This window comes from Mya arenaria, chromosome 6 (genome assembly GCF_026914265.1).
Source record: "Mya arenaria isolate MELC-2E11 chromosome 6, ASM2691426v1".
NCBI classification, from domain to species: Eukaryota; Metazoa; Mollusca; class Bivalvia; order Myida; family Myidae; genus Mya; species Mya arenaria.
This window is the reverse complement of record NC_069127.1, coordinates 8,961,353-9,033,441: the sequence shown is the minus strand read 5'-3', so window position 1 is coordinate 9,033,441 and position 72,089 is coordinate 8,961,353. Positions and strand designations below refer to the sequence as shown.

General features: G+C 35.4%; 6 protein-coding genes across 8 annotated transcripts in view; 3 read left to right on the top strand and 3 right to left on the bottom strand.

Annotated features, from left to right (window-relative positions):
- Positions 1-1,789, bottom strand: part of LOC128237397 (ribosome production factor 2 homolog) — a 5,532-nt gene extending 3,743 nt beyond the window's left edge. The window contains exons 1-3 of the mRNA XM_052952903.1: positions 1,714-1,789; positions 734-866; positions 546-583 (exon numbers count right to left, since the gene is read on the bottom strand). Of these exons, the coding sequence (XP_052808863.1) occupies positions 546-583; positions 734-866; positions 1,714-1,733 (191 nt within the window). The 5' untranslated portion in view covers positions 1,734-1,789. The remainder of the gene's footprint in view (positions 1-545; positions 584-733; positions 867-1,713) is intronic.
- A 5-nt stretch (positions 1,790-1,794) lies between these two features.
- On the top strand, positions 1,795-23,619 carry LOC128237396 (protein Son-like). 3 transcript variants are annotated; one of them, XM_052952899.1, is made up of 15 exons: positions 1,795-1,938; positions 3,865-4,888; positions 5,106-5,244; positions 5,588-5,813; positions 6,735-7,061; positions 7,495-7,623; positions 8,381-8,469; positions 9,035-9,189; positions 12,186-12,419; positions 12,976-13,086; positions 17,227-17,346; positions 20,043-20,190; positions 20,618-20,683; positions 20,963-21,078; positions 21,372-23,619. In XM_052952899.1, exons 2-15 carry the CDS (start codon positions 3,968-3,970, stop codon positions 21,507-21,509), a joined length of 2,919 nt encoding a protein of 972 aa, XP_052808859.1. In that variant the 5' UTR covers positions 1,795-1,938; positions 3,865-3,967; the 3' UTR covers positions 21,510-23,619. The 3 variants fall into 3 exon arrangements, with proteins under 3 accessions (XP_052808859.1, XP_052808861.1, XP_052808860.1); XM_052952901.1 differs by lacking the exons at positions 20,618-20,683; positions 20,963-21,078; positions 21,372-23,619 and adding an exon at positions 18,800-18,879 and having other exon boundaries at positions 20,043-20,175; XM_052952900.1 differs by lacking the exons at positions 20,618-20,683; positions 20,963-21,078; positions 21,372-23,619 and having other exon boundaries at positions 18,800-20,179.
- Positions 23,620-30,100: 6,481 nt separating this feature from the next.
- LOC128238161 (ufm1-specific protease 1-like) lies at positions 30,101-39,113 on the bottom strand. Its single transcript, XM_052953766.1, has 5 exons — positions 38,953-39,113; positions 35,544-35,756; positions 33,375-33,477; positions 32,722-32,792; positions 30,101-32,251 (listed from the first exon to the last, which is right to left on the bottom strand). The coding sequence occupies exons 1-5, from the start codon at positions 39,094-39,096 to the stop codon at positions 32,108-32,110; spliced, it is 675 nt and encodes a 224-aa protein (XP_052809726.1). The 5' UTR covers positions 39,097-39,113; the 3' UTR covers positions 30,101-32,107.
- LOC128238160 (pre-mRNA-splicing factor syf2-like) lies at positions 38,962-45,196 on the top strand. Its single transcript, XM_052953764.1, has 7 exons — positions 38,962-39,119; positions 40,385-40,471; positions 40,798-40,923; positions 41,405-41,522; positions 42,861-42,951; positions 43,871-43,969; positions 44,577-45,196. Exons 1-7 carry the CDS (start codon positions 39,108-39,110, stop codon positions 44,740-44,742), a joined length of 699 nt encoding a protein of 232 aa, XP_052809724.1. The 5' UTR covers positions 38,962-39,107; the 3' UTR covers positions 44,743-45,196.
- Positions 45,196-49,543, bottom strand: LOC128238159 (uncharacterized). The gene is made up of 5 exons (XM_052953763.1): positions 49,201-49,543; positions 48,413-48,558; positions 47,875-48,070; positions 47,359-47,460; positions 45,196-46,784 (listed from the first exon to the last, which is right to left on the bottom strand). Exons 1-5 carry the CDS (start codon positions 49,424-49,426, stop codon positions 46,372-46,374), a joined length of 1,083 nt encoding a protein of 360 aa, XP_052809723.1. The 5' UTR covers positions 49,427-49,543; the 3' UTR covers positions 45,196-46,371.
- A 5,626-nt stretch (positions 49,544-55,169) lies between these two features.
- On the top strand, positions 55,170-69,922 carry LOC128238296 (uncharacterized). Its single transcript, XM_052954074.1, has 6 exons — positions 55,170-55,382; positions 63,076-63,131; positions 65,402-65,491; positions 65,864-65,995; positions 66,973-67,200; positions 68,935-69,922. The coding sequence occupies exons 3-6, from the start codon at positions 65,407-65,409 to the stop codon at positions 68,982-68,984; spliced, it is 495 nt and encodes a 164-aa protein (XP_052810034.1). The 5' UTR covers positions 55,170-55,382; positions 63,076-63,131; positions 65,402-65,406; the 3' UTR covers positions 68,985-69,922.
- The last annotated feature ends 2,167 nt before the right edge of the window (positions 69,923-72,089 follow it).

Below are 72,089 nucleotides of genomic sequence, written 5' to 3'. Positions count from 1 at the left end.
CTTCAAAAGAAAATTTTCTTCATCGAGTCTGGAGTATTTTTCCTGGGCCCAGATTTGCAAAATTATCTATTAAGTTTTACTCATAACAATCTTTAACAAAATTTACCACTTTACACAATGGTTCAAAATAATATATGTGGAATCATATTATTTCATACATTAAGTTTATATATTTTTAGTTAAAAATATTTAGTTAACAGGAGTTGTTATAGAGGAAAAATGTACACGAGTAGTGACTTGAAAATATAAAGCTGTACTCAACTGTTTTTGCATATTCAATGACCTTTTTAAGATAGTTTTGGTAAAAAATATCAAGGAATAGAAAATTAATCAAACTACATGTAGAAACAAGAAACAATTTCCTTTCCCTTTATGTTATATACAAGGGTCAAATAATGTACTCTGTTGAGTAAATACTTGATTTTTTTGAGAGGCCAGGGTGTATCCTTTTTGAGAGGCATAGAGAATATCATTTGACAAGTCTTACCCTTTAGGAGATTAGACAATACATTTGTATATCACAGGACTACATAAGAAACCCTTACCTTTTGTACATCACGGAGTGTGTCTTCTTCAACTGACACTGGAAGTTTACAAGTATGAATGTATCAATATATTGGAAATTTAACACATGTTCAACTTATCTCAATACCGTAGTTTAAAGGAAGTTAGTAAAATCAGTTTTTAATAACTCAAAGACTTATGTAGTTTAAAACCATCCTTTGGTACTTACAAACTCTTTGAGCAGTTGAGTAACAGTCTGACTGGTGTTCCCCCCCTTCACAAACATGCATTGTTTTGTATTTTCAAATATCTTGGGCTCCCGAGATTCCAGGAATCGTTTTCCTCTTTGAGTTTTGGGCTTGCTGAAAATTGCACATAAATAACAAATAATTCTGGAAGATTTAAATTTCATTACGATCATACTATCTTAGAGGCTGCATCCTCCAACCTTTTTTAGCAAGCAGTATTTAGGGGCTTTTAAGTGTTTGGGGATATGAACCAGTCATTTAGTTAGCTCAGTCAATTTGAGGGCCTGGCTTCTGTTATGGCAGTCACCGATTCAAGCCCCACACCTTGAACACTTATCCTCCAAGGCTCCCTTTACTAGTGTCAGAGGAAAAAGGCCAGAGTGCCTTGATTGGCCATTCCGGAGAGGAGTGAACTGATTGGTGGTAAAAACCAGGTACCAGGTTAAAGGCCAGTCAGTTAGAGTTCCAAGGAACATGTATTCGAACCCCACCTTTGGCACACTTTTCTCCCCAGGTTTACATTAATAATGTCAGAAGTAATGGCAAGAATGCCTGGATCGGCCTGGCGAGCTTTATATGAACATTATTTTGGCATATGATCCAACCACTTGGTTAGATCAGTTGGTAAGAGCGCGGTGCTAGTGTTCCATGAAAGGCGGTCATGTGTTCCAGCCCAACACCAGGCACGGTTTTCTGAAAATCTAAGTTTTACGTAGCCGGGTTTCTTAACATGGGTTCATTATAAACAGTATAGTGAGTATTTGGCCATTTTGATTAAAAAGGATTATTTTCATGACTAGCACATGAACTAGTTAAAACTGTCAAAGCCACGTTCGCGAAATTATATTACATTTGCGTGTTAAAGTCAAATGCAGTATGTTGTATCAATTGGATGATAAAAAAATAAATATGAGCAACAAGCCCCTTAAGATTTAGTATTTTCTTAAATACATTTACTTACACAACACGCTGCAAAGCCATTTTGTAAATAACACACGTGTCGGATGTGTTTACAAGGATTAATTTCACGATGAGGCTTCAAAGTTGACACCGGCGGAGAATCATTTTTGTTGAAACAAAAAACTAAATTGTTTCAACATTGTCGAATAATTTATCGTGCTGTAGAAATTGTCAGTCACGATAGAGAAAAGTTTGAATTTTGTTCTGCAATTTCTTTGGAGTTTTGGTACAGTAGCTTACTTTGCATCTTTATTTTATAGTCCACCTAAATGGCCGTCAATGAGTCTTTTGACGATTTTTAGACTATGGCAGACTCGTGACATGAAATGTCAAAATAATAGAAAAAAGTATCCCTGACTGCTCATTATTGTAGCTACTTATTTTAAAGCATAATTTTAGCGTCCTAATTTTAGTTCACACATGTATTGACAAGTGGGTGGGGGAAAGTAGATATATTTTCATTCCTCATCAACTACATAATGTCTATAATGAATTTTGCTTTTTTGTCTGTTGAAAAATGGTTTGACAGTCTTTTGCTGATACCGCAAATTGGTGGATAAATTATACTGACACTGACAGGTCTTTTTCTGTCAATTTTGGGAGAAATGCCCTTTCGTGGGTGGGTTAGAACCAGCCGCCCGGTTAGTTCAGATTGTAAGAGTGGCGTGCTAGTGTTCCAGCGGTCGTGGGTTCAAGCCCCATACCAGGTGCACTTTTCCTGCTAGGTTTACTTTAACCTTAGACAAACTGGGAAAATTAGCGTCGTAAAGAGTAAAGATTTGGGAAGAAAATTCAGGCATATTTTGATGGATAAAGTGCCTGAAAAAATTGAGATTAAAACCAACCCCCCGGTTAGTTCAGAAAATTCAGGCATTTTTTTATGGATAAAGTACCTGAGAAAATTGAGACATGGTGTTAGTTGGGAAGCCAAACAAGCTTTTTGTGACAGCCATTTCATCTCGTTTGGGATTTTTTACAATTGGGAAAAATTATTCTTCTTTGGCATTGGGAATGAGTCAGATATTCTGAACTGTGAGATGGGCAGAAAAAGGCTAGATAAAGCCTATCTCTGATACGCTGGCACTGGACCATACATCTACTTCTAGTAAACATTTGCTTTGGAAACTAACGGTATGGAACAAGGAGTGTTTTGAAAATGGGTCATAAAATACTGTTAACAAAATTTATGTTATACAAAATTCATATAAACATATCCCTTACATCTGATATTTGATAGGAAGGTGTGTATCTTTTCTCCAAATAAGGTAAAAACTCCATCCAATTCTGGCTTAAAACTAAAGGTTTCTGACCTTGAAACTGATTTCTCAGAGGGTTTTCATGAGCATTGCACAGGCACAATTTTACTTGCTTGATAGGACATGGAACAAAAAGAGAGAACAATTCAAAACTGATGTATAAATTACTACTTCATAAATTATACTTTTTCATGATTTATAAGGATGAAAGAAATACACAATAAGGTAGCGAATAGCAAAAATGTTGGCAAATTACAGTCGGAAATGAATTGCCTTTCTTTACTTCACAACACCATGATGTCTGAATGTGCTCCGTGCCTAAACAGATGGATTTTAAAAACTACACATAGAAAGGCTTCCAATCAACTTTGTTAATGCAATTTTTCTTACTTTTTCAAGATATATTGAATGACGTGTTGTATGTGTTATGTTGTTTCATTGATAATTGGAGGAATGAATTTCTTCCTTTTCACAATCTTAAAAAACTGCCCTCATACGTGTGCTATCAAATACTTTCGTCAAGAGCATCTGTGTATAATGTATTACTGCACGGCCAATACTTTTGAAGAAAATATTTGATATCACATCTAGATAGCATAGACAATGATGTCACTATTCGATAAACAACAACAACTATATGGAAATTCAATTGTTCTTAATGTAATTTTGTCTCAATGTGGTTAGCTTATAATGCAGACTCTGGACCCAAGGCATTATCACTGCTCGAAGGTTTGTGGATGATTAGTATTGAATATCACCCAGGAATGATTAACAGTTCTTAGTCATATTTTAAAACTGTCATACTAACTAATATCATAAACTTACTTAATATTTAAGTTTAATTCTGATGGTATAGAATAATATTCTTACCTTTACCTTCTTACCTTTCATTTCAGATTGGATGATGCATGAAGTAATGTTTTCATTGGTATATAAAAAGTTTCGACGGTCCTGTTTGGTACAAGGATCTCAAAATTCTTGACAAGACAAAGCACAATCATGATGGAGAACTTCCAGGTTCATATTGAAAACAGTGGTAGAAAAAAGCGCCATAAACATGACAAAGACACAGACGATGATCATCATGAAAAAAAGAAACATAAAAAGTCCAAGAAGTCAAGCAAACATAAACATAAAGACAAGGATAAGGACAGAGATAGGGAAAAGACTTCACAAAAAGACCGGGGTAAGCATAAGGGTAGTATATCAGTGGCTGAACCTGAACTTACAGCTATTGAAAAGTTTAACATGTTCAAAAAACAGCGGGAAGCTGCCAAGCATGATGAAGGAAAAGTGGTTGATGATCTCTTTAAAGACTTTATTGCATCTAAAATAAAGCAAATTGAGAGTGAGAGTGATAAAATTGCTAATAAGGAAAGAAAAAGTAAGTCAAGGTCCAAAAAAGATAAACTCAATGATTCAGTTAATGAAATAAGTCGGTATTTGGATGAAGAAATAAGCAACATAGAAATACCTAAAGAAGAAGATAAGGCAGAAGAAGAAGAGCCGTCTCATCTTGTTGAGGATTCAAAAAAATTAGGCAGTATGCTTGTTCATTCTAAAAAGGACTCTCATTACAAAGAACCTTTAAAAGAGGCAAAATATTCCAGTGATTTTACTGTAGAGAGAAGTAAATCCAGTAACATGAAGGTAACAGTAGAATCTGTCAGAGAATTCACATTGCCCAGCAAGGAGCAAAAACATAAAGATCAGACTGACATTCCTTTACCATCTACCTGCCAAACTCTTCCAGTGTTAGACAGCATACCTCTGCCTATACCTGCTAACACCAAGAGTACATCCATTCCCAAGCTGTCCAATGAGCCTTTAATATATGAGATGAAAGAGAGCCTGGAGGATGATGGCAACGCTTTGCCAGTATTTGGTCCCCTGCTTCCACCAGGGGTAATGGGGATACCGGTATGGATTATTATAAATACTAGTGAAGCGGTAGTATAACCAATATAGATCTATGAAGATTATTATTTATTTTATTTTTCTGTGTGAAAAATGGACTTCTATTATGATTTAGACTTTTTCAATGCTTTTGTAGTGTCTATCAATCAGAACTAAGCCTGTATGATATATTTATTTTCACATTGCCAAAATTATTACCACAGTATTATGTTCTATTCAGAAAAAGGAAGAACCGGCAAAGATCGATGTGAAGAAACCCACGCTAGGCTTTAAGAACTTCGGTATAAAGCTCAGTGCCTCGAGTGCTGAACTAATCCAGTCAGGGGAACTTCACAAGAAAGGGAAACGGCTAGAAGATGGTAAGGATAACTAGATTTATTAAGATAGGCCTGTTATAAATTTCATTTGTGAGTAAGTTCCAGAACAGTAGAATTCATGGAGAACAAAAAATATTTTCTGTATTTCTTCATAGTTGATGAACTAGTATTAAAAGAGCATGATGATCTTATTAATTTTTTATACAGAGTGTAACGAATTGAACAATTGAGGATGATTAGATAACAGTTCCAATATCTGCACCATACTGCTACTTTATCTAAAGAATTAGTAAAGTGCAAATTGTTCCACAATGTTGAATAATTTCTTCAATTTTATTGATAAAATAATAAACCTCATGGATTTCAACTTATCCACTTATTTCAGGTGAGGTGGTATCAAGTTCGTCAGAGGCGGAGGGAATGGAGAGTAGCGAGAGCGAGTGTGAAATCTCCGGCACTGGCTCAATCTCTGACGGCAAAGTTTTCAGGGGAAAGAAGAAGAAAAAGAGCAAGCATAAAAAAAAGAAAGGCAAAGAGAAAGATGATTTATTGACAGTACCTGGAAAAGATATATCTGCTTCCAAACGCAAGAGTTCACACACACATTCCAGGTTTCCTTCTAGCTTAATACTATTGCAGGTGTTGTAAAGCCATAAGCAGCTGAATAGAAAAAAAACAATTGCCAAATTAGAATTTCCAGTCTATGATGAAAGTCTTGATTATCCCCTGCCAAAAGGCAAAGGGTATATAGTAATGGTAGGCGTTTTTGTCTGGAGCATTACTTGAAGTCTGAGGTATTGACTTCAAGCTTCATATAGATCTCATGGAGAAGTGCAGTGTCTAGGAACCATAACTCTGGCTGCAGTTTCTTCTGAGTAATTGCACTTTGCTAATTTTCATACTTATTTTTGGTCTGGAGCATAACTGAAAAAGACATTGAGGTTTTGACTTCAAACATTATAGACAGATAGATCTCACTGAGAAGAAGTGCAGTGCATAGGAACCACAACTCTGGCTGCCTTTATGTTTTAGTTATTTTCCTTTGTTTATATTCATCTTTTTTTTGTTGAGAGCATAACTGGAAATGTCTTTGAGGTTTTGTCTTTCAACTTCACGTACAAAATGACATATAGGAGAAGTGCAGTGCACAGTAACCATTATTCTGGCTGTAGCATTTTTTAGTAATTGCGCTTTGATAATGTTCATTGGTATCTTTTGTTGAAAGGCAAAGTGGATACTGTTCTTAATACAGCAAGGGATATGGCAGTCTATGACTCATCTTGTTGTTATTTGTACAGTACTTGTTATATATGGACCTCATTTGTTTTTCTCTCTGTAGGGCAGGATTAAAAAGCACTTAGTCGTCTGAAACTGAATTTGAAAGTGACATAAACACTCATGAGTTGCTTGTTGCAGAGGTCAATAGAAACAATCAAGCAAGCAAAAAAAATGAAGCCAAACTTTAGTGTAAGAATTCTCACTTGTTAATCCAAACATCTAATTTGAATGACTGATTGCATATTTACTTTCAGGTCTACCTCACCAAAGAAGAGCAGAAGGTCCAGATCTCGATCAAAAGATCGATCACGAAGACGATCAAGATCCAGAGATAAAAGATCAAAAAGGTCAAGGTCAAAGGGCAGGAGGTCGAGGTCACGGAGTAGAAGGTCATTGTCAAGGTCACGGCGAAGGTCATGCTCAAGGTCACGCAGAAGGTCGCACTCAAAGTCAAGGACAAAAAGGTCACGAAGCAGGGACAGAAGATCAAGGTCCCGAGGTCGAAAGTCTCTAAGTAGGAGCCCTGACAGATTCTGGAGAAGCAAATATGGAGACTTTGATGCATTTAAATTTCTCAAAAGGTAAGGAGCAAAAGATGTTAAAGGAAAACCATACAAATTTCATTGATGTTGTCTTTTCAAAAGGTTGACTAATTCAAAATGTCAACATGCTCATGTGTTAAAAATTCAGATTTTTGAGTACATGATCTAGCAAGGATTTCTATGTTCTCATGACTATTGCCAAAACACATACAAGCCATTATATACCAAGCATGAAGCCTACAAGCTAGGTAACTATTTGGCTCTTACTGTTTGGATCTTATTTTCTGGCCAGTGCAAATTTGGATTACTTTGGGAAAGATAAAAGTCAGGATTTATCATGAAATTAGGATTGAGAGCTTAAAATAATCATATTGCTGTATGTTGTAAAATTTGATTTTAGCTGGATATTGGCACTAAAAATAGTACTCTTTTAACAGTAAGATTTTATGGCTAGTTGAAACTGTTGTTTCAGTGACAGGGTCGATAGATCACGTAGCCGCAGTCCGGACCGGGAACGGGATCGTTTTATCGATAAGGAGCGGCGACGAATGGAAGACCTGAGACTGAAGATTGATAAGGCCAAACTCAGGGAAATTGCAATGTAAGTGATTGGTAACACTACCTGTTGGCTATAGTTTACTAGGCTCTCACTAGGCTGAAAGTTTTGGGAGAAGCAAAACTCCCTCCAGTCTAATTAGGGAGAAGTTGGTAGCCTTTTGGGAGAAGTGAAAAATTATTGAAATACCTATATTGGAATTTGATACTTCAAGTAATATATATATGAGTACTTTAAATAGTTTCCATCTATTGTATAAGACCTTCTGGAAAAATCTCAAGCAAAACAAGCAATAAAACTTGAATGGAATACCTTACTGTATTCTTTCCTTCTCTTAAAACATGGTGGTTAGTATATTCTCAAAGTCAAAACTAGGAAAATATGTTCCGAGTGATTTTAGACATGATTATGTTAAACGGCTTAATTGTGAAGAAATCCTATAAGGACTCTGATAGGAATCACTGAGTCTGTTTTGTTTTCAGGGGTTGAAATCAGTATAAGTGTCAATAAGAGTGGTTCTCGTGTGGGGGTTAAACCCACACCATTGATGGTCGAGATGGAATGTACATGTATATGACTGCTTCTTTCAAACTTCTGTAATTAGTTATGTAAGATTGCATACTTGATGAGACAAAAGTTTAATTTTCCTGAATGTTATGCTTTAAAAATGAAACATATGTCTGAATTATTGTACAAAGTTCAAGACTTAAATATTTTAGAACAAGTGTGTTATGATGTTTATTAATAAGATCTAAGTACATGTATGGACATTAAAACCTATATTTCTATTTCTATTTTTCAGACAAAATGCATTAACAAATGCCAAGATGGGAGGAGCTAAGTTGGATGTGACAGTCAAGGCTGGTGGAAAGTCTGTGGAGGAACTCACAGGTACTCAATTGTCCTGTTGTAGACTAAATTGCTTTGTACATTTTCTCATAACAAAATAAAATATATTCTCATTACAGTGCTTTTCAGTTACAAAGAATGCTACTTTAATAATAATAATACTTTTAGAATTAGAACACTGATAAAAATGCCCACGCTGTAGTGATTAAGGACCATGAAAGTCCCCCTAGCTCAGGACTAAACCTCTTAGTCTTCTGAGTAAAATCACATGGGAAGCCTATAGATATATGTCATTCATGAAACTGAATCTATCTCTTTAAAATGTAGGAGAGTTGGAAGAAGCTTCGGTTATCTTCTTGCACAAGAAAAAGATGTTATATTGAAAGACATTCAATCAATATCACTGTACATTGGCTTTTTTTTAAATGCAGGAAATGACCAGATTACAGAGATATTTCATTCATTATTTCAGCTGTACAAAACATCCTAAAGATATAATTAGAAGCAATTATCAGTGTTGTTAAGACTGAAATGCAAAATAAAAAGAAAACAAGCCGGACGATCGGGATCATATTTGTATTACATATAAGCTTGTTATTCTTGCCAGAGTATTGTAAGAAGATCCAAGAGAAGGAGTTTACTCGACGGAAGTATCGTCATGACAGCTCGTCAGATGAGGGGGCTGGGATGAGGTCAGATGATGAGGACTTTCATCATCCCTTCAAAGTCAAGGAGGCAGGACCAATTGTTATGGACATACCGGTCAGTGACAATTTTCCAAATAATGTATCAGCATGTCAGTAATTATGTTGGATAATTTGTCTACTCTCTTATTCACAGTTCCCTTAATAGTTATTGATTCAAGGAATCTTACTGACATATTTTGCCAAAATAAAATACAATTGAGGCATGACATCATTTTTGTAAAAGAGCATACATTTATAATAGGGATGGCAACGAGTACCCGAGTACTCGATCAAACGTCCGAGTACTCGAGTACCAAATCACTACTCAAGTACTCGGAAAAAAAATCTATAAAAATCACCAAATACACGATTTACAGACAAAATATCAGATCTGGTTAGTTGCCAAGAGGACAATTTACGGTCCCTCTAATCCCCGCTGTGTACACAATTGACCTCAATCAATTAGTTGACAGTTGTTGTGATAGTTGCAAACTGTCAACAAAGGACCCCTATTTCAAATTAGCACTGATGTCAATTAGCGAAGTTTTGATAGCGGTACTTTCACCTACACAATTCTATTGTATACCAATTAGAGACCTTTCACCAAACCGTTACGAGAATTGATTTCTTAATGAGCGTATTTTAACTATTTTTGCAATGATTATCACAATTGATTGGTTGATATTTTAAATCAAGAATTATGAATATTAATGAGGTAAACAACAATTACACAGTACGATAAACTATCATTTTAAAAAATATTTTGTAGAGTAAACAACTAAACATAAAGCGCAATTAATAATGCCGCCCCCAAAGTCCACAGCGTGGAATTACTTCAAAAGAGCAGCCGACGGCAAGTCGTGTAAATGCACGCTGTGTGGTGTCGAGTTAGCGTATAATGGCGGTACTACAAGCATGTTAAACCACCTGCGGTTGAAGCATGAATCCGAAACAACGCCAAAGAAGCAGCCAGAAGAGCCCCAGTAAAAGATGACTGGCTTTCTGAGACAGAAGCTTCCTTCTAGCATGGGTGAGGTGGTCACACAATCCATTGCAGACATGGTTGTGTCTGACTACTTACCTCTGAGCATTGTAGAAGGCCAGGGGTTCCATAATCTTATGCAGGCAGCGTGCCCGGATTATAAAGTGCCTTGCAGGAATACCGTGCGTGCAAGGATTACAAGGAAGTACGAGGAACAGAAGTCTGCCCTGTTTACCGACCTGGACCATGTTACGTCAGCTTCAATAACCACAGGCACTTGGACATCAACGGCGACTCATTCATACATCACCGTCACCAAGCACCACATTACTAATTCATGGGAAATGAAAAGTAATGTCCTCATGACACGCTCAATGCCAGAGCGACACACTGGGTCGAACATTGCCACCAAATTTATTGACTGTGTTTCGGAGTTTGGATTAGAGGGGAAAATAGAGTGTTGCGTGTATGACAATGCAAGGAATATGGACTGCGCTGGTGCTTTGTGTGACTAGGCAGATTTGGGGTGCTTTGCACACACTCTGCAGTTGTGCATAAAACCTGCATTGGAATTACCAAGCGTTGCCAGTGTTCTAAGCAAAGCTTGCAAACTAGTCGGTCATTTCAAGCACTCGACAACATTGACTGCCGAGATGAGGAAACGCCAGGGGCCACTTAACCTTCCAAATCATGAGCTCATCCAGGACGTGATCACCGGATGGAATTCTTCCCAGATGATGCTGGAACGGTTGGTTGAGCAGAGGCGTGTGGTGATGGATATCATGTTAGACAGGAAAGTGAGCAAAAAGGGCGATGCACATCTCTTTCCTAGTGAGAAAGAGTGGGACACAATGGCTGATATTTCGGACGTCCTGACAGTGTTTACTAAGGTTACCACATTCATGAGTGAAGAGAAGAACGTATCTGTTAGCAGTGTTTACCCTGTGGTATGCGGACTGACTTGCAAACGCCTTCTTCCCAGCGCCAGTGACAGCACCACCGTTTCCAAGGTGAAGGCCATTATCAGCAGTGAATTGAGTAGACGCTTTTGGCCTACTGCCGCTGAGACAGCCTCATCACTTCCAATAATGGCATCGTTGCTGGACCCCAGATATAAACGACTACCGTTCCTGACACCACAACTACGTTTAGCAGCAGAAAGTGCGCTGGAGTCCTGTGTCGAAAACATCCCGTTGAAGCTACTGGACAGAGATAACGGAGAGCCCCTGTCTAAGAAAGCTCGCACCAATGACTTGGATTTCCTCATGTTTACTTCACCGGGGAAAGACAAGTGTGATGACGAACTAAAAGACTATTTGCTGGAGAAATGCGTGGATATGTCCCCTCTCACATGGTGGAAGGACAATGAGTCCAAGTATCCTCGGGTTGCCGTTGTCGCAAAACAGATCCTTTGCATCCCGGCAACATCTGTGCCATCGGAACGAGTGTTCTCAATGGCCGGTATTCTCGTTCAAGTTGAGAAACCGCCTGTCACCGTCTTTAGTAGACAACATCTTTTTCCTGAACAAGAACATTGTCCCCGAGTTTGAAGTGCTGGACGAATAAGAACAATTATGGAATGTACCATGTAGTGCTAGTTATTCGAATGTGCTTTTTGCTAATATTTGAATACGTGTGTAATGTATTGAACTTCGTAATGAATTTCGTTCTCTATTTTTATGTATGCTATTAATTTTCGTTCATTGTAATTCTGAATGTTGTTCATTACTGCAGTGCATACTTGTATAAAATGAAACGAATAAGACAAATTAAAAGCCTGAAACAACATATGTTTTCTTTTTATATCATTTTTTGTTAAAATATATAATGAAAGTTTACTTTAAAGGTGATAATGACCAATAATACGACCAACGCACAATATACGTCATTAACGATACATGTATACACAAACTTGTCTTCGCGAACACATATTCAATTCTTCCGAGTCATCAAGTACTCGATCGAACGATCGTCCGAGTACTCGAGTATTAATTTTACTACTCGTTGCCATCCCTAATTTATAAAGGTACCACGCACACACCTCAAACATAACCACTTAAGTATTGTTATTTTTTACCACATTTTGATAGAATGCTAAGCCGTTACCTGTGGTAACCCCCCAAGAGAGGCTCGTCCAAAACGCCCAGCTCCGGCTTACGTTTCCAGTGTCAAGTGGGAGCCAGCATCGAGACAAAGAATGGGTACCGGTGGAGCCTGAAGCGAAGGAAAAGCTGGCCCTCCCACCAAGTCAGGCCAGCCCCCTTGCCATCATGCCCCCACCCCCTAAACCTGAGGTCAAGGTGTTTGAGGAACCAATACAGGAGGTACAACAACTATTATTTTTTAGTATGTAATGTATGACTCTCATGCCAATACAACTAAATGTAAAGCTTTGCAGTAAAATTTTCATTTTCATTTGCAAAATGCTACTATTTCCTTTAACTGTTTGCTGTATTTATGGATGTAATGCATAATCTGCCTTATGCCTTAGAATTACCTTTCAGATGTATATGTTTGTAAATTCCCATCCTTTAACATTTATTTCTTTCATTGAAAACAGCTTAGTCACACATGAACCTCTTCCTGTAAACATTATTATGCCCCCCTTCGAAGAAGAGGGGTATATTGCTTTGCACATGTCGGTCGTTTGGACCAAAGCTTGTCCGATTGATAACTCAACAATTCCTGGAAGATGGTCATGAAGGTTGGGTCTGACCAGTAGATTACCCCTTTTGATTTTAGGGCTCATCGGGTCAATGGTCAAGGTCACAGTGACCTTTAATGATAAAAGAATTTTAAAGCTTGTCCGAGTGATAACTCACTAGACACCCTCACTCACACATAATCTGATAAATAATCTGTAATATCATGTATTTATAGAGTGTGGACATTGGAGCCATTGTGTCGGAGAGACTGAATGCTGTGCGGAAACTGCAGGAAAATCCACATGACGTGTCAGCCAAGATGGTCCTTAACCAGGCACAGAAACAGGTGAATTTTAGCTTGACTGCAGTATTCAAAGAATATGGAGAGCTTTACTACTCACCCAAGCATCTGCGTTGGTGTCACATCTTGGTTAAGGTTTTGCATGTAAGCATCTCAGTCATAATCTCAGCAAATACCTCATGTATTGCATTGAAACATTACACATGTGTTCCCAGCTTTAAAACCTACTTAAATAATCAAGTTTGATAACTCTATTTTGCATAAATGCAAATTATGGCCCTTTATTATTAGATTTTTAAATTCTGGTAGAGATTTTGCATGTAATCACATTTAAGTCAATATCGCATCAAATGCTACATGTACGAGGGGTGATCGCGAAGTTCGTGTAAATGTGCTGTAATTTGTGCTCTATCGTTAATAAGTAAACGAAAAGTACACCACAATAATGTTTAATGAATTACAATACTCCATGATGAATATTATACGAATCCATTTAAAAGTTATATCAATTAACACAGTCACTATGAATTGCTGAAAACGTAAACGACGCTAATTACCGTCAAATGTCATCCATGTTCAATGAACGGCGCCCTTTTTCAACGTAGTCACCGCGCAAGGCTACACATTTCTGATGTCTCGCAATCCACTTGATATATGTTTCTTAGTACCAGTCTGTGTCAAGTTGTGAAACTTTTTGACGGGTCGCCAATGTCAAATCAGCAACGTCCTGGAAGCGCTGTCCACGGAGGGAAGTCTTTATCTGGGGAAAGGTCCTGATGTCCATGGGTGCTAAGTCATGGCTGTAGGGAGGGTGTTCTAATACTTCAAATCCCAGTAATGTAATCTCTAACTGTGTGTGCAGGAGCATTATCCTGGTGCAGGATAATCCGATCAAGGTCCAAAGCGGGCCGTTTCCTCTTAAAAGCATTGACGAGATTCCTTTTCAATACCTGAAAATCAACGTGTTTCAGTTAGCAATGCTAGGTGATGTTTTAATGCAAGAAAGTATTGTTATATAAAATAAACAAATTGCTATATTTTTATATATAATATTTTAGTTTAATATAATTGTAGTTTATTAATACCGTATTATATCATGTATAGGACGCTAGCATAGATAGGACGCAGGCCAAAAAATAGTTGACAAAACGGGTAAAAACCCTTAATATATAAGATAGGACGCAGTGTAAAAATGTCAAAATCGGAGCCGAAAAATTGAGGTTGGTATAGTATTTATAACATATATTGTAGTAAAAAACAAACAAAAAAATGTATATAAGGCATATTTTGATAACTGTCTTGTGTATTTCGATAATTATCGTCGTATTTCGGTAATTTAGCGTACACAACAATGATATATGTTTTGTCATTTTGAGAACATTCACGTATATTATAAGACTTATACAAATGCCGTAATAGTCCCGACACGCCTTCTGATTGACAGTCAACCGTTGCAATAGTTCCGACATGCCTTCTGAACGACAGTCAACCGTTGTAACCATTGCAATCGCAGCTAAAACTGTGTATTGTCAAAACTGATGATTGTTTTGATAAGGCTTGTCGCTTTGCAGATTAAAGCATGTCAGGCATAATTAATGCGTGTCTGTAATTAGCCTTGCCAGCCGAAGGCACGTTGGGTAAAGTGCGAACAAACAACCATACGGTATTATCATCGCATTAGTTTGTTCTATTGATGTTTTTCTAATGACAGACAGCAGGTGTTTTTTACACCTTTGCACATTTGAAAAGTTTCATAGTGACAATAATGCTACTTTGCGTTATGCACATTCCTTTATTAATTTTTAAAACAGTAACATACAACAAAATGTTTTGTAAAATATCGAAACATTAAAATCATGAACAACGATTAATTGATATTTATTTCCGTTGACGTTATAACTCAATCCAGTTAAAGTGCTGACTCACATCGAGTTTTTGTGAGTAGCGTCCCTTTTGTAAAAAAGTAAACACTCGTGTTTGTTTTCAATTTATTTCTCAATAAATCATTTTAAAGTAAACATTCAATATATTTCTGCGTGTGTTAACTTGCGTGATTTTACCTATGTCAGTTGTTCTCTTCGGTGACGCAGTACAGATACTTACTATTACCGCGTTCTTCCCCGGTCCGATATTTTCGACCTGAAATGGACTTGGAAAAAAAAAACAGATGAAATTCTAATAGCATAGAAAGGACGCAAAATTCTAATAGCATAGAAAGGACGCAGGCAATTTTTAAGACGAGAATTGGGGGTAAAAAAGTGCGTCCTATGCATGATATAATACGGTATATTTATTAGTTACATCCGTGTGTTGCATAGATATATACCGTTGAATAATAGTCAGCATTCACCGTTCTTCCCTGTTTGACTCTGTGCTGAAGGATCATCCCGTTGCGATCCATGAAGAAGATGAAAATCTCTTTTCTGCAGCTCCTTTGCACCCGAGCTTTTTTGGTGGCGGTGTTCTTGGTGTTTTTTGACACTGACGATAGGGCATTCGTCTTTGGATCATAGTGATAAAGCCAAGTTTCGTCTGTTGTTACTATCCTATCAAGGAATTTGTCACCTTCTGTTGCGTACCGATCCAAGAATGCAGCTGAACACCGTGCACGCTTCGCTTTTCTTTATCCGACAGCAACTTCGGGACCCAGCGCGCACTGACTTTCCACATACCTAACTCTTTCGTAAGAATCCCATGCACAGTTGAAGGGGACATGATGAGTTCACTGGCAATCTGTCTCAACATTTTTTTCGTCTGTCTTTCCGGATAATGCCCCTCACTTTTTTCTTGAACACTCGGAATCACAATCTCCTTCTCTCTTATTGTCTTCAATCAATTTCTTGCCTTTCTTAAATCTTTTGTGCCACTTCTAGACGAATGCCGGGCCAAACTCCTTTAGAGTATCGCTCCTTTACATCATTGAAATCATTTCAGCTGGTGTCATTCCCATTCCGACACAAAATTTAATGACGCTCCGTAATTCAACATCTCCAGTTGACGTCATTACGCAGGTTTGGTTTCCTTGACTGTTCAAACAAACCAGCTGCTATTTTCAAACCGGATGTAGCAAACAACGGTGAATTTTACAGAAATGACTTCATGACATTGATATTGAGCGTGCGCCGACTAGGGACTGATGCGTTGCCAAGGATACCGTTTATTGTTGTTATAGTTAGCCGATTATTATTTCGCCTCAAAATTTATCTCTAAAAAGATTGATCTTGTGGATAATACAGTTTCAGATGTATTGAAATAAAAATAAAAATGTTATAAACAATTTACACGAACTTCGCGACCGCCCCTCATATGTATTGCAATGAACCTTAGACAGGTGCTCCCAACTATCCACCCACTTAATTAACTGAGTTGGATAAACCTATTTTTGTAAAAATTGCAAATCATGGCCCTTTATTATTCAACTAAGAAATTCTAGTTAAGGATTTGCATGTAAGAGTGCATACGGTAATTCAATATTTCAGCAACTACTTGCTGCTCTTGTTAACTCATCTGTTTTATAGTAGAAAATAAATCAAGGTTTGTCATAGCCTTAGTGGTGTCATCCTGGTCATGCAAAAGCTTAAACCTTAGCCATAACTCAGAAAGTGTTCAATACACATAAATCAATGGCTGTGCACATGCTGCTGGGGACAGTAATGCAGATGAAGGTTTAAACAAGGGTTATACCCTTTGTTCAACTGAAAAAACAGATTAGTGTTGATGTTTGCTATGTGGTGCTCTTGATTGTTTTTGTTTGCCTGATTGGCTGTTGTATGGATACCTTATTTAGGACTCGCTTCTCATTATATGTTGAACCCTATTTTACCCTGTTATTGAATCACTTAGTTGCTTGGAGAGTATGGAAGTGAAGTGAATGAATAACTGATGTACATGTCTAGATTTACATGTAGAATGGTCACCTGTATAAATGTTTGTTGATTTAGTGGATATGAATGTGTACTGTGAAAATGTAAAAACACAAAGACACATACATGTATGTATCTTTATAGCTAAAATAAATCCAACACCAATCCCCATACAGGCTAGTTAATGGTGTACTGGATGTTAAAGCTTCTACAGAACTGTTGGTTATTTAATTGTTGATTTATTGGGAAAGCTACATCTACACACAAACATGCACATATTGCCAAATAAATCAAATAAACAATTCCTACTTTCCCCTTACAGGCCAGCCAGTGGGCGCAGTCCAAAAACCTGCCTGGTCAGTTTATAGGGAGCACAGGGGTCAATATCCTGACCCCAGAGGAACTAGCGGGGGACAAGAGGAGACAGGCGTGGCTCAAGAAGGTAGGGGCCGCACACAGGGGCCATTACCCCACCTACCACACTCACACCTTGTCCTGACTTGTCTGCATTTATTTCTGTAATACATAGGACAGTACTTGTAATAAGCAATGAAAATGTACCAAGACTGGTTTGCTACTGTGACATACACTATGTGATATAATTATGTTAATAAGTCAGGGGCTTACCTGGGCATACTTCAGTATGCCAGAGCATACAAATGTTTAAATATTGAGATCAGGAATAAAGAGCAGAAGGCTAAGGCGTGTATATACATGTTACTTTCTTTCTGGTTAAGGTGAGTCATTATTTATTGAATATTGCATTTTTGAAAAAGATTATTTCATTTCTCTATTCTTCAAGGTTCTTCTTCTGCTCATTTGCCTGTGTAACATATTGAGACCATACTTACGAAAGACCTTCTCACATTGATATTTCTCTCAAGTGTTCATGCGTACAATTTGAAAATGCTACAGTTATGCCCCTGTAAGTAATTGAAATAGATGTATGCCTCATTGGTTTGCTTAATGAATACATGTAGCATTTTAGGGAAAAGATTCTGATAATTAATGATGTCTTATTAGCTTAGTGTTAAACCTAAAACATTTTAATGATCTTTCACACACACCTTTAAGTATAAAATTACATGCATATCCCATTGAATTTAATTAATCATACTTTGACTAGTCATTTATTATTACTTATGATATTAATTAGTATTACTACATATACTTGAATATTAATAGCAAAATACTTTGTTTCAATCCAAATAAACTCCTATAAAGTGGACAAGCCCTGACAAGGTGTGAACTCTGTGTTTATTTACAGGTATTCCAGCCGCCAGAGAGAGATGCCTTTACACAGACAATTAATAGGCCAATATTTCTCTCTAATTCACTGTGAACATGATTATCATATATTCAGTAACTCTGACTCGAAAATTTCATATTCTCATCTGCTGTTGTTAATTGTTCTTGAAAGAAAAGTATTTTTTTTCAGTTTAAGAGTTCAGTACTCACAGATATTTCAAATAAACCTTAAAAAATGTTAAATGGTTTAAGAAAGACCATATAATCGTTGTAGCATTTTCAATGTCTAAGAGAGAAGTATTTGGCCTGGAGTAGATTATTCATTTTCAGGTTTTATCGACACATTGTTTTCAAGGATCTATTTCAAAATGAAGTGGTTCTTGAAGACAGTGTGACTTAAATGCATTAAGTCACTGGATCCAGAATATGGCTGTCCTGTTGTTACTATCTATTGTGTTTGTAATGTATAATGAGTCCTGTGATATGATATTAATGTCTGGATATCAGTGACTATTGTCAACACTTTGAATACGTACACTCCATATTATTTGCGAAATAGTAAAATTATGGCCTACAGAAGATGTGGGAAATATGGATGAAGTGTACATGTTCAAAGGTTGACCATTGATGTGAAATAATTTATGCAGTGGAGAGAAATGGTGAAGCGCCGAACTTTGGTCTAGCACTCGACAGACATTTGTGTGTCTGAACAAAGGTTTAACATGTGGTAAGTGGAAGTGGCATATATCACACTCAATATCGCTAGATGGTCACCGACAGTTTTTTATGCTAATCTGTCATATAAGACAGTTTCATTTAATCAATGTTCAGAAAAAAGGAGGTGTGAGTGTTGTCATCCAGCCTTGGTGTTTGTGTTGTCATGGTGCAAACACTTTTAACCTGGTCATAACTCAAAATCATTAAACATATTCACATGAAACTTTGTACACTTGTTAACAGTACTGGTTTGTGTAAAAAGTATGTGAAGTCCAGCTAAAATATTACGATATAAACGTTTCATCAACTGAAAAAAACACGAGAAACAGATGTGCGTATGCTTACCCTTGCATGGCTCGTGTTAAGATTTAAAGTTTGTGTTGTAAGTTTTATCTACTTGTACATGCACTGCCAAAAGAAAACAGTTCTAGTACAATGTTACCATGTATTTCATTTTACTGTCTATATGATAAAGTTGTGGTCATATGCCATTTCCAGATTGATAACTGAATCATTGTAGTTACTATGTTACTATGTAAGAGCTTGACAAAGAAAATCTTGTTTTACATGTAATTTTAATGATAATGCAAGAAGTTAATTGGTAAGTATTTTGTACATGATTAAATGTTGAGAAAAGTATTTTTGACTTATTATCATATTTAAGGTTGAAATTAAGAAATAGGAAATATCTATTCCATTTTAATATAATGGATTTTTTCATTCAAGCAACAAAGGCTAGAAAAGCTGAGAAAACGAAATTTAAACAGAAATTTTCAGCAGATGTTTTGAAAAAGATTCTTGAAAGAAGTCTATATATTAAGAGAAAGGTATAAAGTTCAACATTTTGAGCCATTTCTTTTAAATTGATGAACAAAACAGGCTATTTTTCATAGTGATAAATGTTGTACTTCCTATCTATTCTCTTTCCATGTTAAATACCTATAAGCATATATCAATACATGTATGAACAGGTTAAACAACGTTTGGTGGCACTTATTGATACAAAAAACTCACATTCGTAAGTTCATTTTTGAAGAAAAAATATCTTTTAAGAAGTGACTGAAATGTTTTATACAAGAAAGTATCTTGTATTTTTATGAAGTGCTTTTAAGAGCCTTACCTACCTACCCTCCTTTACTGTAATCACACCCTGTGTATCTGGGCTCACTTCAGGATGTGTTCACGAGTGCGGCCCCAGTGAGGGGGGGTATTGGCATGTACCTGCTCCAGAAAATGGGGTGGAAGATGGGGGAGGGGCTTGGTAAAAACAACGAGGGCACCAGGGAACCCCTCCTTCTGGATTTTAAGGTGGACAGGAAAGGTACATTGTACATTGTAGATGTTGTTAAGGATTTGAGAATAAGGCATCACCCAAGTATAATAATTCAATAACCGCTACTAAATATCACATGAATTGATTGAGCTAGTATGTTGAATGTAAAGAGAATTGTAATTAGAGTTAAATTTTTGTAGGATTATTGTCTATATATTATGTTGTTTTTTTCTTAATATGACCCAGTTTAACTTTCTTTAAGACTTGGAATAAATTAGTTTAACTACACCATGTTCTTTCAGTACATTGGTATTGAACTTACTTAATAAAATGCTCTTCAGTTGTCTTTAAACACTGTACACATTCACTGTTGCTAATATGTTAATTATTGTTTTACAATGAAGGTTCTATGCTCTGTGTATTCTGCTTGAACAAAGTTATTTATGTGTTAAACGTGTGACAAAATATCTTACAGGTCTTGTAACAACCGGGGAAGGGAAGAAGTCTGCACCTAAAATGCCGGTTGTGAAGGACTTGTCTGGTAGGAGGATACAACTTGTTGAAACTGGATATTCAAGAAACTAATGTTGTGTATAACCAATTATAAAAGAAAGCATAAGAAAAGAAACAATAATATTTATTAAATGAGGACCTATTGAAATGTAAACTATTGACTATATATATACTTTTAAAAAAAATAACCATTTTAAAGTGTTTTCTGATAACACTGTATGACATGAACTAGAAATGAGATGTTTACATGCTTACAAAATCAATCACACATTCGTGTAAAGTATTTATATTTGCCTTGTGTTTAAAGGGAAGCACCCAGTGTCGGCGCTCGGTGAGCTGTGCAACAAGCGGCGTTGGGGAGCCCCAAGATACGATATGGTTCATGAGAGCGGGCCCTCACATAGAAAAGACTTTCTCTTCAAGGTGTGTATGCTCTGGCTAAGCATTTTCCCATTGTTTTCCATTTTCAATCTTAGCATCTAAATCCTTTTCCCCAGAAGAACTTGACAGAGGTACACAATAGTTGACAGTGCTTCTAGTTAGTTTTATTGTTACCATTAATTGTGTTGTCTAAATCTTTTTAGCCCGTCTGTTTTTAAAAAAAAATGATGTATTGTCGCAAGGCCATCTTCCTTTTGTAATGTTTGATTTTGTGCTTGTTAAACATTGAATAATGATAAATGAGTGTACACCAAACCTGAATATCCATCTTCTAGGTGACAGTGAATGGCACAGACTACCAGCCATCCGTTACCAGCAACAACAAGAAACTGGCAAAGGCTCAGTCTGCCACGGTCTGTCTACAGGAGCTGGGGCTGGTTCCCAGGAACTCAGAGATAGTCAAAGCTGACTGAAACATGCTTGCTGATTGACTGCTTCATTAGACATGTTGAGATACATTTCATAATTAGGATTAAGAATGCTTCATGAAGATTGCTCTAAACTGCATTGCTGTCAATCCTAAGAACATCATAGAATGGTTAAAAACAGACTGGTATCTGCAGTGTATAGAGATTACATGTTTCTACTGACTGATACCTTAAAAGTGCTATGGTGCATAATCAAGGATGTTGTGAAACAGACTCAATAATATGCATTATCAGATACATGGGTAGCTAGAGACTGCTACAGGGTAGTTGAACAGGCCTCTGACAGCGTCTAATCTGTCTTGTCTTACATTAAGTATGCTAGTTATACTGTAGGAATTAAATTATACGTTTTAAAGACACTTAAGATGTATAGCGGTAACACCCATGGTGTCTAGAGAATAAAAAATGCTTATTGAATTGAGAGTCGTGGTTGTAAATATGTGTTTGCTATAATGTGGGAAGCTGGTAGGTGGGCCTTTGCAAAAAACGCTGCCTTAGATGTCTAAGTATCTATTGGAGACTGTGACGAATACATGTTTGTCTGTCATAGCCTTGTGTTGGCAGCAGTGTCAGCTTTGTTGTCATACTAACACTTAACCTTTGGTGCAAACTTAAAAACTGTTCATTAAATATATATTCACATGAAACTTTATACACCTGTTTCCGGTGTTAGACGGCATATGTGTAATTTTGGTGTAAATCTTGTTCCCGGCGTTAGAACGTATATAGGCAATTTTGGTGTAAATCCCTTGATCGTTGAGATTGGAAATCACTTGTAGGGCGTTTGTTTATTGTGAATATGCATCGAGGGGGGATGGGGGGTGAAATTGAAAAGGGCGTACCTGCTTCTTTGTTTCATGTCACATGGAACTTTGCTTCTTCACCCACAGCATGCCTGCTCTTTCACCCCACAGCAAGCTGTTTCTATATTCAGCCTTATTTAATTATATACTATTAACTTGAAATTTGGAAAGATTTGTGTTCATCTATAACTGCCATTACTGGTTTCATTGTCAACAGTATTCTTTTTATTAAATTGTTTTAACTTAAATTAATGAATTATAATGAATTATATAATTAAGAAATTAACAGTGTATATCTTGGTCTGTTATATAATGTGTGTGTATGTTGCTCTGGCCCTTATTTCTTGGCAGTCCTTAAGCGTAACAAGCTCTAGTAGCTTACTGGGTATTTCATCAAGTCAAATTTGTTACTTAATCTTGATCTACTTCATGAAATGAGTTTATTGTGATGTTTATATTATTTTCTTAAAGATGCACTTTTACTCCCAAATAAGATGTACCAATTGTTTTAATTTACCGTGAAGAATGATTAAATATCAAAAACAATGGTTCTTATGAAGGATGCCATGTTTAATTTGAAAGAAAGGTGCAGAAAACATGGTGTTTCTACCAAATGAGGTGATAGTTGATTACTGTAAATCTTTTTTAAGAACCACCAGTCATTAGGACCCACCAGTCATTGAATAGTTGTGCTTTTTCAGATATTAAATACTTGGTTACAATCTTCTTATCAGTAATTAATATTTTCCACAATGCATTATTTAGTAAGTAGTAAAAGGTTTATCATTGAAAATTCATGTTTGTTATACATGTGTATGTATTGATTTTAAAAACAAGTATTACTTTAAAATGTCCAAAAACTGTGAAGGATGTAAATAGTACACTAACTAAAGGGAGACAAAAATAGTGAGCTTATCTTAATCCTGCTATAAGGGACTTAAGATGTTTTGAGAGAATGGAGCCTGGTATACTATGTGCATGTGTATATGATGTTCTGTTACAAGTCTCCTGATACAGGAAGTCTACTGTTAAGAACATAGCATGGGCATTTTTTTTATACTTTTTCAGTACAAACAACATCTAAATATACTCTTGATATATTTTGTGAGTTTATAAAAGTACATGCACTGAGCATTCGATCTATTATCTGATGTAGAATTAGAAATGTATGTAAAATGATTTTATTGTTTTTGCATTTTGTTTGTGGCTTCTGTTTTCAAAGATTTGAATTAAAAATGGATTATCATTGTATGGCAGTTATGTATTGTTGCAATAAAATCTTTGATATGGAGGACTTGTTTATTCATATGGTTCAAATTAGTAATATAGGCAGGTGTGATTGTGAGGCTAGTACCATCTCTTTGGAAACAATATTTGGTGATCTTGTCCTTCTATTGAAAAACAGACAAGCTTTAATAGTGTTTTTAGCTCGACTATTCGAAGTGTGTCGGCGTCCGGTTAAAGTTTTAGGGCAAGTTGGGATTTTCACTTATAAGTCCAATACCCTTCATTCAATTGACTTAATACTTCACACAGTTGTTCAGGGCCATCACATGATGAGGTTAGATAACTCCATATTATTCTTTACACAGATTATGGCCCCTGATTGACTATGGAACTTAGGTTAAAGTTTTAGGGCAGGTTGGGATATTTATTAATAACTTCTATAACCTTCATTCAATTGACTTAATACTTCACAGACCAGGACCATCACCCAATGAGGTAACATAACTCCATATCCTTAATACAAGTTATGGCCCCTGATTGACTTAGGTTAAAGTTTTAGGCAAGTAAAAGTTAAGGGCAAGTTGGGATTTTAATAAAAAAAACTTCTATACCGTTCATTCAATGCACTTAATAAAATTCAAAATTATTATTTATGACCATCTTACGACAAGAAACATAACTTCATTTTAACCCTAAATACAAATTATGGCCCTTGATTTTTTTTTTTTTATTTCTTTTGAAAGACATATTTGTATATTCTTAACCACATTTTCATAATGGGAAAACGAGTTATTTGAATGACTTGCGTCATTGTTCGGGTGGGCTGGTAGGAGGGCAGCATCAAAGTCACCTTATGTATCGAATAATTTTAGTTAGGTTTGACATAAAGAGACCAAACTTGGTAATATTACATCGTTACTGTATTCACTTTTTTCTAAGTCAAAGCGGCGTAGTCAAGCGCGCTGTCTTACGACGGCTCTTGTTTTGTTAATATTAACATTAAATTTCAACTTTTTATTTTATCTTTATATTGAGTTTTTTATTATATTTATACTTAAATGACATCTCCCCTAGGAGGATGAAGTGTGTAAAACCCATGTTTATGGACCACAAATCCCGATCCAGAAAATCTAGTTTGAGTATGAGGAAATAGGTCATGAGTTCAGTAAACATGTTTGCGACAAGCGTTTGCTGTTTGGTTCCCGGCTTGCAGTGTATGCGCTGTGTTGCAACAGGAATACAAAACAGAACAGTTTACTTACGTTGGTCAAACGCTTGCCCTACTGAATGCAAAAATAGGCAGCTCAGTCCCCTGTTGATATGGCTTTTTAAATGTATAAATTTCAAGGTTATAGTGTGTTGAAAGCAATGACTAGCTAAAATAACAAATATATAGCATTGTTAAATTGAATGCTTTCAACAGTAATTAGAGGAAAATTCCTGAACTTAAACCTCCCTGGTAAAACGAGCATTGTTGCCTACATGCTTACTAGATTAAGGTATCAGGAGTCTAAAGCTATACAAATAGGGGTCAAAACCTATTATTTGGACTGACTAGGGCAACTAAGGGCACCTTACTATGTGTATGGTCTGACTGCTCACCAAGTATTTAAAGCAAAGGTGAAAATACGGATTTTCAGATCTACACTGCAGATAGCTCCCACTACAAATTGAATAGATCATAGCTTCCAGGTTTGTTAACATCAACATCCAGTAAGCATTGAACATACATGTAATAATGCCACAGCTTCTCCCTCTGTTTCACAATGTGATTATCATAATTTTGATATCATATTAATTTAGTAAAACAAAACACGCAGGGAGGATAATTGTTTCAGTGTAAGACTGTAATATATTTCACCAATCAACCACCAAAATCTTTATTTCATGAGTGGCGTAGCGAGGTGATATAAATTGCAATCTTACACTGAAACAGTTTTTCTTCTATAACAAGTTATCATATTAATTTAGGAAAATAAAACATACGGGGAGGATAATTGTTTGTTTCTGTGTAAGATTGTAATATATTTCACCCATCGAGCACCAATACATATACATATAAGATGGAAGTAAAAGCAGGCAAAAATTTCAAAACGTTGAAAAAAATATCAAAATCTTTAACATCACTGGAAAGCATATAATAAAATAAGTTCATATACAATTTTTTTTTTTATAATATTCAAATGTCTGTGTCACCTGTTCAAGTGAAGTTAACACTTTAATAAATAAAGATAATCAAGTAATTACTACTTTACATCTAGAAAGAACAGTGCTGTACCATGCAACTTATATTTATATAACACCCTTTAATAATTTAGATATACCGTGTACCTGTATTGGAAAGGTTATTCTAATAAGCACATGATGTTTTTTATTCATTTTTACTCAGTATATTTTCATTTTTAATGAAGACAATATAGTATTAAATTGAATTGAATTGAATCTACATGTCTTGCCTAATAATATATGAAGCTATCAAAAATACTCCTAAACAATTTTTGTTAACATTCTTCACCTCTTGAACGCCAGCAGAAGAATTCCAGACTGACCCACGCTGCTAAATGCTAATAATGATAATTGCCAGCAATGACCCATAACCCAGAGGGTGTTAATTCTGACTGTCAATCACAAGCCAGATCTAGTATTTAAAATAAGCACACCAATGTCTAAAATCATTTGAAGAATATGTATGTTTAGAAGAATCTTAAGGTCAATGTTGTAATGTTGTGAGCATAGAAGCTCTGCCCTCTATATGCAAATCAGTGACTGCCCTACTAAGGCACCAAGGTGGAACCCCTCGAAGTATCAGAGGGGCAGTAGGATTCAGACTATTGATGTACTCACATGTAATACACTTGTAGAATAAATGTAGTAAAACATTAAGTGTATTTATTACATTCCTACATTGAAACACAACAAATGTTGCCTGCCACCAACCTGTTGTGTAACCACATAGAAGAATACAATTTCACCTTCGAAAACTTGTGGAAATTGAACTCAAAAGGCTCAAAGACATGGAAATAATTGAAAAGTAGATGGACCAACAGACTGGGTATCACCGATTGTCGTAGCACCAAAACCGGAGAGCAAAAAAATGAAATACGTATCTGTGTAATGACATGCCCCTTCCAAACGAAGCCATTAAAATCACTTGACATATTATACCAACAATTGACGATTTAATTGTGGACTTAACGGTTAAAAAATATTCTCAAAATTAGATTTAAATCAAATATACCATCTCAAAGAAATCACGCAACATTACCACATTCACAACACATGTTGGCCTGAGATGTTACAAAAGACTAAACTTTGGATTAACTTAAATTTCTCGAAACTTCTTGAGCTTAATAGGCTTAAGTAGCTTATTTCAATTAGCCAAAATACATACTTAAATTAAATTTTGATTAGTGAAAAACGGTTTATTGTGATTATCATAAAGATAATTTATATCTTAAGTATTAAAAATCTTAAAGAAGTCAATATTACGCCATTTATTGAAAACCAAAAATAATGAGATTAGCTTAATCCTGTTATAAGGGACTTAAGAAGTTTCGAGAAATTGGGACCAGAAGCTTTCCAAAATTCCATACGGACCTCACTTGAAGGACTTGAAGGTGAACAAAACATCAGGGATGACATAATCGTGCATGGCAATTCGCAGGAGCAACACGGCAGTATACTGCAGCCGCCCTACGACGTCTACAGGAAAAAGGCCTCACACTGAACAAACAGAAATGTGAATTCAACAAGAAAACACTTGAATTCTTCGGCTATATTTTCAGTGAAAACGGATTTTCTGCTGACAAGAAAAAGTGTGAAACCACAAAACGCATCGGAAGTACGAAGCTTCCTCACAATGACAAACTATGTCTCCAGATTCATACCAAACTACCCAACAACTACAAAACCTATGCGAATGCTCGTGAAGAAAGATGTCAAATTCTTTTGGGAAGAAAGACAGCAAAAAGCTTTTGACAAGCTCAAATTGGATCAAAGCAGTGAAACTGTAATGACATATATCAATCCAAAACTGACAACACAAATTGTTGCAGATGCAAGCCCCGTAGGCATAGCAGCTATCATGCTGCAAGGAGGGAAAGTAGTTAGCTATGCAAGCAAATCATTGACAGATATCAAGAATAGGTACTATCAGACTTAGAAGAAAACTTAGCTATTGTATGGGCTATTGAACACTGGCATATATACCTCTTTGGACAAGTTAACTGTCGTAACAGACGCAAAAGCACTTGAACACATATACAAAAACACGAAGTCCAAGCCGCCAGCCAGACTCGAACGATGGCGAATGAAAATGCAAGTCTATGATTTTGATGTCATATACAAGCCAGATGAATCAAACATGTCAGACTACCTTATTAGGCACTCTGATGTCACAAAGGCAAGCAGCGCAGGAGAAATTGCAGAATAATATCTGTCATTCATTACATACCATGATGTTCCTAAAGCGATGACGATGCAGGACATAATCAATGAGACAAGCCGTGACAACGACCTACAACAGGTGATGCAAAACGTCAGACAGTCCTCGTGGAAATCAAGTTACAAAACCAATACGGTACTAGATACACTTGCACGTTTGAAAAATGAACTGACAGTTGTGACATTCGAAAACAGCGAAGTTCTCTTGCATGGAAATAGAATGGTGTTACCTAAACAGTTGCAACAGAAGCTTATTTCAATAGCACACACGAAGGACACCCAGAAATAGTTAGGACAAAACAACTATTGCATGAAAAGGTATACTTTCCAAAAATGGACAAATGGTTGAGGACTTGTGTAACAGTTGTATGCCATGTCTCGCAAGCAACTGATAAAAAATCCAGGGAACCACTTCAAATGAATGAAATGCCGAAACAGGCGTGGGATTCAGTGAGCATGGACTTTTGTGGACTATTTCCTGATTGAAAATATCTTCTTGTTTTGATTGATGACTTTTCAAGATTCCCAATTGTTGAAAAAATAACATCTCTTAATGTTATTGAGAAGCTTGACAAAATATTCTCAGAATATGGAATACCTGAAGTACTTCGAACTGACAATAGACCGCCAATAAATAGTGCAGACTTTTAAAACTGTTCAAAACAATTTGGTTTCAAACACAGAGAAATAACTCCTATCTGGCCTCAAGTAAACGGAGAATGCGAGCGCTTCATGAAAACAATAAAAAAAGTAATTCGCGCAGCAAAAACTCAAAAAGCAGATTGGCGCAAAGGCATGTATGCATTCATACGCAACTATAGAGCTACAAAACATGCGACCACAAAATACAGTCCAGCAGAACTATTATTTGGAAGACAGATTAGAATAAATTTACAATTTGCACCATCAAAACCGCTAAAGAAAAATGTGCAAGGCAAGTTTCGTGAAAATGGCGCAAATCAAAAGGCTAAAATGAAATTGTATGCGGACGCAAAATGGCCTGCAAAGCCGGCAACATTTAATGTTGGCGACACTGTACTTGTAAAACAACACAAAACAAACAAGTGCTCCATACCTTTCGACAGTCAGCCATGTCAATTTACAAAGATAAACGAGTTGATGATAACAGCAAAAAGAGGAGACAAGTCAATCGCCCACAATTTGTCTTTTTTCAAGCTGATAAGGCTACACGATTCCGACAGCAAGGACCACTTTGACGACTTCTACTGTCCTGGCACTGTACGTATGGGTGAACAAGAGCCTTCACAACAGAAACGTTCATAGAACATTTCCAATACTTCGTGCAAAAGTGATTTATAGTGATAAGGGCATTAAAATCCCTTTTATGGATTTGGATTTATTTACCAATATGTTTGCACATTCTTTTTATGTTTAAGAAATGGAATATTCATTTACTATGTTTATACTTGTGTACATATCATTTTAATTCATGACATTTTGATGCTAATGCAAATCTCTTAATATGTAACAGTGTAACTCTTATCTTATAAAAAAGGGGAAAAAAGATGACCAGATAATCTATATACCGATTCTAGTGAACAGTCTAAATTTATTGAACAGACTCAACTTTCTATCGAAAAATGACTTACCGTACTTGAAATTCTTTGGAATTTACAATCCTCCCAAAGACATGATATTTATCATCAAAAACGACCAGTGTAATTACAAACAGACAATTTGTTTTCAAAAACTTTGTGGTAAATCAAGCAATTAATGCTCGCCACTGCCATAAATCTGACACTGTTGGACATTAGCCTATCTGATACTGGCCATAAAGCCACATTTCGTAAACAGCCAGAACATTCACTACTCTCCTAATGAATTGACTATCAAGTGGTTTAAGTTTAATGATTTATGATTTATAATGTTTTAATATTAAACTAATCTTTGGCAGGTGTTGAAAGTTTAAATCTGAGGCAAGTTGGGATGTAATGTTGTAAGCATGAAAGCTTCGTCCTCTATATGTAAATCATTAGTCGCCCTGCTAAGGCACCAAGTTAGAACCCCTAGACGTATCAGATAGGCAGTATGATTCAGACCATTGTTGTACTCACATGTAATACACTTGTACAATAAATGTAGTGAAACTTTAAGTGTCTTTATTACATACCTACATTGAAACACAAATGTTGCCTGCTACCATCATATCAGTTAAAAGATGAGTCTTACATGAGCTCTAATCCCAAGGACTTAAACTGGTACCACACAAGTCCACACCCTTCACATGCCACATGTATGTAATCATGGAGATGCAACTGTCATTACCCATCTGTTGGTAAAACAATCCAAAGCTTGTTAAGTTTCAGCCCACCCATGGGCTTGCCGAGTTTCAAACACCCGTCTTAAGACCCTGAGTGGCTTGTTGACTGTTGGAGACATTGAGTGGCTAGTTGATTGAGTGGCTTCTTGAGCTTCCCATTCATTAAGCGGCTGGTCGAATTTCAGACACTGAGTGGCTTGTCAAGTTTCAGACACCCAGTGGCTTTTCCAAGTTTCAGACACACGGAGTGGCTTGAACAGTATCAAGCACATCAAGTGGCAACACACCCAGTGGATTGTCAAGTGTCAAACACACCCAGTGGCTGGTAGAGTGACGGATGATAAAACCCAATGGATTGTTGAGTGTCAGACACACCCAGTGGCTGGTAGAGTGACGGATGATAAAACCCAATGGATTGTTGAGTGTCAGACACACCCAGTGGCTGGTAGAGTGACGGATGATAAAACTCAATGGATTGTTGAATGTCAAACACACCCAGTGGCTGGTAGAGTGACGGATGATAAAACCCAATGGATTATTGAGTGTCAGACACACCCAGTGGCTGGTAGAGTGACGGATGATAAAACCCAAAGGATTATTGAATGTCAGACACACCCAGTGGCTGGTAGAGTGACGGATGATAAAATCCAATGGATTGTTGAATGTCAGACACACCCAGTGGCTGGTAGAGTGACGGATGATAAAAACCAATGGATTGTTGAGTGTCAGACACACCCAGTGGCTGGTAGAGTGACGGATGATAAAACCCAATGGATTGTTGAGTGTCAAACACACCCAGTGGCTGGTAGAGTGACGGATGATAAAACCCAATGGATTATTGAATGTCAGACACACCCAGTGGCTGGTAGAGTGACGGATGATAAAACCCAATGGATTATTGAATGTCAGACACACCCAGTGGCTGGTAGAGTGACGGATGATAAAATCCAATGGATTGTTGAGTGTCAAACACACCCAGTGGCTGGTAGAGTGACGGATGATAAAATCCAATGGATTGTTGAGTGTCAAACACACCCAGTGGCTGGTAGAGTGACGGATAATAAAACACAATGGATTGTTGAGTGTCAAACACACCCAGTGGCTGGTAGAGTGACGGATAATAAAACCCAATGGATTGTTGAGTGTCAGACACACCAAGTGGCTGGTAGAGTGACGGATGATAAAACCCAATGGATTGTTGAGTGTCAAACACACCCAGTGGCTGGTAGAGTGACGGATGATAAAACCCAATGGATTGTTGAGTGTCAGACACACCCAGTGGCTGGTAGAGTGACGGATAATAAAACCCAATGGATTGTTGAGTGTCAGACACACCCAGTGAATGGTAGAGTGACGGATAATAAAACCCAATGGATTGTTGAGTGTCAGACACACCCAGTGGCTGGTAGAGTGACGGATAATAAAACCCAATGGATTGTTGAGTGTCAAACACACCCAGTGGCTGGTAGAGTGACGGATGATAAAACCCAATGGATTGTTGAGTGTCAGACACACCCAGTGGCTGGTAGAGTGACGGATAATAAAACCCAATGGATTGTTGAGTGTCAGACACACTCCGTGGCTTTAAAATGTTGAACACTCCTGGTGGCTTTTTGAGTGCTAGACACACCTTGTGGCTTGTTGAAATCAACCAGGTTACATGCCTTTGTAGGTAGAGGAGTGTTCAGTGTAGAGTCTACCATAGGATTCCACTGCATCCAGAAACAAAGGTTGTAGGAAGTGTGGTGTATGAAGTGGTCCACAGTTTTCCATCAGACCTAATGTCACCTTAACCATTGGACAAACAAGTTTGAGACCCACTTGCCCTATCAGGTTTTTGACCCTAAGACAAGCCTTGGAAGACAGAGGTTGTAGAAAGTATGGTGCATGAAGTGATCCATGGTTTTCCACTGCACCCAGCCATTAGCCTGGAGTTCTTCCTTCGATACTGTGGGGCCGACATAGTGGGGATCCTGTAAAGGTGATTATAGTTTATTCTGTTGCAAAATATCAAAAAGCTAAATAAGCATACAAAAGTATATGATTTTATTCCATTTACAAACATAAAATTATACAAAAGTCATGGAAAGTGACTTCTTGATTTATTTTACTTCATTGTAAAATACTAATGATATTCATCCCAGAAGAAGTAGATTCATTTATGACACTTCTTTGATGGTAATTGGTACCATCCAGAGGCCTGTTTCAATGATTTTAGTCATCCCAAATAGCAACAATTAATTTTCTTTATATCCTTGTTCATTTTACATATTAAAATTTCAGTCCACACAAATATTACAAAAATAACTATGACACTAAGAAAATCTAAATTTACGATTTAAATTGACTACTAGTACCATCTTTATTGAAACCGCCCCCTGAACACATTCCAAATTTCTACCCAGTCCCTGTCTAAACAGATCTGTTTTAAATTTAATCTCACCACAATAAGCAGAGCTGCTGGACTGGTGCATGCACCTACCACACCTTTAGAAGAACTGTCACTTTCACCACCTGCAAGAAGGCAAATCATAGTTTAACAAGTGTACGGATATTGATAGTCAAACAAATCAAATGACATTCATGGAAGTAAAGCCCAAATTCTATATGTTATAAATGAAATTATAACCCACAGGCCTGATTATATGAACATATAACAAAACCCTAGATTGATTTACAAGCCTATCCTTGCTTAGGGCTTGCAGGCTTGTACTAATATTGATCACAAAACTTAACTTATTGTACAATAAATACTGCACTACTTGAACAATGAGGATGTCAATGGAAAAGTTACAAAAAAAAATACAAACAATAAATAAATACAGCTTTTTTTAAATAATAGTTTATTGCATGAATGTAAATACAGTGTAACAATCAATACAACATAAACAGGTATACAAAGAATTTGAGACAAATAATTAGTTATCAAACATGCAAAGGGATTGGGCCACGAGTTATACCAACATCAGTTACGCTCCTCTCCCATGCAAACAGCTGAGTAGCTTTCACTAAATTGCCATACATTATAGCTGTGTTTATTTTAATATTAAGAACATAACATATTTTAGTAAATAAACATGTAAAACATATACATACCCATCATGATTGGGGAGCCATATGTGTTGATATGCTCTATTATTTCATCAAGATGGTTTGGTAACTCAGATCCTGAGCTGATGTGAATAATCTTGCATGGAACCTGAAAGTTAAATGTCAGAAACTAATTCTTCAGTAAGCTAATTGGTGATCAAGGCAACAAGAATATTTTTACTAAATCACTTGTAATATTTTTATGCCCGGCATATAGGCTTGCAAATGTCAGTTGGTCGGTCAGTCTGTCTTTATTTGACCTCAACAGTGCTGTGCAAGTGCTAGGATATACTGACCCCTGTTGTGGGAACAGTAGGCAAAAAGCCATGGTTACAGCCAGTGGTGGTGTTTAAGAAACGTTGTACCCACAATAACAAGAAAACAGTGAAGAATGCACCATGAAACTTCAGTAGTAAGTTGTAGATGAGCAATTGTTAACCCCTTGTTTTAGGGTCATAACTCATTAGGTCAAAAGTGACAGTTAATGCTGTTTGGAAAATCAATTTAGCATAACAACACAGAAACCATTTGATGTAAGACCATAAATATTTGTGGTAGGACCAAATGCATTAATAGGTTGTACTATACAAGCAGATGACCATTATTGTTTTAATAGTCAGTAGGTCAAAGGTCACCACCATTGTCAACCTTAAGACAAGTATAAAATAACCCTGTGTGTGTAAAAACTAAGGATGCAAACGAATATTCGAATATTCGATCAAACGTTTGGTATTTGAATGTCAAAATTGGTATTCGAAATATTTGAAAAAAAAATCAATATTAAAGGGAATAAAACACATTTTGCCTACAACACTGATGTTGTTTATAAAGTATGTTTGTCTTGTTTTTACAACGATTGGCCCCTAATGCCAGAGGTGTGAATGTGATGACTAGACACACGTCATGTATCATTTAGGGACATATCGGCGGGTACTATAAAAAGTCCCCCTACTTTTACAATAACTAGTGGCGGATCTGCGGTCTTGTGGTTAACACACTTGACTTTCAATCCAGGGATCGCAGGTTCGATCCCCCGTCACATCACTAAAAAAATACTAATTGTCTTCCGGGAGGGACGTTAAATGGGGGTCCCGTGTGACAGTGCTATACACTGGTGCACGTTAAAGAACCAGGGTAGCTCTAACCAGGGTTACATTCTGTCTGTGCACTATGCTCCAAAAACTATAAATGACTAACACTCTTAACGGCGCACTCGCCGAATAGGCAAGGCCCGAGTGCGAGTATAAATAAGCTTACACACCCCCAATAACTAGCTAGGGATCGGTTGTAGCACCAATGTGTTGTCTTAGCTGCAAATACTGTGCAACATAGCCAAATCGAGGTGATGATATGAATGCCATGTGCTACAATAATATTGTTGCATATATGTGATTTAAACTGTTTCAATGTTTCAATACAATTTTCATGCTTTGAAATGGATTTTAGGATATATTTCCTCTATTGTTTTACACTAGCCGAGTCCAATCCACTTATGTTTTCATTTTACTATTTTACTAGAACCGAATTGGTTTGGGGTTTCCATAGTTATATTTAGTCAATTTAGAGGTCAATCTCAGAAAGAGGCTGATCATCCTATGGAAAGACCCTCCATTGGCGCAAAACACTGTTTGACTAGGAATCCATCTATTTCACATTGTTTACAAAAGGCAGCGGAATTAAATTATTTGATTTGTTGTTTGTCTGCTTATAATGTATTGTTTTTTTCTTCCTGAAAATCAAGAATTTCAAAGTCTCATTTGGGGAAAATCAGGGTCCGTCGGGCATACTGGCTACGACAAAATAGGGTTAAAATACCCCGGCTATTACTTTAGCGAATAATAATAGTAGTTTACTACATCTTCCAAAATACTTATTTCTGTAATCGAATATTCGAATATTCAAGCGAAAGAATTACCAAATATTCGAATATCAATTTTGCCATTTGTTTGCATCCCTAGTAAAAACAAAATCACTTGAGATATGATCATATGTCTCAAAAAACAAAGAATCATTTGATATACTTTTGTAATTGTTATGATATACTTGTGTAATTGTTATTATAAAGTCAATGGTTATCTAACAAACAAATTTAGATTTGATGAATCAGAACAACTTGGATTAATAGAGTCAGTGATTAAAAAAAAAACACGCTTCATGAATTGGTTGGGAACTTACATCATAAAAGTTATCAAGACACAGGCAGACTTCAAAAGAGCCAATCCATTCACAAGACCCTTTAAATGAAGATGGTTTGTCCTCCATTGTGACCAACGCCTCCTGTATTTTAGGTATTGAGGGAACATCTGCAGGTGTTTTGTCTGATAAAACCATCTGATGTCTGACCCAGGAACATAAGGATTGTAAGGTCCGATATCCACAGCCCCAGCCCTGAGAATAGAATAATACTTTTTTTATGATATTTTACCTTTCCACTGATTAAAGTAAGTCTAGGAAATGTCTACCTGCTATGGGGCTCAAAAGCAATACCACTAAAACACTACCATGGCACCTGACCGACTGAGATAACAGGCCGTTTGTTCTAACCCACACACACTACACTCCTCCCCACATCAAAGTTTCATGTTGATGTAGGCCCTTTGGACTTTAACTTTGAATATAAGTAAATCTGAGAGGAAAAATGTGCTTAGTATCGGGCTGGAATCCTTAAACCGAATAAGCTTACCTGGTTGTGTCTTACCCAGGCACGCTACATGAATGAAACAAATGGTGGGACAAAATAGTTTTAGGGACTCATTGATAACAAGAGATGTTTGTCAAACATTATGCCCCCCCCCCCTGAGCGCCATGTTGTCAGGATTATATGGACAATTGAATGAAGATTATGACCATTAAAGTGTGAGGATAAAGTGTGTTATGACCGTCATGACCTTTGACTCTATGAACTCAAAATCCAGAGTCATCAGCTGGTCACCAGAAACCTAAATGTCAAGTTTGAGGGCCATGGGTGCAGGCATTGTCAAGTTATCACAAGACAAGTTTTTTTCGTTCAAGGTCACTGTGACAACTCAGACAACCTTTTACCATTCAAGATTACTGTGACCTTGACCTTTGGCTCTATGAATCCTAAAATCAATAAGGGTGATTTACTGGTCAGGCTTAACATCCATGTCAAATTTAATGATCATAGGTTCAGGCATTGTTGAGATATCAGTGGGGGGAGATTTGTTAACTTTTTTGCGTTAAAGGTTACTGTGACATTGACCATGGCCTGATGACCCCCAAAGTCGATAAGGGTCATCTACTGGGCAGGCCAAACCTTCATGTCAAGTTTGATGACCATAGGTCCAAGAATTGTCGAGTTTGCTTTCAAGGTCACTGTGACCTTGACCTTTGACCCCTAAAATCAATAGGGGTCATCTACTGGTCAGGCCCAACCTCCATGTCAAGTTTGATGACTATAGGTCCAAGAATTGTCGAGTTTGCTTTCAAGGTCACTGTGACCTTGACCTTTGACCCCTAAAATCAATAGGGGTCATCTACTGATCAGGCCCAACCTCCATGTCAAGTTTGAGGGCCATGGGTGCAGGCATTGTTGAGTTATCACTTGGACAACCTTTTATCATTCAAGGTCACTGTGACCTTGACCTTTGGCCCAATGACCCCTAAAATTAATAGGGACAATCTCCTGGCCAGACTCAACCTCCATATCAAGTTTGAGGGCCATGGGTGCAGCCATTGTCAAGTTATCACTCGGATAACCTTTTACCATTCCAGGTCACTGTGACCTTGACCTTTGGCCCAATGACCCCTTAAATCAATAGGGACCATCTTCTGGCCAGGCCCAACCTCCAAGCCAAGTTTGAGGGCCATGGGTGCAGGCATTGTCAAGTTATCACTCGAACAACCTTTTATCATTCCAGGTCACTGTGACCTTGACCTTTGGCCAGATGACCCCCAAAAACCATAGGGGTCATCTCCTGGTCAGGCCAATTCTCCAAGTCAAGTTTGAGGGCCATGAGTGCAGGCATTGTTGAGTTATCAATCGGACAACCTTTTACCATTCAAGGTCACTGTGACCTTGACCTTTGGCCAATGACCCCCAAAAACAATAGGGGTCATCTACTGGTCAGGCCCAACCTCCAAGTCAAGTTTGAGGGCCATGGGTGCAGGCATTGTTGAGTTATCACTCGAACAACCTTTTACCATTCAAGGTCTTTGTGACCTTGACCTTTGACCCATTGAGCCCAAAAAACAATAGGGGTCAGCTACTGGTCAGGCCCAACCTCCAAGTCAAGTTTGAGGGCCATGGGTGCAGGCATTGTCACATTATCACTCGGACAACCTTTTACCATTCAAGGTCACTGTGACCTTGACCTTTGGCCTGATGACCCCCAAAAACAATAGTGGTCATCTACTGGTCAGGCCCAACCTCCATGTCAAGTTTGAGGGCCATGGGTGCAGGCATTGTTGAGTTATCACTCGGACAAGCTTTAAAATTATCTTACCATTAAAGGTCACTGTGACCTTGACCTTTGACCCGATGACCCCCAAAATCAATAGGGGTCATCTACTGGTCAGGCCCAACCTTCATGTGAAGTTTGATGACCATACGTCCAGGAATTGTTCAGTTATCACTCAGACAAGCTTTGGTCTACCGACGGACCGACCGACCGACATACCGACATGCCTACAAACTGTGCAAAGCAATATACCCCTCTTCTTCGAAGGGGGGCATAACAAGAAATGTATTAATTGTCTGTCCTATTACAATTTTCAATTGATTAATAGTGACTAAAATTAATATCTGGACAAATGTAATATAGGTACGTTTTTCACTATATGCTAAGTACCAGGATGTGGCCCAGGATTCCATCTCTATTTTTAAAATTGAGAATGCTACTTCAAATTGATATTTTGTAAAAAATTGGAGTGATGCACCTAAGTTATAGTTATACTTTATAATCAGTCAAATATATATGCACTCATAGAGAAAAATATCATAGATATCTCAGAGATTAAATATTTTCTGCTATACTAGAACTTTGCCAATATGCAACATAGATTCTTTGAAAAATTAACAGTGATAACATTTGGCTGGGATTTTACCAGCAGTTTATCCCCACATTATACCGGGGCTTGACTGGACCAAAAATCAAAGTCCCCGCCATTCCCCGGACCTGGTGGGGCTGTGGTTACAATTGACTGGTGCATAAAGTTCAAAGTGAGAATTTTCTCAGGAGAAACGTGGTAGCTTTCTAATTGGGTTTGAACCACAGGTGCTTGACACAAACTTTTTTTAATGTTCTATATGGGCTATATACTATAATTAGATATCTTATTATAGAATATAGCCCATATAGAACAAACTTTCCAAGCACCTGTGGTTCGGTTTGAACTGAATTTTGAAAGAAATGTATGATTGTCTTAAACGTGAATCAGTAGAAATGTGTTGTTTTTTAAATCTTAAGTGTTTCCTGTTTGCATTTAAATGAATAGGTCAATTAATTTATAGTGTACTGTAATTTATAGATTTGTTAGGACTTTTTGTCTGGGAGAAGATACAATTTGCACCGTTTACAATATTTATTTTTCAACTTTCAGACTTTCTTTGAAAACTACTGACCCTGTCATCTAAACCATCACAAAGATAGTGGGAATATTCATAACTTCCTCTGACTGTATGAATATCTTCGCCTATTTCTACCAGACCATTGTGAACATCGCGTAACAGCTGTCGACATTTTCCTTCGTCCATGGGCGCGGCCATCTTGAAATAAAATGGCGTCGACTGTAAGTAAACAAATATATTTGTCACCTTATTTCTTAATTTATATGAGTCTTTTGCAATTTAATTAATTGTTACTATTATATATTGTTAAATAAATACATTTTTAGATGTTGGATTACTTGGAAAGAAAAATACTTTTCCAAGTAACATAATAATCGAAATTTTATCAAGTGCCTTTAAGTGGAAAAATATTTCGGGCCTATTTTGTGTCAAAATGAATAATTCATTTTGCTGTTTATGTTCGTATGACATATGTACAGTATACACACACTTATCTTAGAGTTTCGCCTGACATTCACACTAAATCATAACTGAATTAACTTTATTAAGCAGATTATGTCAACAGCCAAATCACTAAGTCACTGGTTTCTTTAAGTGTGTTATTTAGAATTGTGTGCGATGGCGATTTATTGTTAAGAAGGCTGAAAAAAACACTTACTATCACATGGTTTCTATAAATAAAAACTCAAGAATAAAAATTCCAGAGATCCACACAAAAATTTACTACATATTAAAAAGAGCTGCATGGGAAATACCAACGAAATTCCAAACTGGTCCACTGATTTACTAAATTCTAGCGAGGCAGGGTAAAGCATCAATGATAAAATATTAGTGTTTCAGATGAATTACTGGGTCTGGGAAGACTTTCTAAACCAAAAACTTTTGAGTTAGTTCTTCAAATCGATTAGGTATTGGAACAGTTATGGGATATGCAAATTTCGTTATGACGTTGTGTGAGCTAAATTTAGATTTCACTAAGATTATACTTTCGTTTTTTTTGCATTTTGTAATTGCATTTTTTTATCATTCTGGGTGTGAAAAAGATCAAAAAGATTAACTTTAAGAGAAGCCATTTGGATATATATACATGTACATACAATTTTTTTTTACATCACCACAGACATATGGTTTATAGGTCCGTGACATCACTAAAACATAATGGGACTTTAATATTTGATTTTGGTTAAGTTATTTATTTATTTGGTGTGTGGTTATAAAAGCATTGTCAGGAATTAAGCATGATCATGATTATGGACTATGTCACATGTCAGGTTTCTTCTTTACTCAAATGTAAGTAAACAAGAAACCTGACATGTGGCGTTACAACTGTCGATGATGTGTTATTTATGTATACTGTATATATTTATATTATGTATAGCTCAACAAAAACTTTTTCTATCAATTGACAGCTGATAGCTTAACTTTTATTATTAATCATGGGTATTGTTCATGAATGAATATGGATTTTTATCATTTTATCTTACAGTCATCAGACACCTGTGCCCCAGGCTCCAGTGGCATGGACAAAACGAAGAGCAGGCTGGATAGATTCAAAAATCTGGAACTAAAAATGGTAGGAAAATGAAGATTTTAGCTGGACTCTGTTTAATAAAGATAAAGCTATATGAAAGTGAACTCATCAAAATTACGCATGTCTGTATTCAAATGAAAGAGCCCAAATGTTTGCATACACCTACCTTGTCACTCTATGTAAATTTCTAAAAGAAATCTGTATTTTAAGCCTACTAATGTATATATCATTGTCAGTTTGACCGGATGCTTCAGGTAGAGATGAAATTATTATCGTTATGAACTATCATTGTCCGAATAAAATTATTGAATAAGTACTTTCATGTCCTTATTGGTACTCACCGAACAATTTCTTAATATATTTGCTAGAATGAGGCTCGTAAGATGAATCACTCAGAGGTTGTCGAGGAGGACCGCAGGAAGAAACTTCCGGCCAACTTTGAACAGAAACGCAAGTTTGTGGAATGGGAGGAAAAGGAGGAAGCCAAACGAAAGGTTACCAGATCATCAAGTTTGAAAGTCATAAATCACACAAATAACACTTGAAGTGTAATGAGGGTTAAATAATGTTATATTTTCTCATTGATAATGTTTAAAAGTTTAATGAGTGAATAAACTTACAGTTTACAGTCTTATCTCAGTAACATGGATGTGATTTGTTCGCAGGTTCAAGGATTTCTGTGGATCTAATAGCTCCAGGGATCTTCTCCTTTTTTAACTTGAATTTTTTTTAACTGGTTGCCTTTGGTTGTGTTTTTATTTGGTGTTAGTATTGACACTCCAGTTATCTTCAAATTTGTCAGGAGAGCCCTCAAAATGGCCTAAAAAAATCAGTTTTGTTTCTGAGAAATGGTGTTTCACCCTCTTTGACTTCCATCGTCGAAATGATTTCAGCCCTTCAGCTGCCTGGTCAATGACATCCGAGCTAGAAAAGCATTTTTTGTCATAATACTAACTTTTGTGTTTTATTATGTAGGAGGCCCAGGCAAAGGGTGAGGACTATGACCGTGTAAAGTTGCTGGAAATCACCTCAGAAGATGCTGACAAGTGGGAAAGAAAGAAAAAGAAGAAAAACCCTGACCCTGGATTCTCAGGTGGGCCTTGAATCATTGAAGGATTAATCACATTTTCTTTCATGCCTTTATGTTGTTTGAACTCAATTAAGGAATGAATTGCGGGAGTGATGTCATTATCGTGGTATGAACGCAATTGGGCTGGTAAAAGTGTGTGGAAATACTTCATTTCATTTAAGAAAACCTTTCAGTAATCCTTCTGACCCATTCTGTAAATAGAATGACCCTAATGCAACCAGAAACATTTTTTCAAATGATGTCACAATAACGTGGGAAAAGATCTACCACTTGAAATCACTTTAAAACGTAAAATTCAAACACTTTTGGCAACAATACGTTTAAAATATAATAAATTAACACTTTACGGGACCTGCTGACACAATACAAACAAGATCAATAGTTTTCATGTATATTGTTATGCGATCAATTGCGATCCGAACATAAACAGGTGTTGTGTTCATCGATTGATAAACGCAATTGCCAAAAGGCAGTTCATTTAAGGAATGGAAGTTGAGGTGTAAATATTAGGCCATGTGAGCAAACTCCATGAAGTGCTTTAGAAAAAATGCGATCATTACGTTTATTTACATTCAAAATAAAATTCATTGCAATAAAACACTAGCAGTATCTTTTGCAATTGGGTATTTGTTCTTAAATAAATCAAACTGACAACATTATAATATTTGTAAGACTAGTTAATTTTTGTAACGTCTTATATCATTGGTTAAATGTCATTGTGCTAATCCAATCTGAGTGCATTATTGAAATAAACAATAACATCATATATGTAGCTCTGTGCCTGTTTATAATATGAACGTCATGTTTTATCTATAAAAAGGACTAGGCGAATGTAACTAAATGTTTATGTATATGTGTAGATTTATTTATATGTGTAGATTTATGTATATGTGTAGGTTTTACTACTTGCTGTAATACATACAACTCAATATTAATGATATACATAACAATAGTTATTTATTATATCATTGTTATGGGTTTCTCTCTCCTTCATGTAAGGTTTAAGTTTAAAGATGGTTTGATGGAATTGTAAACATCTGTTCCTTTACTTGCATGTAAGGGAAATTCAATCTTATAAGCCATTCAAGGTTTGCTGACATTTTTAGCACGCTAAAATTCATAATTATATCATGGTCGATTGTTGTTAGGAGTAATGTTGTTAGGATTAACATCTTTCTATAATCTGAAGAAAAAATGCATGATTTTTGTTGACATGTCATTAAATCTAGCAGGTCATATAACACTTAATGTAATGGCAGGATTTCATTCCCTTTTTACAGTGTGCTTGCATGTGTGTTTAGCACTTAAGGTAAGAAAAAAAAAACACCTTATAAATTGCAGACTTTGAGTCAGCAACGCACCGGCAGTACCAGCGCAACACAAAGAACATGAAGCCGGACATGCAGGAGGTGGCCAGGCAGAAGGAAAAACTGTAAGTGGGATTAACAGTTGGAATTTTTAGGGCAGTTCCAGAATTAATTGTAACAGGGAGTCGGAAGGCACTTTTTGAAAAAACAACAACACCCATATGTTAAAATTTTGCGCTTGCTCCAATACCAATATTTATTTTATTTTTTGTTACCCCACTATTCACATTTATGATTTTCCTCTAAACCCCTACCACCTATAATGAGGAGTTTTTCTCTGATCCCACCAACCACAATTAATTTAAATAAAATAAGGAGTACACAAATTCCAATAAACAACATATTTGGTGTTGTTTTTTTTCACTGGACTTGATTTAAGAAAACTTCCATTGGGGATGTGTTTTAATAGTTTTTACCTTTTCAGCACCTTGATGTATTCGAAATGAACATAATTGTTGACATGAAAAATGACGCACGTTGTATGCACCCCCCCTCCCACAATTTAACAAAAGCAACACACCTTAAATTCAGACATAATATTTCAGACACAAACTTATTTTTAAAATGTATATATTATATAGTATTGTACACCCAAAGGTTCCAATCTACATGCAAATGTGGTAAACATGGTAGTTGGGTAACCAGCCTAGAGCTTAATGGGATCATATGGTATTCAACTAATTTTCTCGCATCAGTTTCTTCCCCTCATATGTTTGGGCAATTTTCGCATTAAAGCAAAATATCAGAAATTACTTACACAGGGCTCTTTTACCCCCCCCCCCCTCTCCCTTCTAGATTGCAATAATCCAGATCAAATGTCTGGAATGTGACAATCATGAATGATGTTGAACCATTCTGACCTGATCAATCCAGCCATACCTACCATTATTCTAATTTTATTGGACAGCAAAATCTGAAACAATGATTTTCTTGGTCTGTTGGCTGATACAATAAATTGGTATAAACACCTTTGTTCCGTTGCAGTGGTGATGCATTCTACGCCAGTAAGGACACCATGGGGCTCACCCAACACAAGGACTCTAAGGAGGCAGTGGATCGCATGGTAGATGACCTTGAAAAACAGTATGTATCTAAAAATGTTGTCTTTAAACTCTTATTTTCCAATAACATTTGTCATCACCATCAGCAGGCCTGGGTTATGCACATTTCTTAGTACCAATTTATTGGATTGATTCAGTCTTCATAAGTATCCTTAGGGGAATCAGGTAAAAAAGTCAATATTGCATTTTACCCTGTGTGCCATACAAAATTGGCTTCTATCACGCACATTATTTTATATTAATTATGTCTTTTCTGATTGATTTGAAATTTTGTTACAGTTGCCAGGAGCATCAAAGCACTACATGGCAATTTTCATGCATAGTGTGCATTTTGTGCTTTTTTGGTTTTCGAAGACAATGTATTGTGATTGGTGTCATTGTCCCAAGAACTGTTTGAAATATACAAATACTTGGTGAAAATGTGGCCAGTGATTATATACACATATGTAGCAGGACCATTAACTCTGGCATAATTATTGGCAATTAATGCCCCTTTCCAACTGAAAACAGACTACTTTGGGGTTCATTCCTTGGTGCTCTTGTAACCTATGGCCCCTAAACTTACAAACATAGCTTGAGTACTGAAGCGATATCATAAAAACTTAAAATTGAAACTTTTTATTTTTCAGGATTGCCAAGCGTGCCAAGTACAGCAGGAGGAGGACACACGATGAAGACGCGGACATTGACTACATCAACGAGAGGAACAACAAGTTTAACAAGAAACTGGAACGATTCTATGGGACATATACTGCAGATATTAAACAGAACTTGGAAAGAGGAACTGCAGTGTAGTATCTTCATAACTACTTTAAGTCAGTTGGAGAGAGGGGATATACATATGTAAAGAGATGGGATGGACTTGAGCCAGTGCATTCTGAATGAAATCATACCTAATTGTGAAATATAATGATGACTCAATTAACTGGTGAAAGTTTTATAAGTGCATATAACACTGTACTTCGTAGTCAATTCAGTTATAACATAGGGTTTTGTTATTCTCTTTGAAAAGTGGAAAAATGCATTAATGCATTTTCAGTATTTTAATGGTAACAAGGTTATAGTCAAGGTATTGTTCTTGTTGGCCGTATAATATGAAATGAAAATTCTGGTCCTTTGTGTAACAGAATTGTGTCTGATTGGAAATTGACCCGTGTATAACTACGGTAGCTTATAGCTATAAATGACTACTCATTTTTAAATGCTTGAACATGTTGTAAATATTTGTAAAATAAAACAACGTTTTTTATGTTGGTTTTATATTTATTTTCAAAAGTAATGAATCAAAGTAAAAGACAATCAGAATGTAAAATACATTTGTACATGTATCTTGAGACGACATGTGGGCAGGTTAATTAGTGCATATTTGAAACACAGGTGCATATTTATATGTTAAATAGAGGTTCAGTGGGATGGTTCCCAGCTTGGTTAAAGTAAGACATTGTTAAACTATACAAACTTTTGTTAAGTAACTTCCTGTTTCAAGCCCTATCCAGCCCTTTGTTATAAATTTAGGAAAGTCGAAAACAAAATAAGAAAAGAACTGAAACCTGAAATATTTGCCATGTCATCAATTTTAAACATTATCAGGAACACTACCATTTACTAAATTTATTTTTTTCAAATGTCAATGGAAAATGAAAACCGAAACCAATTCTTTTTTATCTGCCTATGTATGAGGAATAACACTACAAAACGTCACAAAAGCATGCTCTTGAAGATTGAAACATAAAAGATATAAACGTTTATAAAAATATTGCAGTTGCAATTTACACATTATCTATCATAATACTGAATATAAACAAATATAACAGTTGTAAACATATATTCTATCAAATGCATAAAATTTTAGCTATGCTTAACAGAAATATTATTTTTTGTGTAAAAATAAATCTATTTACTCTGCATTATGTTTTAAATACAAGTAATGCTTAACATGTAATACTGTCCAACAACAACTTTATAAGTACCTCGGTTAAATATTATGCAATTAAACATTCATAAATATAGCATAAGTTTGAAGAAAGTTTTGAGTTGTAAAAAATACAATAACATGTACCGTATGTATCACAGAAATGCAATCAACAACCAAACATCACAGCTTCACACTTAAAACACTTCTTGTTTGATATAATATAATTTATACATGTATATAGTTTGCAAGTAATGCTTTAAAAACACACAAAGATAATATAAATTTCCTTTGGCATTAAAAACCTGAGAGGTATTAGTGCAAAGGAACTTGATTTCTTAAAACAACGTGTAAATAAGATCACATTAGTTTAGAATAAGAGAGAATTTAGCCGATTTTTTTTTGCTAAATCAAGCTTAACATTATTTTGTTCATTTTCTTCTATCTTAACAATATGCTTAATGTTTATTTGCTAAAGAATTAATGAAGTAATGCTACATTACTCAACAGTATTAATTCCTTCTCCATGGTAGTTTAACAATTTTGTTTGAGTCGGGCCATTCATATCTGGTCTGGTACTCAGTGAAACTTGGAGAATAGGAGGTCAAACCAAGGGGCCTTCCATGGAGCATAAAGTTGGGAGTCGGGTTGACTATAAAGTGACTGGTGCGCACATCAGTTGGTGGAGACTTGTAACGAGTCATGTACTCCGTCCTTCCAGGGAATGTTGTGTTGATTCCAGCCTGCTCCTGGACTGACATGTTTTTCTGTCCGCGAGGTTGAGAAAGGAATGCCTGGCTGTTGGAGGCAGAGGCATTGAGCGTGTTTGCAGTCTTGAGGTTCGCGAGCGCCTGACTCCTGTCTGCTGCACCCTCTGGGAACATTGTGTTACTGCGCGGGAAAATGCTGTCAACTGTCTGGTATCCTGAAATACAGTCACGATTGTAAAAGGGTAGGTTTAAATCAATATGAGGGTGCATTTTTATGTTTCCATTTGTTCAGTAATTTTGCATGTTGATTCAATATAATATCTTAATTGATGTACTGAAAATTAAAGCAATACTCTCCTCAGCTATTTTGTTCATTTTTATTTTCCTGATGCGAGGTGTCAACAAAGTTAGTTCTCTTAACCTCTAAAACAGACTTGAATGTTGACAAGTTTTGCTGCACTGATGAAAATTTTTGATACCATGAATGTGTATTTATTGTGTTACATATCAGCTGTTTAACATCAATGTCTTAGTGGTCCTGCAGTAATAACCTTCTTAAGCAATCCAGAGGTTCTTGGATCAAATCCTGCTGCAGATCATGACTTGTAAGTTGTAACTGTATATCAATATTTCCAAAAAGGCTTTTCATCTGATTACTTTCATAGAGCAGCTTATGGGATTTTAAGTGATGGAACTTTTAAACAGTCCTGTACTCTCAATGACCAACAAATAGGTATGAAAACCAACAGATAAAAAATATGTTTTTGAATATCTGGCATGTGTTTGTACCTTTGTTTTCGACTCGAGCTGGCTGGACATTCCCAAACCTTACAGCTGAGGCAGTTCTAGGCTGGGTGGATGCTTTCTGACCAAGGGCTTCTCCGCCATAAGCTAAAAGAATGGATATTGCAACCAGTTATGCTGACTAACTAAAATTTAATCTGATGACACCAAAACGTTCACTGTTCACACGTGAGCCTTCCATTGACAATGATCAGGAAACATAGGGTAAAGGCTAAACATAGGGTATTCTCCTTTACAATGTAGCTGAAGCATTACTCTAAAACTGATATCAAAGTATTTCACATCTATTTTGAAATTCAATTTCATGACATAAGGTTTGTGTCCTCTTTCTTGGATCTGATTTTACAAGAAAAGCTGTTCATTGCCTATAAGCATTACACAACCAACCAGACATCCCAGAAAAAAATATGTTTACACCAGAATACAAAACCAAACAGCTACAAGTGCATGATAAAAACAATAATATTGTTTCTGTTCATCCCTTGATAAACCGATACTAACTGTTTGATCTTTGGAAACTGCTGCGAAGGTAACCACCCTGAGTGTTTTTGTCCACCCAGCTGGTTCCCAGCTTGAACGGTTCTCGGCTTCCACGGGTCAGGTTGTTACGGTAACCAGTGTACCGGTCAGTTACACCAATGTGGTCACCAAACTGCTTGATTCTATCTGCAGCCCCAGTGGTGAAAGTATTCAGCTCCTGGAACAAAAAACAAGTAAAATCATAAACCTTGTTTCAAGTTTTATACTCTCAAGTAGTTTCTGTTTTCAACTACAGTAACCAAGCATAGGTGGCAGTATCAGTCAGAGGTTGTGGATTTATGTTAAAAGTGCACAAAATAAATACAATATATTTTTTATTTAAATGCATTATCATGTCCAACTCATTGATTTTAATGATCAAAACACATATATATATATACATATATGTACAGATAAAGGTGTAAAAAAATATAAGCAAATTTTGGCACTGTAGCTAGTAATTTAAATTCATTTATAAAGCTTATTATTAATGAAAAGACAATCTCATGCAAATGCTGACCTTCTCAGCATTTTTAAGATTGTTCAGAGCCCAATGATGTCTTTCCCTGATCTCATTCTCCTGGCAGTTGCTAACACTGGTTGTTTCCATCTTACTTTTGTAGTCATACAATGTGGCTGCCAGGGTGTCCAGCGCATTCTGAGCATCTGAAAAAAAATGAGGGACATTTTGTTTACTGATTTATGTACTGAATACTATTGAAGTAATACTGTTTTTCAATAGAGGCCAGGTGCTACAAAAGCCGTACATGGTGTAAAGGGCACACTGTTAACAGCTGTGAAGAGCTTGAACATTATGAATTTTACAGAAAATGCTAAGAAAGGTTTTAAATTGAAGCAATTAGGATGCAACTCCCAAATATGTCAAGTTTGTATATATTTATAATCATTTAACGTTGTGTTTTAATCAAAGCAAAATAAGTATATGATTCTTAAGCATTTAATTCCATGACGGCAGAAGGTTGCACTTGCATGTCCTATAGGCCAGAAAGATGCTTCCAGAAAACTGAGGGTCCAGCACCCTAGCTGTTATTACTTTTAAGCTAAAACCCTACAGAAGCTCCTTCAGAGCCAAGCACAAAAGCGGTATTAAAGGGTCGTACTGGGATTTCACTAATGGACTACACACAGGAAAGTTGACTCCTATGCGTATATTTGGAATAGAGCCGTGTTATTTTATACAAAAAGTGCAATGTGTATGTCCCTGCAAAGTATTTGGCATAAACAGGAGATAAACATTTTGGAATGTGACAATACTGTGTGATTTTAATTGGAATAATAGATACTTACACTGTGCATGTGCTGTGATCTGGGCGGAATCAAAGCCTTTCTGCCAGTCTGAAGATGATGTTATTAAATTCCCATCTAGTTTTAAGTGGTCCAGTCCATTAGCAATAGTGTTGAACTCATTGCCCAATTCTTCTGTCACATAATAGTTTCCACTTTGACATATTTGTTCAATGTCTCTCTTGATCGCATTCACTGTACTTGATAAAGCACCCCTCCGGCCAAGCATGATTCAGTTTTTAAAGTCAAATTACTCAAATTATGTGATAATTTAGGTTACAAAGGTGTTAATTGGCAATTAAGACATGAAAGTAGCGCCGTTAGTTACCTGTATAGCAACACTGAGTTTCCGGTTCCGGAAGCAGGTGCGTGAATGATCAAGGTTATGAAGTGCTCTTAATCGGATAAAGAACTGAAAGCGTCTGCTGAATTCATAAGCGCGCGAATTGTCAAAATATAAACTCCTGTTTTTGAGCTACTGTGTGTGCCATATAAGGCGGTATTTTGATATAAACAGTACGATCTATCGAGTTAACTCGAGATTTTTTCCGCGATCATCACCAAATTTGGACAACCTATGGGCAGAATATCTCGGCCAAGATCGCTGTAACCAGCCATGTCGCCCCAGTTATTTCAGAGTTTATGCCCTTGAAATCGCTTAAATTTCAAACTTTAAATTGTCCGTATCGTAAACGCAGGCCTGCGAATCACCATTATCGATACTTAATAAAGTTATGATAGGTATGTGTAGCAACAATTTCAAATGGCACAATCATGTATGTCACTATTGTCAGGGATACATTTAAATTATTTGGTTGTCTTCCTTGCAATGCCACAACTGTCCATGTGGTAACAACTCTTGCCATTTACGTCAAGCTTCGTGATTGTCAATTCTGTTGGAAAATGGTGTTCCAATTGCACAAGTGTATTCCATTTAGTCCTGTAGAGGAAACCTTTTTTTAAGAGGATCCATGGCACTGGGATATATATGATCCAATGTTCAGTGATGGTGGACTCGCGAGTCTTCATAGTACCATGGACCTATAAACCATGGATTGGCAACTCTCATCTGTGTTAATGCGATAACCTCAAACTCACGCGTGCAGCGGGATTTCATTCCGAGATCTTACCGTGTGGTCATTTTCGAGACGTCCGACATCGGCCGAATATATACCTAGGAAAACATTAATTAAAATTGACTCAAATGCATGGTACTTTAATTTGAGTTGATAATAGTCAAATTGAATCTGATTAAAATCACAGTTATTAATTATAATTAAATCTATAACGAACAAGGCATTATTAGCAGAGTTGGCGGAAATAACCGAAGATCGCCGTTAATCACCGATTGGAGATTCGGCGGAATTTTCCGATATTTGCGGAGCGCGCGCTAAGGATTGTGGGGAAATTATTATTTCTTATCGTTTCACCGATATGGGGCAGTTGCCAGTCCATGGTTTATAGGTCCATGATAGTACCAAAAATTGTCAAAAGACTAGGTCTTAGGACATCCATTTAGGTGGACCATGACTTTGGGAAAAATATTTCTGGAATATTTAGCAACAACCCATGTTACCCTCAGAATAATGAGCAATCGGAGATACTTTTTTTATTTATTTGACAATTCTTATGTATCCCTGTAATGCACCAGTCAATTGTAACCCCCCCCCCCCCCCCCCCCCCCCCCCTGGGACTCTGACTTTCGGTCCAACCAAGCCTGGGCAAAATCTCTACCTTGCGGGGACAAACTGCTGGTAAAATCCCCACCTAATGCCCCCGCACCCCAGGTACCCTAGATAAGACCCATTCCCTACTATTTTTTGCGCCAAATCAAAACCATTGCATTCACCCGGCACTGCGGGGCCACCTGGAAGACACAGTCCATTTCCCCAGCTATCCCCAGTATACCCCGGACCTGGGGGGCCTTGGTTACAATTGACCGGTGCATAACACGACAACTCGCAACTCTCAAACATTTAACAACGGGTGAAAAAATATATAGTAATTATGATTATGCAATGATGTGGAATAATAATGACAAAACTGTTCAATATATACCCGACAGCGATCTAAACTGAATTGAATTTGTCATTAGAGTTGTTATTTTCACATAAATATATTCTGGGTCACAAATACCCTTTTATACATGTACACAACCTGTCAGATTTGTCCCAGATTTACAGATATCGGGATACTTGATAAACAATTGACACATGTGTAACGGTCCGCTGTAGGCGGCGGATTAGTGTAACGGTCCGCTGTTGGTGGCGGATTAGTGTAACAGTGGAAGTATGTTCATAGTACATATGTTTACTTGGTTGGTAATATGCAAATTAGCCAAGCCTGGATTCTGTATGGATTGAGAATAAACTGTATATAAAGACCAGTGGACCCCTTCAAGGTCGAGTATGCTTTTCTCTGGAGGGATCTGTTGGTGCTTGTTTAACATCCCACGTAACACATGTACCAAAAGTGTTTTATGATATCTGAACAGTTTTTTGGCATAATGACATAAATATTTGTGTTTAATAGTAGGCAATAATATTTTTGTAGAAATTTTAATTTATAATGGAGATTATTTCAAATTTGTGATGATGGATGTCACGAGTCTGCCATAGTTTAAAAAAATCGTCAAAAGACTCATTGACGGCCATTTAGGTGGACTACCCTCAGGGGCAGTCACTTCAGCGTTATGGCACTTGAATTGCCTTAATTACACAAACTTTATGTAACTCAGCTGCAGATAGATAGATATTTATTTTCCTCCAATAAAGAAAGAGCAAAGAACATCACACTTGAAATACAACGTACGATACATTGATACTTATATACACACATATATTCACACACATGCAGTGACGCACAGAACAAGGTTCAGATGCAAATAATTAGGCGAAGGCTAGACCGAAAGCGAAATTCTAAAATCCACCTGATTTTTTAAGATAAAGTATGTTTAAAGTTGGCAATGCATGATACAATAAATATGTACTTTTTTAGTCACTTTTTTTAGACATGATGTAATGTAATAAAGATGTATAACAGCTAGGAAGATAAATAACAATTATTTAGACAGTCATGTATGCTCAAAAGTAAGGATCATATACAAAATAGATAAGATAAGACGCAGATATATATTACATTCACATTAATTTCACAAATAAATAAATATGATATTTATAAACCTGAGTGAGATATATATTAGGTTTTTTTTTTATTACTTTCCTATTAATTACACAAATACATAGATATGATGTTAATATATATATATGATTGAAGGACATTGAGTAAAAATAATTATCTGTCATAAATCACAGTATTAAAAAATAACATTTTGTAATTTACCATCATATTAAATGAAGTTGAATATGAGCTCATGCAAGATGCAGAATGCCGAGGATATAGAAACCATGGATTAGAACCAAGTCTATGTCATAGCGAAAAGTGAGAATTCATCTGAGAACTTATCTGTTATCATAAGTTAACTAAGCGGATTTTCCCTATACTTGCTTAGTAAACTTGGTAAATGATTTCATCTGATTGTTCCACTGATATCAGCCATGACTTTACATTGACTTATGAAGCTCTTTGATTAATTATATCTTTCCTATTCAAACTTTTCTTAATTCTTGATTTATGGATTTAAATTAGTCCACATTGGACAAATTCAAACATATTAGTTGCTAATTACACAGCCGTACAAGTGGTTTATATGTTTGTGATAAGTTTCAGTTAGATCAAAGGTCATTGTTAATAGTCTTAGTAAAACTTTTCCGTATAATAACTCGAATACAGTTGGACCTTTGACTATCAAAATTTCAGTGGTATGTAGATGTCCTCTATTGTTTTGGGGGCAGTTAAGGTCAAAGATCATCGGCAACTGAGTCTTAACTCTTATGAAAACCTGTTTGTAGTAAGAATGTATGTTTTACCTTCATCTGAGACCAATAACAAATATGAAAAATAAAAGGTTAATAGTCAGATTTTAGGTATTTCATTTTTACTTTCATCATCTTCATATGACAAGCACACACTACAAACAAATATATACTTGTTGAAACATTTATTAAAATGAAGTTCTGTATAATATCATGTTTTAATTATATTCATGCATTCATAAATGTAATATTGATCTGTTCAGAATATTATTTTTTTCTAGACAGAATCATAAATGGCACAATAGTGTTACAGTTAATTTCTAGAAATAATTTTTTATACCAAAATCAAAAATGCTATCGTACCATATCCAGTTACACTCAACTGGACACATGATGTACTCATCAGCTGGCGATCCCATGTATACTGTGTTTATTAGTGATGGGTGTATTTTAAAGACACTTTATTCAATAATGTTAAATATTTTGATAAGACTATATAGATAATAGTATGCATGTTACATGTTTACAGAGTGAATGCTATAAAGCTATACAAACTTATTCTGTTATCAAAGAGGCTGGTAGGTAATACTAATGAATATGTATAGAAAGGTGCTGGGCTTAAACCAATGATATGTACCGGTAAACACTTCGTCATGCAAGACAACTTGTGAAGCTAGCTGATGGTACCATGACATTATCTGTATGAAAACAATAACATGATTCTATATAAAGTAAGTTTATATTATATTCATACTTTAATATAACATTATTTGTAGGAATGAAAACAATGAAATGCTTTAAATTCTATTTAATATAAAATAAGTAATTGTATTCAAAAATCCATAATAGCCATACCCATTGTTAACACATGCTTATAACTGTTTATATATATATCTATATGATTAAATGTGCCAATGTTGCCCCTGTGTGTGGGCCTTAGGCCTTTTAGGGCCTAGGACCTTTTAATTGCTAAATCAGCCTGTGCCCATGAATCTGTTTTATTGATCTAAACAGTAAAATTTATTATTATCATTACTACAATGGATTTTGTCAACAGTTCTATTGTTATGCTTTATATTGTTTGAGTTGAACTTTACAGAACAAACATATCACATTGCTATCAGTAAGAAACCTTTAAAGCTACACCTTCACAGATTGAAGTTTTTGACATATTTTTAAGCGGAATTTGACTTCAATGGCTTCAATCCAGCCATACAAGAAAGTTCGCAGTAGAACATATCTCAATTGTACCCAAAACTGCCCAAAATTACATTTTTTTGAAAGCGTAAGTATAAGTCTTTTTGTTATAAAACATCAGATTCCGAACATAAAATTATGAAAAATGTGATCTTATCTTTTGTCACTTATCTTATTTTTCTTGTTCTTTTACAAAAAAAACAAAAAGTTGTCAAAACAGTCAATCTGTTAGAGTGCATCTTTAAGAGGCCTATTATTTTTCAACCACATATATCTTCCTTTTTTCCAAAATATGAAAATATACACAAGTTTAAGTGGAGAATGTGTCATAAATGAATGTTTTTTCTTGACATTCAGAATTTCATTTAAGAGTCCCCATTTAAGAGTCCTTGAAAGTCCTCCAAAAAGGTACAGTGGCAGAGACAGGAATTTAAAACTGGGGGACATGTATGGAATTGTTGATGCATTTCAACCCTTCATTTACTTTTATGCATCTTATTAACATACTAATGGACATACTTATGAATTTTTTTATATTTATCAGCATTTTTATTGTCAATGTATCAATTTAAAGTTAAAATTAGGTGTTTTAGGGCTCATTTGCTGGCCAACTGTGGGTATGTGCCCCCACCAGATGAACAATTTAGTAATAAGAAAAACAATGTCCTAAATGCTGAAATATGTTTACTTTCTGTTTATTTGTTGATTATAATATTGTCACATCCTATGTATAAATTGTGTATTATTAACCAACATAACTGTTCTGATTGAATCTTAAAACAGTTATGAGTTCACTTCCTGCCTAACATCTTGCTAATGCAATGCTCTGAAGGAAGAGAAAAATGATAATAAATTCACTCCAATACCCTGTAGCATGTTTTCCTATCCAGACAGCTATTGAAAAACCAGTTTAAACTGGATCCCGCTTCTCTTCATAAGGCGAATCTTGTGATGACAGTTTATAGTTTTCCATTATAGGGTAGGGAAGATATACGCACTAGAGTGTCACCGCTAGTGGTCAAGTGGTCATTCGTTTGTGTGTGTATTGACCAGTGGGCAGTACTTGACGAACTGTGGACTGAGATAGACCGACACTAAAGCAGAAATACTTAGGTGAGTTTGTTATTATTAAATTGAATTCTGATGTAATTTAAACAGATTTGCGTTTTAACTTATTTCTTTGGTATTGAAAATAATTTACTTCTTACAAAAACATTATTGATTGAATTAAATAAAGAAAAAGCCTCTTGTCAATATTTTTTCAGTGTTTTTCCCACTTATACGGGGATGGTGGCGGGGCCCTTTGAAAGGGGAAAAACAGCATCATTTTGACAAAAAGGGGAATAATACTAGCATGCTTCATCTAATGTTCTCAATGCTCCTCAAAAAAGGGGATTTTTCAATCTTAGTAGGGGAAAAATATTAACTTTTTCAGGAGGGGAATGGGGCCTCATTGACGGTCCCAAAAAGGGCCCAAAAAACACTGTTTTTATATGTAGTATTTTTATAAAATTTTGAATTATATTAGATTCCATGTGTTCCATATATACATATAAATTGTAGAACCAACATCTTTGGTAAAAATAAATCTTTTTTGTATAAATGTTATCAAAATTGAATTAAATGTGTAAAGCCTAATCTTATTGATAAAGCAACTACAACAGATTTGGCATTAATTGTAAGTATTTGAAAACGTTCTGGAAAGTCTATTTTGATAGTTGATCAGTTAATTTATAAAAATCATAAGACTTGCAAAACATCTTTATTCTTTTTTATGCATTATTACATTTTTATTTTTAAATTAGTCATTTTCTTTCTTTTTTTAATTTAACTGCATGTCATAAAATTATATCAAGTTAAACCTTTGGATGTAAAATCCTAATTTCTAAATTTATATTAACTTTTCTGACACTGTCAAATAGGATACCCAAATATTATTTTTTTCTCAAATTTCATTGCTCAATGGGAGTCACAATGTTTAATTTGATAAAAATAAATTAATTATTACACATGATGAAGAATATATTTAAAATTTTGGATCACATGAAGAAAACAGTTTATCTAACTCAATTTTTTTTGTACCTAAAGGATGTGATTATTGAAGTTCATTTTCCATTATTAAGAATTCAAAATTCATACAGATTTTGTCCAAAGGACATACATAAATTAATTGTTTAATATACTTTTCAGTACAAATTGTAGAAATTTAAGCTCAGTCAAGGATAGAAATATCCCGGATCTAAAATGTGATTAAATTGAATGGAAAGGAAAGACATCATTATTTACTGTCAGATTTAGCGATCTTGTTTCCTTTTGTGAGGTGAAAAGGTCAGACTACGTCATGTTTACTCCTTCCGTGCATTTTATGGTTAAACTTCCCAATGTGTACCTTGATCATGTTGCAGATTGTGACTAGTAAGATAATTTTGACTGGTTTCTACCTGTACAATGTTTTACTGATTAAAATTTGCTATTTGTATGATATACATATATATATATATGTGTGTTTATTAAAGTCTCATCTTTGTATATATATATATGATATTCAAACCAGGGCTACTTATAACCGATAATTTGCTAGTTTGGACCGATGTTGACTGCGCCGGACCGATATCAGGATAAAAAAATGGCTAAAAATGTCCAATTTTTGTTTGTTATAACTTCCATCCTAAACAGCGTACTCAGTTCAAAAATAGAAATTATATTCACACATCTCCCAAAAAAAGCAAAAATATGTGTGGATATAATCACGATAACCATCAATTCGACCAGCTGCTTTGTTCCGCAATGATGATCACTGGATATCTGTAAATTGGCAGACTCTTCTAATCTGTCCAAACATGTGGTAGATCACAGGAGACACACTTAAACAATTTCAAACATGTATACAATAAACATGTAAAAATATATGTTGTTAAAAGAAACTATGTATGTAATTCAGTTTAAAACGTTATAATTTGGGTTAAACTAATGCAAATTGTTTGTTTTTGTGTTGTTTAATATGGAGTTTTGTTAGAGGTTAAATAATCTTGTTCAATAAACAGGTAGTTGCCATGGAAACTAAATTGAATAAAGATACCAAACCTATTACAACTTCATATAGATATCTTCATGGAACTTGGTTCATAAATGACATACATTTATTTTAACAATATGTCTTCACATTCAATATCAAAGAATATATTAATAAGAATATATTAATAAGTTCATTCTAGCTTAAAAATATCTGAGTTATTTCCCTTGATGAACATAACTATTATCATTACCAATACCTAAAAACTTCTATGGATATTCCTATCAAACTTAACCTTTACCTTATATCAACAAAGCACTAAATGTGACTGAAAACACACTTTTTGGCCGAAAGGCATTAATAGTAACACTGGTGAAAAAGGATTTGCAAGGCTTGTATTTACTAAATTCTGTTCAAATGAGCATCTGCCAGTTGCTTTTTGTTGTTTGTTCATAAAAGTAAGTAAAATAACTAAATTTTTACCAAGTTTTAAAGGCGACCCTTTTTAGATAAGTTCTTGAATAGAAAAAAACAGAAGTATGAACAAAAAGGGACACAAAATCTGACCTATGCTGTACTCATGTCATAAATTTTGATGGCCTGAAATACATGTATGAGAGGAATACATTGTATAAAATAGCTCCAAGTAAAGCTCTGTGTTGTAAAAACTAAACTAGTATTACTTGATATATGAGATTAACATAATCCTAGCAAATATTGCCCCTTGGAGACAGTCCTCATTGATTATTGTATGTCTCTATATGGAGGAAAATGCTCTTCATATACATCTTGGAAAAATACATTTTAGGAAATATATTCCAAGATTGTTACTTGTGTATAATATTTTTATTTGCCCAGCATTGTTATTATGTATTTATAAGCTCTCTAGTATCTGTCATACTAACTACTCGTCAATAAAAGTTGAAAGAAAATTCGAGCAATTTGTAATGACTGAAGAAAATCAAAGTTCTGAAAGTACTGCTGAAAGGTGATTTGAATGTGTGTTTCATGAACAAGCTAGGTAGTACAAATTCATTCAAGATGTATTTCACAACAATTTCCTTCAAGTTCATTCCATCTGTAAGAATTATTCACAAACTGAAAACCTTATTACATATTACAGAATTGTTTAGTATTTAGTAATATTCTTATATTTCTTAAAATAGTGGAAAACTCTGATCATACTGATTCCTGAATTACTCAACAAAGACAATTTTATGATTATTGGGGTCTGCATTTTTCCAATGGAATAAATCTACCTACATATCCCAAATGATTTTGTATAGTGTACATGACTGTTGTCATAGATTAATAAAAGTTTTGTTGTTGCCTTTTTCAACATCTTTTTTTCAATAATCGTTTGAAACAAAATAAATATATGCTTTTTTATATAAGTTTAACAACAGTATATGTAGTAAGGCTGGTTTTACTAGCTATCTGTATTGAATATCCTTCAATCCTGGTCACCGCGCATTGAACATTTAGTCATTCAGCACATGCGCAGTGGAATAAAAAGAATAAAAACTCTCAATGTGTTCAGTTTATACTCTTCTAGTCTAATTTAGTATCGAAAATGTTTATTGAATATCAGCAGTCTCCGAGTTTTAATTTGAATATTTGTATCATTTAGGTATGTCAGATTGCTGAATGCGTTATTTTTGTGTGGATCATTTAATTAATTAACACAGCAGGGTATAGGATAAAGCATATACTGACAGATATTTCATGTTTTTGACTCAAATTTGACAGATTTTAAATAGTTGGTGAACAGGGAATGGGAGAAAATGGTTCTGTTAGTGGTCAGTGTTCTCTATAGGACACAGCCCCTGCGTTTGATAGGACATATATATACAATATATTGGGTTGTGTCACATCTCATTGCTTGTGCAAACTTAAATCACATAGGTCCTACTTTTTCGTAAGATATGGAGTAAACGTGTTTGGACTTTTAAATCCAAAGTTTTAGTATGATCATCATCATCTTGATTTTACATTAAACAATACACAATCTATAAGATGTCCTTGGTACACAATTGTATTCTTAATTTATTATGGCATCTTAAATATTTTCATATTTTTATGATATACTTTTTTAGATCTATTTGAATGTGCAGTAACTTAATGAATCAACTAAAATTTCCTTCACAATCATCAGTTTCTCTTCTTTGTGCTGCACATGCATCTTTTTATTATCAAAGTTGACCTACACATGATGAGGCTGTTCAATAGGAAGTTTTGCCTCATGCACAAATGATAGGCTGTTATTTATATGGTCACTCGTTTTTCAATGATCTCCAAGTGGATTTATTTGAATCGCAGATTGTTTTTCACAGTACCAAAATAGGTGATCAAAGGTGAGGCGCTGGCTCATTGGCACTTTTTCATTAACTGGTTGACTACTTTGTTGTTGACTGGTTGATTGCTAAGTTGTTTCCAAGGCAGATCATGCAATATTAAGTTTGCAATATGTAACCAGGTATAAAAAGACCTTTCCACGCATGACAGCATTTTTTTGTAACAGGTATTTACAAAATTGACATGTATAATATCAAGTGTTCTCACCCATCATTAAGGTGCGTAAAGATAAGGCTGAAATAAAATTCTGTACACCGTCATGGAAACAAATGCAGGGTTTTCACTTGCAATATAGTGTTTGCACGCACAATTCTTCTGTTGTCAACATTACGACTGGCAAAGAAATGATTCTGAAAAGCACCTTTTTTATATGCATAATGTTTTGATAAGTGAGCGATTGACAACTAGTCATCGACCAGGCCCTAATTCAGTCACACACGAATTGCTGACTTATTGCTTATTATCGTTAATTTGTTATTATGAACAACATGTTACACATAGTTGAAAGTAAAGTTCTGCATATTTAGTCACAAAATATCAAAGCCTTTTATTGCACCAAGTTAATGAAAGTTCAACAATGTATATGAGAGCTGAAACGTGCAATACAGTAGCTATTTTTAGGTTATCTGAAATCCTGTTGACAAGGCAATTTTTTTTTCATTCATTCTGATTTTAAGGTTGCAAACCTTAAGTGTGTGTATACAGTATTGAATGTTAAAGCTCAATGGAATAAAAATCCTGTATGAAAATGATATCTTAGTGCAATTCATGTGATAGTGTTTTCATTGGCATTTCTGTTAATTGGCCCATTAAAAGTTGTTTTTTAGTATGTGCAATTTGATAACATGCCCTTTCCTGCCTTATTCAGCTATTTGATATTATGGTCAATCTCAGTTAAAATGAAAGGGAGCCAACTATTGAAAATAATCACCAGCACAATACCAATCTTCAGTGCTCTTGTGAAATGAAGTGTTTTTCATTATTCATGCTATTTCCACTCAGTGACATCACGTGCAAGACATTAAATATCCTTGTTCCAAACTGGTTTTAACTGGCCGTGCTCATTTTAGGCTGACTAATAAACCTGTCATCTGAGTATTTGTTCATCTATTCAAAAAGGCCAATATTTTATTCAGAAGCTGTTTTAGTCCTTTCAAACTGTATTGCTTTGGGCATTTAAAACTGTTTTTGTGGTGATTTTCCACTTTCAAGAAAGTTGACTTACTAATGTATTGTGCAATTATTCTGCAAAGATTCCAGATAATAAGGGACATTCATATAACTGTTCTTCTTGGTATTCAAAATATTGACAAGGACTATTTATAAAGAGACAGTTTTTCCTATTGCTTTAGTCTTGTAATCCAAAATGTCTGCAAAGCTCATAGCTACAGAGGGAGACATATAATGTTTTCAGAGATAATTGATTTTAGCAGATTAGAAAACAAACAGCCTGTGTTGCCTGGGTGTAGCTGCAAGCTGCATTATTCATGGGCTCTCCTTTCAGCATAGCTATCTTGCATGACATAATGGTAATCATACTATTATGTTACCATGGTTAAAAGCTTGCAAGTTCATTCACTCCCATACCTGTAGCGCTTGTGTATAATTTCAATAAGTTGGCTATGAATGAAGTAGCGAGGATGTATAAATTAATTTACCATTTTATTATACCTTTTTTATAACTTATATAATCAGACAAGAATATTTGTTCCTGAGTGAGTGACCAGTATGAGTTTGATTAATGACCATTGGTCAGATTGACCTCATTATTTATGAATGATATGTATGAAGTAAATAAGCTTTCCTTAGCCTTTCCTTCAGCATCAACACATTTAATTCAGTCGGAGTGTCAACATTTCTTGATGACCACATCTTGCCAGAGCTTGACAAATAACAGATTCTGGCCTGGTAGCAGACCACAGTTAATCAAGAAGTATATTGCAATTATCTGGCACATTGATGGACGCCAAATCTGTTTGCTAATCCATTCTAATTGTACTGGCCATGCCATTATTGGTGATTGATTAACTGCCCCTTGTTGTGGCTATAGGTGACAAAGAATTCAGTTGTGGAAACCTGGGTCTCTCTGAAGGAAATAAGAAAATAGGACTTCGCATCTAATTTTGCCTAAAATTAACAAGAGTGCTTTAAAAATATACTAAAAGATAAAAGAATGTGATTATATTGATCACATAACGAATATACACCAATTCTGAAAAAAAAAAAAACAGGTTGGGGTAAATAAACATTTAAGAAAATAATTTGCAAAGCTGAAATTGGTGAGGGTTTTCGCTTTATGCAGAACAATTGAATGTTATAGATTTTGGAAACGACCCCAAATTTCTCAGAGAAAACAGCTGATCTATATGATTGGCTGAGCTTTAAAATTAAAAAAAGTTAAAATTGTTATTTAATTTCATGTAGATTAATTTGGACAATGGAGTCAGGAGCTTATTTTTAGAGTAATGCAGAACTGTGTGTCTGTATTTCATAGGTCACATGAAATGTTTTGGTTTTTAATTATAATGTTTTTACACATTTGAACTTGCCGAATCTTCTGTATGTTCAAGCTCTATCAGTGTGAAACACTGAACAAAAAATATTGTTGTACTTTCAAAATTTCAATAATTCACAAATTTCAATAATTCACAGTGTATGTATTTAGTTTCCAGTTTAACTTCATAATTATAATAATTAATTATTGTATCATACAGTAGAAAAACAATATGTTCTGCACCTTTCTTTCGAATTGAACAAGGTATCCTACATAAGAACCATTTTTTTTATATTTATTTATCCTTTTCGGAAAATTTAAACAATTGTATTAATTGTGGTAAATCTTATTAGGGAGTAAGAGTGCATCTTTAAAGAATCGTCATGTCTATTGATTGTTGAGCTTTCACTATCTCTGACTGAATATGTATTTAGTTTTACTAGATGATAGTGGTTGTGAAATTGCCATGTCCATAGCTGGATATTTCCAGCTGGATTGTGTATTGGCAGAGAGATTATCTGGATCTCCAGGGCCAAATCAATAGTCTCTGACAGACAGACCAGACCTCCTTCCTCTGATGATTATCAATGACTTGTAGATCATGTACATCATGTTACTATATAAGGATGCTAAACATTTATGTTCCGGGGGGGGGGGGGGGGTATTTTAAGTCACAGTAGTGTTTGATTCACCCTGCGCAAATTGTTCATTGTTGCCATATCAAGGGGACAGGAGTTGTTTTACTCAGCGTAAATGTCTTGCAGGCAACCATAGAAATGTCCAAAGTTGTTTACAATGGTTTTCAATTAATACAGTTGGTTGAACATTAAAAACTGTTTGGGCAGGAGGGGATGGAAGACATTGAAAAAAAAATGCATGAAGCAACATAGGAATTTGCCAAATTATTTTCTTAGCATGAAATTTTCTTCCTCTTATATTTTCAGGACAGAAAGGGAAGGAAGAAAATTTTGCGGCTAGACAGTGCAGATTACAAAACCAGGTATGTTTTCCACTGATATGCCATTCCCAGTAATTGATACTGGTGAATTTCATTGAATGGTTCTGCTGAGGCCATGTTTAATAGAATGTGTGTTTGCTGTGGCCAAGCAACTCACCAAAAAGGCCTTGATTCAAATTAATTTGACCCTTAAAATAAGTAAAAGTATTGCAGAATATTGTTAAATGGTCTGTGTGTGTTTTTTGAGAAAAAAAAAACAGTTACTGTGTTAGTCTTGATTTCATCGCCTCTAGCGTCTTGCCAAAAATAATCTTAAACCTTCAATGCTATATATTATATATCACCCCTGTCATAAAAAGGCAATTTGACATACCATAGCACTGATAAAAGATAGTGTTATCCTACCTACCCACTGATCAAAGATAGTGTCAACCTACCTACCCACTAATAAAAGATAGCGTCATCCTACCTACCCACTAATAAAAGATAGTGTCATCCTACCTACCCACTGATAAAAGATAGTTGCATCCTACCTACCCACTGATAAAAGATAGTTGCATCCTACCTACCCACTAATAAAAGATAGTGTCATCCTACCTACCCACTTATAAAAGAAAGTTGCATCCTACCTACCCACTAATAAAAGATAGTGTCATCCTACCTACCCACTAATAAAAGATAGTGTCATCCTACCTACCTGCTGATAAAAGATAGTGTCATCCTACCTACCCACTAATAAAAGATAGTGTCATCCTACCTACCCACTAATAAAAGATAGTGTCATCCTACCTACCTGCTGATAAAAGAGAGTTGCATCCTACCTACCCACTAATAAAAGATAGTGTCATCCTACCTACCCACTGATAAAAGATAGTGTCATCCTACCTACCCACTAATAAAAGATAGTGTCATCCTACCTACCCACTAATAAAAGATAGTGTCATCCTACCTACCCACTAATAAAAGATAGTGTCATCCTACCTACCCACTAATAAAAGATAGTGTCATCCTACCTACCCACTAATAAAAGATAGTGTCATCCTACCTACCCACTAATAAAAGATAGTGTCATCCTACCTACCTGCTGATAAAAGATAGTTGCATCCTACCTACCCACTGATAAAAGATAGTGTCATCCTACCTACCTGCTGATAAAAGATAGTTGCATCCTACCTACCAACTGATAAAAGATAGTTGCATCCTACCTACCTGCTGATAAAAGATAGTTGCATCCTACCTACCAACTGATAAAAGATAGTTGCATCCTACCTACCAACTGATAAAAGATAGTTGCATCCTACCTACCTGCTGATAAAAGTTTTGGTTAACCTAAATACCCTTGTGTCTGCTTACCTTTCCATTGACAAATGATAGTGGCCACCTACCTACACGCTGATAAAAGAGGTTTTGTTGATTAACTTACTGAATGTTCTTTTATTTAATGTTATATGAAGTACACCACCCTCTGTCATAATAAAATAATCTGGCCCTGACAAAAGTTCATATAGACCTACTGACCCACTGACACATATGACTGTGTCAACCTACCTTTACTGAGAAAATTGGGTTACTGCAAACAAATATTTTTGAAGTACGGCCTGAGGGGATGATTTTAATCAGCATCTAAACTTTTCCTGGAGGGGCTGGAATTTCATGTTGAGTCTTGAGAATTTTTATTAAAGCATAAAATCAGATAAAATGAACTGTACCAGAAGCAGTAAATGCTTGTGAGATGTGAGGCAACAATTTCCTTAGTACCAGTGTTAAGTACTTAATGTGATTCAGTATCTGGAAACTCGGGAAATGTGTTAACTTATGTCGGTTATGAAAGAAGGGTACTTGGTGGAATTTATTAATTGTTATTTAATGTAGATTTGTGAAATGTTTATTGGATAACACAATTCTACTATAAAGGTAGCACATGCTGGGGTTTTCCATATTAGTTAAGGCCATATTGACCTTTTATGAAAAGAAATATAATTTTGATTTCTAACTCTGTTTCATATTTTTTTGTTATAAATGTTGTTAACCCTGTGCTAAATATATTTCATTAATTATGAGAATTTGTTAAAAAAAAAATTCAGATCTTAATTTCTGTTCACTTCTTGGAAACAACAAGAAATTTATGCATGCAATCATTTGCAGTGAATGTAGCATCACAGCAGGAGTTTCTTGCACTGCTGTATTAATTTTTTCACTATGAAAATATGCACATGTGTTGAATAATACCCTTTGATTTACAAAGAGAAACGAACAAGCATTGACATCATCGCTAAGTGTTTTATTCAAGAGCTTCTTTAATGTTTTTTTAGAAGCCATGTCGACAAGCGTGTTCCTTGTTGCGTTGTGTTTGATGGTTACCATGGTGGTGGCCCAGACATCCCCATCAAAAAAGCAGTGTTGTAAGTTATTTCATCATTAAATACTTATGATATAATATATAGGCCAAATACTTTGTTCATGGGTTTTTCCAGTCCCGGGCGGCTGTATGTGGAAAAACCCATGAACAAAGCATGTATTGCCAGTGCAAGCACTGTCCTTTATATAGATTCTGAGACTCCTGTTTTACCTAATTTACTAATTCAAAATCTTAAGGTACATTATTCCATTACAGTTAAATACAGACATTTTTATTTTCATATTAAAAAAAAAGTATCATTAAATTTGACTCAGTTGTGAAGTATTTGGCAAGCCAGCAGTGATTTCAAAGAATTTCAAATGACTAGTTTCTACGTAAACTCTACTTAAACTAAAACTATTTTATACCATTTCAGTGTCTAAAGGCACTTCCACATGGACAGCATGTACCGACAACAAGATGAATCAGACATTTACATCCACCTTTACGGGGTGTTCTACTGATCCTCTCGTTCAGGTGCTTAACTGTACTTACTCCAAAACAAAAGGTATGTGACTATATGAAACAATATTTTAGGTAGCTGGATATTTCAAGGCAAAATGTTGATGTATTGTAATAGCCTTTTTGTAGTTGTCGGTGTCAACATGCTAGAAACTTTAACCCTGACCGTAACTCATTTACTGTTGAAGATATTCACATGAAACTTAGTACATGTGTTACCAGTGACAATATGCATATGTTTGAGTTATATCCCATCCAGCTAAAAGATAAACCAGAAGCCCTTGCATTTACTCTGTAGCATTCTTGTTCATAATTGTTGGATTGATTCCACATAGCCTTGTTTCTTGTTCAGATCTTCTATTGCAACTAATTTACACAATATAGAAGTTGATGGGAAATAATAAGGATATTTGTTCCCTGTGTTGCTACAATGAAGATGTGCATGTTGAATGTCATGTTACATGGCAACAAATTCACGACAATAATTAATGGTAAAAATATTATCTGTTTAATTAATTATACATAATGAGTTGTTTTTTGCACAAAAAGAAAAATTGAAAACATATGGCATTTAGTATTTGTATGCAGTGTGAAATTTCACACAAATATTGGTGGTTAAATGAAATTGAAAGTTTGAGTAATATTTGTACTCTTTATTTGTCAGGAACCCAATGGTTCATGATAAAATATGCCAAATATCAAATATTGCTCATTAATTGATGAGTTTTCATACTATTGACTACAATACTTTGATGTCTATATTATCCTGTGTTTGTTGTCTGGTGGAGTTGTGTGTCTTTCTCATGAAGGCCTTGAAAACAGGCTTTACTGTTAACTTTTAGCTGCTGTCTTGTGAATGTATGATTAATTGTCTGTCTCGTGAAGTGTTAGGCCGTTAAAACAGGCGTAATGTTAACATTTTGTCCCTGTTGTTTCCAATGTTAAACTTAAACATTTAAGACATTAACAATGTCTTCAGGCATATTTATTGAATTGTTGAACATATATGTATATCATTTACAGCATCCAAAAAGAGGGACTGTGCGAAAACGATCATGGATGATCTGACAACCTGCGCAACTGGTGCAATTTTTAACCGCACTTACAGCGAGGCTGGCACCCAATGTAAAGTCAGAAAACAAACTGCCAAAAAATCTACTGAAATGGATTGTAACAAGTTCTACAAAGTGAAGGGAGAGAAAGTGAAGGGAGAGAAGAAAGCTGGAAAGAAGGCGAGCAAAAAGGCCAAAAGTAAGTGTGTGTGTTCCTAGCTTGTCAGTTGTTGAAATGGAAAAGAGAGGTACTATTTCAAGGGTTAGTGTGAAATAGATTTTTTTTTATCTCATCATCATACAAATATGCAGCCAATTATTTAAAACAGTTTTTTGTTTGGTCAGAGTTATCAAAAATGTTTACTGATTGGTCAATATTTATCCAATAATGAGTCAACTAACCATAAGATCATCTGTGGAATACTTTATTAAAGTTTTATAGAATTGGCTGCCGTTGTTTAAATTAAGTTTATTCAACTGGGTTGATATAGCATCAGCTGTTTTTAGTTATGACCTTTTTATTTTGACCCCAAAGCTGAAACTATGTGACATATATTATATGACATCAAGACAAATGAATGGCTCAAGAAATGCCTTGTTTTAAAGTAAATGTACCTTGGATAAATAAAACTTGAATAAGAAGATTTGAATGACTCAAAGACACTACAAACTGTTTTTAAGCAGTTTAACCACTCTCCACCCACTGCTAATTACAAATGTACATGCTGGTAAACATGTTTAGTGCTGTAATTTCAACTGGCCTTACTCACATAGAACACTTATTCAATTATGAATCGCAATCTATATCATCGATGAAAATGGCAACAGATGTGTTACAGTTGGGATTCCTGTCAAAGCAAAAGCAATTTTTAACTTGTTTATGTGTCACCATCTATGATGTCACAAAAAATTGCCTTTGATGAGTAGCTGAATCAATTTCCTGGTGACTGATGTTAGTTTAAACGTGCTAAAATTGAGTTTGTAATGAGATTAGAAACCAGCATTAAAACATTTAAAAAAATCTGTTGAAGAATTTAGTATTAATTAGGTAAAATTGTGTAGATTTGTTTTATTGTTATAAAAACATAAATGATAGGTTAAACAGAGTACTAGATTAGTATTGAATGAAGTACTACATTAATGTTAATAAAATCCTAGATTAGTGTTGAATAATCTGCTAGATAAGTGTTATAAATAAAGTAGCAGATTAGTGTTAACAAAATACTAGATAAGTGTTGAAGAAGTACTAGATTAGTGTTATAAATTAAGTATTAGATAAGTGTTGATTAAAGTTCTATATTAGTATTAAATAAAGTACTAGATTTGTGTTAGATAAAGCACTAGATTAGTGTTAAATAAAGTACTAGATTTAATAGTGTTAGATAAAATACTCGATAAGTGTAAACTAAAGTACTAGATTAGTGTTGAATAAAATACTAGTTTAGTGTTAATGTACTAGATTAGTATAAAATAAAGTGCTAGATTAGTGTTGAATAAAATACTAGATTAGTGTTAAATTAAGTTTTAAATGCTTATCTTTATCACTGGAAAGTCGTTGCAGGTCTGTGTTCAATTTTGTTATTCAGGTTGGCATGCAACAGAATATTTTTTAATGGATTTCAGTTAGTTTATGTTGACAATACATGGTCACAAATCTTGTTGTTAAAAAATGGTTCCCTTTATCAAAAGGAGTCCTTGTTCAGCATGAATTAGTTTTTTTAGGCAAAAATATACATTTAGCTAAGTGTGGCATTGTTTGAGGTCTATTGTTCTTATATTGTTATAAAAACAGATGGATATGTGTATAGAACACATGCAACGATTGAATTTTAATTGATTTAATAGTTAATTAAAGATGCTTTATTATTGTAACAGTAATTTGTATTTTAAACATTTCACATGTTTTTTAAACTTTATTATGCACATTTTACAGGAATCAATCGCAAGAGCAAGAGAATCGGTAAGGATGAAAACATGAATTAACTTGCTTGGAATGATTTAGTTTGCCTGCAAAGCATCCCTAGGACACAGACTGTACAGTAGAAGATGCAAGCACCTGTGTGATACTGATGACTTTTTTCTTCTTCCAATGCTTTGTGAAAACCTGTTGATCATTCGTTGTTAAGGCCAAAAAAAGAATGTTTGTTTCTGATTTCACAGCCATGTCAGGATTTTTTTAGTTTACTTTTATTTGAAGGTTAAGTAGTGTCTTGATAAAATTGCCAAACTTTGTTTGATGGCAATAAGAAATTTTCGAGTTGGGTCAGGAAACTGGAAACAAACATTACTTTTTTTTGTCATGCCTAATATAATTATTTTCTGTATTTTGTAAAGATTGTACTTTATAGGGACTTCATAGTCTTGCACATTATTGTACCATAAAAAAGAGACATACATTTTAGTTACATTGTAAACTGAAAAAAATATCAACAACTTAAAAACAGGTTTGCTTTGCTCGCAGTTAGTTACCTTGTGTTTAACAGTTTTAGAAATTTTGTTTTCTTCAATGGTCTAACTAAATTATTGTCAACTTTAACTTCAATTATTTGTTAAGTTCTATCCTTTGATATTGTTCAATTAACAGCATGTGCTATTTGAAATACTAACTCAGTAACTATAACAATTCAGAAATATCGATAAATTTATATACCGGTAATGTAAATCGATAAAAAAAAATATATCTTTTTTTTATATAAATTTAGTTTTAATTTATTTTTAACTTCCTTTATCATACCTTTTTCATGGTTTCAATTTTTTAAGAATAAAATTTGCATTTTTCATATTATTTTCATTGAGATTTGTTCAGATAAAATGTTTATATATGTTGATGTTGTTAATGTAATAGTGTTTTAATAGATTTGTTGCATTTTGTCAAATATTAAGTGTCTAGTACTCTTTTCTAATAAACTCAATAAAGTCTTTTTGCAGCTTGAGTCTTATTTATGTAGTTATACAGAATTAAAAAAGCAGAACATACCTGAACATGCAATTAAAATTTGTAATTGTGAATATACTTGGTACTTATTTTTCAAAAATCAACAATTGCCTTTTTATTATGTAAGATTTTCTTTTTATACCCCAAGAAAGATATGATAAGAGTTATGGCCCTTGACTTCAGATGAAACGGTCTGAAAAATATTGTGTGATATGCAGCTCCAAAAGAATTCTACCTATAAGCATGAAACTTTATGAGTATGTTGGTCAGCATGAGGAATTGTGCACCTGCTATTTGTGAGACATTTGATTTTGTCTTTGGAAACAAATGTTAATCATGGAAAGGCATCATAAACAGTGATCTATTTATATATTTACCAAAATAACAACAGATCCTTAGTTAAATTTGTGTAGTATATTTTACATGCGGACAGATAAGTAAACAATAACCTTGTCATTTGAATAGCCAATTAGCATTCTCTAGTCTGTATAAGTTGCATTGTTGCTTCATTAAAAGCATTTAGATGTGTTTTTGTTCTTCTTGTTGTTGTTTTTAACAAAAACACTAGTATTTGGACATTTAACTCTACCTGAATGGCATCCAGAATGGTATCTGTAGAGTAAGTTGCTATTAGATGTCATGAATGACTAGCATCCAGAATGGTATCTGTAGAGTAAGTTACATGTAGGTGCCAGCAATGACTGGCATCCAGAATGGTATCACTAGAGTAAGTAACTTGTAGGTGTCACCAATGACTGGCATCCAGAATGGTATCTGTAGAGTACGTTACTTGTAGGTGTCAGCAATGACTGGCATCCAGAATGGTATCACTAGAGTAAGTAACTTGTAGGTGTCACCAATGACTGGCATCCAGAATGGTATCTGTAGAGTAAGTTACTTGTAGGTGTCACCAATGACTGGCATACAGAATGGTATCTGTAGAGTAAGTTACTTGTAGGTGTCAGTAATGACTGGCATCCAGAATGGTATCTGTAGAGTAAGTTACTTGTAGGTGTCAGCAATGACTGGCATACAGAATGGTATCTGTAGAGTAAGTTACTTATAGGTGTCAGCAATGACTGGCATACAGAATGGTATTTGTAGAGTAAGTTACTTGTAGGTGTCAGCAATGACTGGCCCCCAGAATGGCATCTGTAGAATAAGTTTCATGTAGGTGTCAGTAATAACTGGCATACAAAATGGTATCTGTATAGTTAGAAACCTGTAGGTGTCAGTAATGACATCCAGAATGGTATCTGTAGAGTAAGTTACATGTAGGTGCCAGCAATGACTAGCATCCAGAATGGTATCTGTAGAGTAAGTTACATGTAGGTGCCAGCAATGACTGGCATCCAGAATGGTATCACTAGAGTAAGTAACTTGTAGGTGTCACCAATGACTGGCATCCAGAATGGTATCTGTAGAGTACGTTACTTGTAGGTGTCAGCAATGACTGGCATCCAGAATGGTATCACTAGAGTAAGTAACTTGTAGGTGTCACCAATGACTGGCATCCAGAATGGTATCTGTAGAGTAAGTTACTTGTAGGTGTCACCAATGACTGGCATACAGAATGGTATCTGTAGAGTAAGTTACTTGTAGGTGTCAGTAATGACTGGCATCCAGAATGGTATCTGTAGAGTAAGTTACTTGTAGGTGTCAGCAATGACTGGCATACAGAATGGTATCTGTAGAGTAAGTTACTTATAGGTGTCAGCAATGACTGGCATACAGAATGGTATTTGTAGAGTAAGTTACTTGTAGGTGTCAGCAATGACTGGCCCCCAGAATGGCATCTGTAGAATAAGTTTCATGTAGGTGTCAGTAATAACTGGCATACAAAATGGTATCTGTATAGTTAGAAACCTGTAGGTGTCAGTAATGACATCCAGAATGGTATCTGTAGAGTAAGTTACATGTAGGTGCCAGCAATGACTAGCATCCAGAATGGTATCTGTAGAGTAAGTTACATGTAGGTGCCAGCAATGACTGGCATCCAGAATGGTATCACTAGAGTAAGTAACTTGTAGGTGTCACCAATGACTGGCATCCAGAATGGTATCTGTAGAGTAAGTTACTTGTAGGTGTCAGCAATGACTGGCATCCAGAATGGTATCACTAGAGTAAGTAACTTGTAGGTGTCACCAATGACT

What these genes read in the sequence shown, in the direction of transcription:
- LOC128238159 (XM_052953763.1), bottom strand. Translation starts at nt 49,426, where the DNA reads ATGCTTGGCCGGAGGGGTGCTTTATCAAGTACAGTGAATGCGATCAAG. An exon ending in GATCACAGCACATGCACAGT is followed by an intron (nt 48,559 to 49,200) that starts GTAAGTATCTAT and finishes ATTTTTTTTCAG; the next exon opens with ATGCTCAGAATGCGCTGGAC. An exon ending in AGCTCGAGTCGAAAACAAAG is followed by an intron (nt 46,785 to 47,358) that starts GTACAAACACAT and finishes ACTGTATTTCAG; the next exon opens with GATACCAGACAGTTGACAGC.
- LOC128237396 (XM_052952899.1), top strand. Translation starts at nt 3,968, where the DNA reads ATGATGGAGAACTTCCAGGTTCATATTGAAAACAGTGGTAGAAAAAAG. An exon ending in GTCTGTGGAGGAACTCACAG is followed by an intron (nt 8,470 to 9,034) that starts GTACTCAATTGT and finishes TATTCTTGCCAG; the next exon opens with AGTATTGTAAGAAGATCCAA. An exon ending in TTGAGGAACCAATACAGGAG is followed by an intron (nt 12,420 to 12,975) that starts GTACAACAACTA and finishes ATGTATTTATAG; the next exon opens with AGTGTGGACATTGGAGCCAT.
- LOC128238161 (XM_052953766.1), bottom strand. Translation starts at nt 39,096, where the DNA reads ATGGCCGCGCCCATGGACGAAGGAAAATGTCGACAGCTGTTACGCGAT. An exon ending in GTGATGGTTTAGATGACAGG is followed by an intron (nt 35,757 to 38,952) that starts GTCAGTAGTTTT and finishes TTCTATTCTCAG; the next exon opens with GGCTGGGGCTGTGGATATCG. An exon ending in CAGCAGCTCTGCTTATTGTG is followed by an intron (nt 32,252 to 32,721) that starts GTGAGATTAAAT and finishes TCACCTTTACAG; the next exon opens with GATCCCCACTATGTCGGCCC.
- LOC128238160 (XM_052953764.1), top strand. An exon ending in CCCTGACCCTGGATTCTCAG is followed by an intron (nt 41,523 to 42,860) that starts GTGGGCCTTGAA and finishes TATAAATTGCAG; the next exon opens with ACTTTGAGTCAGCAACGCAC. An exon ending in GTAGATGACCTTGAAAAACA is followed by an intron (nt 43,970 to 44,576) that starts GTATGTATCTAA and finishes TTTATTTTTCAG; the next exon opens with GATTGCCAAGCGTGCCAAGT.
- LOC128238296 (XM_052954074.1), top strand. Translation starts at nt 65,407, where the DNA reads ATGTCGACAAGCGTGTTCCTTGTTGCGTTGTGTTTGATGGTTACCATG. An exon ending in TACTTACTCCAAAACAAAAG is followed by an intron (nt 65,996 to 66,972) that starts GTATGTGACTAT and finishes TATCATTTACAG; the next exon opens with CATCCAAAAAGAGGGACTGT. An exon ending in GGCGAGCAAAAAGGCCAAAA is followed by an intron (nt 67,201 to 68,934) that starts GTAAGTGTGTGT and finishes CACATTTTACAG; the next exon opens with GAATCAATCGCAAGAGCAAG.